Genomic DNA, 72,089 nt, shown 5'->3' with positions numbered 1-72,089 from the left:
GGGAATGATTAGGCTTGATGATTTAGAATATAATGACAAAGAAATAGTGTAAAAAAAAAGTTAAAAAGTGCTTAAAATCGAAACCCTAATTTGGATATCCTAATCTAGGACGTTTGAAGCACGAGCAAAAAAACTAAGTAACGGTCGATGTTTTTCAAAAATTTTGTGGGAAATGATCAGGCATAATGATTTAGAATAGAATTTTGAAGAAACGGAGTGCATAAAAAAAATAAAAGAGTGCTTATAATCGAAACCCTAATCTTGGACGTTTGAAGAACATGCGATAAAAACCGAGTAACGCTCGACTTTTTTCGAAATTTTTGTGGAGAATGATCTGGCTTGATGATTTAGAATAGAATGTCGAAGAAACAGAGTGTATAAAATAGTAAAAGAGTGCTCTAATTTTATCATATGGAAAGATCTCGAACCCTAATTTTACCATAGGCGAAAGCTCTTAAACCCTAATTTTACCATAAGGAAAGATCTCGAACCCTAATTTCTCCATAGGCGAAACATCTCGAACCCTAATTTTACCATAGGAAAAGATCTCAAACCCTAATTTCTCCATAGGCGAAAGATCTCGAACCCTAATTTTTTAAACGTCGAATGTTACTTGGTTTATTTAGCATGTGCTTCAAACGTCCTGTATTAGGGTTTCGAAATTAGGGTTTCGATTTTAAGCAATCTTTTACTGTTTTATACCCTATGTTTCTTCGACATTCTATTCTAAATCATCAAGCCTGATCATTCGCCATAAAAATTTCAAAAACGTCGAGCGTTACTCGGTTTTTTTCGACGTGCTTCAAATATCCCAGATTAGGGTTTCGATTATAAGCACTCTTTTACTGTTTTATGCAATCTCTTTCTTCGAAATTCTATTCTAAATCATTATACCTGATCATTCCCCAAAACATTTTTAAAAACGTCAACCGTTACTCAGTTTTTTTAGCACGTGCTTCAAACTTCCTGGATTAAGGTTTCCAAATTAAGGTTTCAACTTTAAGCACTCTTTTACTGTTTTTTAGACTCCGTTTCTTCAACATTTTATTCTAAATCATCAAGTCTAACCATTCCCCACAAAAATTTTGTAAAGAGTCGAGCTTGACTTGGTTTTTTTAGGAAGTACTTCAAACGTCCTAGATTAGGGTTTTCAAATTAGGGTTTCGATTTTAAGAACTCTATTCATGTTTTATACACTATGTTTCTACGACATTCTATTCTAAGTCATCAAGCCTGATCATTCCTCCCATAAATTTCGAAAAACGTCGAGTGTTACTCAGTTGTTCTCGACATTCTTCGAACGTCCTGTATTAGGGTTTCCAAATTAAGGTTTCAATTTGAAGCACTCTTTTACTCTTTTTTACACTTTGTTTCTTCGACATTTTATTCTAAATCAGCAAGCCTAAACATTCCCCACAAAAATTTCTTAAAATGTCGCCCATTACTCGGTTTTTTTAGCACGTACTTCAAACGTCTCGGATTAGGGTTTCCAAATTAGGTTTTTGATTTTACTCACTCTTTTACTATTTTATACCTTATGTTTCTTCGACATTCTATTCTAAATAATCAAGCATGATCATTCCTCCCAAAAATTTTGAAAAATGTCCTGGATTAGGGTTTCCAAATTAGGGGTTCGATTTTAAGCACTCTTTTATTGTTTTTTACACCCCGTTTCTTCGTTATTCTATTCTAAATCATCAAGCCTAATCATTCCCCACAAAAATTTCTTAAAATTTCGCCTATGATGGTGTTAATATAACACATGCGGAAGCAATTTGGATCTTAGGCACTCTAAGTACATCAATTATAGTAAATCAGCTAGCATATTTCAAAAGCATTAAAACTCAATGAGTTTGAATACTAACCTTTTCTCGCTCAAGTTTCTTCACGAACTGGTTTCGAACCACCACTAGTGTCTTCTCCACTATCCTCCGGCCTCAGAACTGGATTGTGAAATCCGGTGAGTGTAAACTTGGGAGGAATTTTGTATATATGAAGAGAGTGTTTGTGAGAGGTTTTTCTCAAGGTTTTTCACAAAGAAGACCTTTCATGTTGCATGATCACTCTATTTATAGAGTCATGTTTGCATGTTCATGCAAATTTGAGATCACCAAATTTTGACACTCAAAATTCCACTCAAATGTTTGCGATTGTGTGGCAAGCATGCATGTTTGAGTTAACCAAATTTTGACCCTCAAAATTCCACTCAAATTTGTGGAGTTTATTTGGCAAGCATGCAAGTTTGGTTAAACCAAATTTTGACACCTCAAAATTCAACTAACATTGATTTTTTCATTAAATGAAGTCAACATTTTGACTTTCTTTATTTTAATTCAACAATTAATTTGAATAATTAATTTCAAATTAAAGTAATATTAAATGATTAATTAAACTACTTAATTAATATTGAATATAAATTCAAATGTCAATCCCAATCAATTTCGACACATATTTGATTAAGATATTTAAATCTTATTTAAATATCTCAGATTTTTTCTTTTTGTTTAATTCGTAAATAAAACAAAAATGCGGTTAAATATATCGTATATATGTAGCGCATATTCCCTAATTTGAATTCGAACACTTCAAACTCACTCGTCACACTATTCTATGGTTTAGTCCGATATGAGCTAGCAGACGGATCTAATGGACCTATAGATCATGGGCTCCAACGATCCAAGATTAACCGGTTAAACTCATTATCCTTGTTAACCAACATTCGTTAACTACTAGGACACTCCATTATAGCCTAGTAGTTGCACTCCCCTCACTATAGATATATTTCTGTCCATTTGATATAACCATGATTAGTAAGTCGATCCTTCACAGGTTCTTCGTAACTAGAGCTGGTTCAATTTACCGTTTTACCCCTAAAGTTACTTCTTGTTCCTTATGTCTCACTGATCCTCTAATGAACAATTGGTTTGTGGTCCAACTAGTAAATCGAATCCGTCTCAGGCCAATGAGAGCCTCTTGTTCAACACCTGGAGTTAGTGCTTAAGGGAACTACCTCTCTTCTATCCCTAAATGTGGGTAGGAGTGAATTCCATCTTGCACCCCACGTCCCCAGCCATTCACCCAGTCTTACCCCTGAAATGGGAGGCCTATTGAGTTGGCGAACTCGAGCCACTCTCACCCATGCAAATCTAAGGATAATTCCTAATAAACAGGAGTTCATGGTTAACTCAGGATTAAAATCGAGTTACCTAGGTTATCGAATGAAAAGGAAATAAGTCTCAACAGTAAACGGCATTATAAAGTGAGAGTGATTTTCTTCATGGTCCAATCTTATGCAATGCTCATTCATAGGACGCCCCCACTCACATGTCTTCGCATGTACAATTTAGTGATCACATTGTTTATATCATATACAAAAGTGGGCCGCATCCATAGTGTCCCCAAAATAAGGTACTCAACCTTATCCTTATACTATAGATCATTTTGACTATATACTTGAACTTGATTCACCCTTATGTCTCTACATATAGTTGAAGTAATCATACTATAGCCAGAGTGTTCTTAGTTTATTGGATTTAGATTAATGATCGTAAAGTTCACTTTATTCAATAACAATCTTTACTGAATAAACAACAATAATAACTTCATTGAAAATAGATATGTTTTTGTTTACAAACTATCAGTTTTAGAACATATAACCCAACAAACTCCCACTTGGACTACAACTCTAGTGGGGTTTTATAACATTGAGTAGAGAGATATACAATGAACTAGGGCATCACATACTCATGCCTTTTCTCCCACTTGCCCTAGATTACATAACTCGTAGTCCTAGACTCACTAGGTGCCCTTTAAACACTTTAGCGTGAGGGTCTTTGTAAATGGATCAGCATTGTTGTGCTCTGAAGCTATCTGTGTGACGATCACATCTCCTCGTTGCACAATCTCCCTTATGAGATGATATTTGCGCTCAATATGTTTTCCTCGCTTATGGCTTCTTGGTTCTTTTGAATTTGCAACTGCTCCATTGTTATCACAATAAAGAGTGACGGGAAGATGCATATTTGGAACGACTTCCAAATCAGTTAAGAACTTCCTAAGCCATACAGATTCTTTCACTGCTTCACAAGCAGCAACATACGCAGCCTCCATGGTGGAATCAGCAATGAAACCTTGCTTTATGCTTCTCCATATTATTGCTCCTCCGTTAAGAGTGAAGACAAATCCTGATGTCGATTTTCTCGAATCTACATCGGTCTGAAAATCTGAGTCAGTGTGCCCTGTAAGGATCAGATCCTTAGCACCGTACATTAGCATATAGTCCCTCGTTCTCCTAAGATACTTGAGGATATTCTTAAAGGCAGTCCAATGAGCACGTCCCGGATTGGACTGATATCTGCTGACAATTCCCACAGCATAGCATATGTCGGGTCGGGTACATAGCATGGCATACATCAGACTACCGACCGATGATACATAGGGAATGTGTCTCATATCCTCAACTTCTTGAGGTGTCTTAGGACTTTGTTCCTTCGACAAATGAATTTCATGCCTGAAAGGTAATAATTCTTTCTTGGAGTCTTGCATCTTATATCGAATCAACATTTTGTCAATGTACGATGCCTGAGACAATGCTAGCGTTTTGTTCTTGCGATTCCGAACAATTTGGATTCCAAGAACAAACTGAGCCTCTCCCAAATCTTTCATTTGGAATTGTGTCGCTAGCCAATGCTTAATATCAGTCAGAAATCCCACATCATTTCCAATGAGTAGGATATTGTCAACGTACAACACCAGGAAAGCTACTGTAGAGTTGACTATCCTTTTATAAACACAAGGTTCATCAACATTCTGTTTAAAGCCATAAGATTTGATCGCAGTATCACTTTATATTCCAAAATCGAGATGCTTGCTTCAACCCATAAATGGATCTTTTAAGCTTGCAAACCCTTTGCTCGTGATCCTGTTGAACCCCTTTGGTTGAGTCATATAGATACTCTCTTCAAGATTGCCATTTAGAAAGGCTGTCTTAACATCCATTTGCCAAATTTCATAATCATAAAATGTGGCAATAGACAACAGTATTCTAATCGATTTAAGCATAGCAACAGGAGAGAAGGTTTCTTCATAGTCCACCCCCTCTCTTTGGGTATAACCCTTTGCCACTAGTCGAGCTTTAAAGGTCTGTACCTTACCGGTTTGGTCTCGTTTCCTCTTATAGATCCATTTGCAACCAATAGGTTTTACCCCATCTGGTTGATCTACAAGTTTCCAGACTGAATTGAAGTACATTAACTCCATTTCAAGATTCATGGCTTTAATCCACTAATCTCTATCTTCATCATTCATTGCCTGTTTATAGGTCAATGGATCCTCAACGCCATCATCAGGTATGATGACTTGAGTTTCTGTCAAACCCAAGTAACGATTGGGTTGAGTTATAACCCTCCCACTACGTCAAGGCATCCCCAACTCTTGAGAAGGATGTGATTAACCAGAAGTGTCAGCTCCATCAACAACTCTTGTTGAAGAACCAGCTTGATCAACAACTCTTTTTGTTTTATCAGTGGCTTCTTTAGAAATCTCACTTAATACTAGTTTGCTGCGAGGTTGATGATTTCTTACGTGGTCTTCCTCTAAGAATGTATCGTTTGTTGATACAAACACTCTATTTTCTTGAGGGTCATAAAACAAACTACCTTTCGTCTCTTTGGGGTATCCTACGAATAGACATAATTTTGAACGACGTTCTAATTTCTTGGGGTTTTGCAACAACACATGTGCTGGACATCCCCAAATTCTGAAGTGACGTAAACTACCTTTACGCCCTTTCCATAACTCATAAGGTGTTTCTGAAACACTCTTAGTAGGAACCATGTTCAAAATGTATGTAGCAGTCTCCACTGCATATCCCCAAAACGAATCGGGTAATTGAGCGAAACTCATCATAGACCGAACCATGTCTAACAGAGTTCTATTTCTCCTTTCTGATACACCATTTTGTTGAGGCATACCAGGGGCTGAGAGTTGAGATCTTATTCCATGTTCTATCATATAGTCCTGAAATCTTAAGTCCATGTACTCTCCTCCTCGATCTGATCAAAGTGTTTTAATAGTTTTACCTAATAGATTCTCAACCTCAGTCTTATACTCTCTGAATTTTTCAAGAGATTCGAACTTGTGACGCATTAGGTAAAGATAGCCATACCTTGAATAATCATCAATAAAACTGATGAAATATTCATACCCTCCTCGTGCTTTGACATTCATTGGACCACAGAGATATGTATGCACGAGTTCTAAGGTTTCTTTGGCTTTATAACCTTTTTCGGAAAGCGATCGCCTAGTCATCTTACCCTCAAGACAAGACTCACATGGAGGTAAAGAGTTGTCTTCTAACTCATTTACAAGTGCTCTTTTAACCAATCTCTCAATCCTATTGAGATTAATGTGGCCTAGTCTTAAGTGCCAAAGATAGGTATTAGGAGAAATCTTTTGTCGTTTATTTTGAGTTTCAGCTGTTTTAAACATCTCGATATTTAAAATAGCTTTTGTTTCGCTCAGTTTTAACATATATAAGTTGTTTTCTAGTTTTGCAGAACAAATATGAATACCTCTTTTGCAAATGAACACTTCATTGATTTCAAAAGATACTTTATACAATTGTTCTAATAAACAAGAGATAGATATTAGATTTCTTTTCATTTCAGGAACAAAAATTACATTATCTAATATAATGATCTATCTCCAAAAAACAAATTTAAATTTCCTACTGATCTTGCTGAGACAACCTCTCCTGTTCCAACCATGAGTGTTATCTCGCTGTCCGCAAGCATTCTCCAGGAGCTAGTTTCCTGGTAAAAAGAACAAATATGATTAGTCGCCCCTGAATCTAGTATCCAAGTTGAGTTGTCATACTCTACTAAACATATTTCTACAATGAGTAAATCATATTTACCTTGTTGTGTCTTTTCGGCTTTCTTCTCTGCAAGGTATTTTGAGTTGTTTCTCTTCCAGTGCCCGTTTTCGTTGCAATGGAAACATTTTCCTTTATCTGCTTTTTGAACTTTGTGTTTGCGGTTAGTAGGAATCTTATTTTTCCCTTTACCCTTCTTCATCAAAACACTTTTAGAAATTGAAGGTCCAGACTTATTTTTGGAGGACGATCCTCGTAGTAATTTCTTGGAGATAGCAACATTTGCTTCTCCGTTTGTCCCTTGTTCGTTAAGAGGGACTGATAAGTCTGTAGCTCATTGAGAAGAGCAGTCAAGTTATATTCTATTTTGTTCATTACCACATTGGTGCGGAACTGGAAAAAGCTCTTCGGAAGAGACATCATGATAAAACTGACTTGACTCTTCTCATCAATGACAGCTTCATTTTCTTCTGCCACATTGAAATGGACCATCATGTCCAGGACATGTTCTCTAACTGAGGTCCCTTCTTTTATACGGCAGTTGTAAATGTATTTTATGGCTTAATGTCTAAGGGAGAAGGACGGTTGTCCAAACATCCCTTTTAGAGATTCCATAATCTCTTTAGCAGTACCCATAACATCGTGTTTCTTAGCCAAAACATCATATATGCTGGCTAGAATGTACACTCGGGCTGTGTCATTTGCCTTTATCCATCTGTCATACGCATCCCGAACTGTTCGGGTTGCATTTGAACTGGGGTTTCGAGGACACTCCTCAGTTAAAACAAACGTTAAATCATCAATTACCAGTATTGTGTTTAGGTTTGATTTCCAAGTTGCGTAATTGTCGCCGTTTAATTTCTCAGAAGCGAGTAATTGTACTAATGAGTTTGTCATGCTGTGATATAAAGAAAATTCTATTAGTGATTTGACTTAATCCTGTTTAATCCAATAAGTTTTAGCAAATGTAATAATGTACCCAAAAAAAATTAATTTGCAACGATAGTTAAGTGAGTTAGAGCAACTACTACCGAGGGGCAGTCAATCACTTATTCACTAAACCAAGACATTCTTGACTTAAACACTAATCCCAGAATAACTCTTGTTCCTATAGTGTTTTTAGTTATCACTATTTTGGTCAAGAATATACTAACTCTTAGTAATTCTTCGAAAGTGTGACCCGCCATTTTCAGACCTCAGAGATCGGTCCCAACAATACTATCGAATAAAAAAGCCAAAGTTGGGAACGGACCTAAGAAATCCTATCCATTTCTGGAGTTTGCGTTGTTTCGACTCCCATATTACGACCCTCCGAATGGGTAGTTGCTCTAGGGCAACATGCAGGTGGAACATGGGAATCTCACGGTGCAACCTAGTGGTGGAGACCATAGGACGTATTTGATATACTTCCTTCTCCCACTTACTATAATACTTTCTCTGTTCACCTTTATTAACTCATGCAAATACCTTCCGAATGGAGGACGCTCCCAGGACGACACGAGGCCGAGCATGAATCTCACTGTGTGAATTTTATAGAGAGAGTGAAAAGAGAACGATGTATCTTATACACCTTTTTTCTCCCACTAAGTATTTTAGATGGTTGGGTATACTCATTACTTAAGTATATTCCGGCTAATTAAATATAACTTAAGTCTAGGTGATTTTTCTAAATCTTACATCACTTAAGCATGCTCATAAAATTGGGCTAACTAAGCTCAAGTACTGGTCCGATCTCCAGGTAGTAAGTGTTCCATAAACCGTCAACTTAAGTACCTCTAGCCTTAGACAAGATCGTGCCAGGTGAGCTTTCTCGTAACCGCAATTTTGTAAGACATCGACCTATTTTAACTATTAAAATTGATCGTGCTCGGTTCTTAACCCTAAGTGAGCATGCACTTATCTTTATTATAGATTTTAACGTCTATCTCGTTTTATGACGTTGAAAATAACCTATAACATGCATTTAACATGCTTTATATAACAATTATATAATTATCCATTCCATGCAATAATATAACAATTTATATCTATCACTCATGGAACCCTAAACATGCATATTATACATTATAACACTTATAACATACTTGGAATGCATGAAACATGCTTAGCCTATGGTGGGATTTTAAATCTATATGACATACTTTATGCATATACATTTTCTATTTAATTAAAACATACATTCATAATGCATAATTAATTAAACACGCTAAAGTGGATTGGTTTTGGCATTTTAAAACAAGCAATTAACTAAATTATTACATTAATAATTAAAATAACTTGAACCGCTCCCGAGGTCCACGAACTGGGCGAACCAACCCTTAAAAATGTTGATCCGGACCCAAAAGGCAGGAAAAACACCCAAACCGCCTCTTCCATCTTCTTCTTCGGTTCAGCTTGTTATCTCTTCCATTTTCGATCAATTACAACCTAAAATGGACTCTATGACTTTATAAAAATTACGGACCTTTCTTCATTCATTAAAGCCCATACACATTAGGCTTATTACAATAATTGTATCAAATAGAAGCATAAAAAAAATGCCAAAACCAAAATCATCCACTTTAGCAACCACAAAATTTCATTCATGAAATGGTACCCACCATGATCAAATTAATGTAAATAAAGGGCCTAAAACTTGCTCTGATACCAATTGATGGTGTTAATATAACACATGCGGAAGCAATTTGGATCTTAGGCACTCTAAGTACATCAATTATAGTAAATTAGCTAGCATGTTTCAAAAGCATTAAAACTCAATGAGTTTGAATACTAACCTTTTCTCGCTCAAGTTTCTTCACGAACTGGTTTCGAACCACCACTAGTGTCTTCTCCACTATCCTCCGGCCTCAGAACTGGATTGTGGAATCCGGTGAGTGACTAAACTTGGGAGGAATTTTGTATATATGAAGAGAGTGTTTGTGAGAGGTTTTTCTCAAGGTTTTTCACAAAGAAGACCTTTCATGTTGCATGATCACTCTATTTATAGAGTCATGTTTGCATGTTCATGCAAATTTGAGATCACCAAATTTTGACACTCAAAATTCCACTCAAATGTTTGCGATTGTGTGGCAAGCATGCATTTTTTAGTTAACCAAATTTTGACCCTCAAAATTCCACTCAAATTTGTGGAGTTTATTTGGCAAGCATGCAAGTTTGGTTAAACCAAATTTTGACACCTCAAAATTCAACAAACATTGATTTTTCCATTAAATGAAGTCAACATTTTGACTTTCTTTATTTTAATTCAACAATTAATTTGAATAATTAATTTCAAATTAAAGTAATATTAAATGATTAATTAAACTACTTAATTAATATTGAATATAAATTCAAATGCCAATCTCAATCAATTCCGACACATATTTGATTAAGATATTTAAATCTTATTTAAATATCTCAGATTCTCTCTTTTTGTTTAATTCGTAAATAAAATAAAAATGCGGTTAAATATATCGTATATATGTAGCGCATATTCCCTAATTTAAATTCGAACACTTCAAACTCACTCGTCACACTATTCTATGGTTTAGTCCGATATGAGCTAGCAGAGGGACCTAATGGACCTATAGATCATGGGCTCCAACGATCCAAGATTAACCGGTTAAACTCATTAACCTTGTTAACCAACATTCGTTAACTACTAGGACACTCCACTATAGCCTAGTAGTTGCACTCCCCTCACTATAGATATATTTCTGTCCATTTGATATAACCATGATTAGTAAGTCAATCCTTCACAGGTTGTTCCTAACTAGAGCTGGGTCAATTTACCGTTTTACCTCTGAAGTTACTTCTTGTTCCTTATGTCCCACTGATCCTCTAATGAACAATTGGTTTGTGGTCTAACTAGTAAACTGAATCCCTCTCAGACCAATGAGAGGGTGGGGCCCCTTGTTCAAGACCTGGAGTCAGTGCTTAAGTGAACTACCTCTCTTCTATCCCTAAATGTGGGTAGGAGTGAATTCCATCTTGCACCCCACATCCTCAGCCATTCACCCAGTCTTACCCCTGAAATGGGAGGCCTATTGTGTTGGCGAACTCGAGCCACTCTCACCCATGCAAATCTAAGGATAATTTCGAATAAACAGGAGTTCATGGTTAACTCAGGATTAAAATCGAGTTACCTAGGTTATTGAATGAAAAGAAAATCAGTCTCAACAATAAACGACATTATAAAGTGAGAGTGGTTTTCTTCATGGTCCAATCTTATGCAATGCTCATTGCATAGGACGCCCCCACTCACATGTCTTCGAAAGTACAATTTAGTGATCACATTGTTTATATCGTATACAAAAGTGGGCCGCATCCATAGTGTCCCCAGAATAAGGTACTCAGCCTTATCCTTATACTATAGGTCATTTTGACTATATACTTGAACTTGATCCACTCTTATGTCTCTACATATAGTATAAGTAATCATACCATAGCTAGAGTGTTCTTAGTTTATTGGATTTAGATTAATGATCATAAAGTTCACTTTATTCAATAACAATCTTTACTGAATAAACAACAATAATAACTTTATAGAATATGTTTTTGTTTACCAACTATGAGTTTTAGGACATAAAACCCGACCGGTTAAACCTAATTTTGACACTCAAAATTCTGTTAACTCAAACATGTATTTTTTCATTTAATAAAGGACGTCAACATTTTAACTTTCTCCATTTTAATTCAACAATTAATTTAAATAATTAATTTCAAATTTGAGTAATATTAAATTATTAGTTAAACAATTTAATTAATTCAAATGTGAATCTCAATCTAATTCCAACACATATTGATTAAAATATTTAAATCTTATTTAAATATCTCTGATTCTCTCTTTTTGTTTAATTCGTAAATAGAACAAAAATGCGGTTATATATTTAGCGCATATTTCCTAACTCGATTCCGAACACTTTGAACTCACTCGTCACACTATTTTATAGTTTAGTTCGATATGAGCTGGGGGACCTAATAGATCTATATATCATGGGCTCCAATGATCCGAGATTAACCAGCTAAACTCATTAAAATTGTTAACCAACATTCGTTAACTACTAGGACACTCCACTATAGCCTAGTAGTTGCACTCCCCTCACTATAGATATATTTTTGTCCATTTGATATAACCATGATTAGTAAGTCGATCCTTCACAGGTTCTTCGTAACTAGAGCTAGGTCAATTTACCGTTTTACCCCTAAAGTTACTTCTTGTTCCTTATGTCCCACTGATTCTCTAATGAACAATTGGTTTGTGGTCCAACTAGTAAACCGAATCCCTCTCAGGCCCAATGAGAGGGTGGGGCCCCTTGCTCAAGACCTGGAGTCAGTACTTAAGGGAACTACCTCTCTACTATCCCTAAAAGTGGGTAGGAGCGAATTCCATCTTGCACCCCACGTCCCCAGCCATTCACCCAGTCTTACCCCTGAAATGGGAGGTTTATTGAGTTGGCGAACTCGAGCCACTTTCACCTATGCAAATCTAAGGATAATTCCAAATAAACAGGAGTTCATAGTTAGCTCAGGATTACGATCGAGTTACCTAGGTCATCCAATGAAAAAAAATCAATCTCAACAGTAAACGACATTATAAAGTGAGAGTGATTTTCTTTATGGTCCGATCTTATGCAATACTCATTGCATAGGCGCCCCTACTCACATGTCTCCGCATGTAAAATTTAGTGATCACATTGTTTATAACATGTACAAAAGTGGGCCGCATCCATAGTGTCCTCAGGATAAGGTACTCAGCCTTATCCCTGTACTATAGATCATTTTGACTATATACTTGAACTTGATTAACTCTGATGTCTCTACATATACTTCAAGTAATCATACTATAGTCAGAGTGTTCTTAGTTTATTGGATTTAGATTAATAATCATAAAATTCACTTTATTCAATAACAATCTTTACTGAATAAACATCAATAATAACTTTATTGAAAAAGAATATGTTAGTTGTTTACACACTATGAGTTTTAGGATATAAAACTCAACATAAGTACCACTGATTCTCTAATAAACAATTTGTTTATGATCCAATCATAAACCAAGTTCCTCTCGAGCCAATGAGAGCGTAGGGCCCCATTGTTCAAGTCCCGAAATCAGTACTTAACAGAACAACCCATCTAATTTTCTTATATGGAAAGGAGTGAATTCCATCTCATGATATTATGTTCTCAACTCCCTATTTGGTTAAGTCCCCAAAATGGTAGGCATATTGAATTGGGTAAAAGAGTCCGTCTCACCCATGTAAATTAAAGAACAAGCCCTCACAGGCAGGAGTCCATAACTCATTCAGGATTAAGATCGAGTCGCATATGATTATCATGTGAAATATTAAGCTTCTCAATTAACGGATTTATAAAGAGTGATTAAATATTTCTTGGTCTAGTCTTATACAAACTCATTGTATATGATACCCCCACTTACATGTCTCCACGTGAACGATTTGGATCAAATCATTTGTAACGATTACAAAGTGGGTCGTATCAATAGTGTTACTAGGAAAAGACACTCAACCTTATCCATATACTATATATTCTTTACGTTATTACTTGAACACGATCCTCTTGTATGTCAACCACATACTGTTAAATATTACATTAATAACTTTGTATTTTCATATCATGGATAACAATTAAATTACAAATAAAGTAATAAAATTATTGTTAAAAACTAAATAATTAATTACCAGGCTTTACGACATAGATCCCAACACTTGTGTGGTGGCTAGCCTTCCTTAAGCTTTGGGGATTCTTCCTCTACAGGTAGGCATAATATCTTAAGAAAAGGTATCCCCTAAGGCATATTATGTCTTCTACTCGTCTTACCTAGTTGAAAGCCAAGATCACTGCTACCACTAAGGTAGTTTTCAGAATCACATTGTCTAGAAGCTCTACCTCTACCTAAGTATGCTTCATAAGTATGCCTACCACAATCGTGTGTGTTGAGGATATTTATCCCTGAATTATGGTTTACCATATGTTTCATATTTGACCCTTTATTACAGGCAAATATCTTGTATGATTGAGGATATTTAGCCTTCCATTCCGGTTTACCATAGGTATCATATTTGACCCTTTATTATAGGCTAATATCTTGTATAATATTTAGGCTTCCATTATGATTTACGGTATCATATTTGACCTTTTATTATAGGCAAATATGTTGTATCCATTTATTTCTCTTCCCATTTCCTTTGTAATTTATTTGAATTTATAAATAATTATGAATAGAGAATTTTTCCCATCATTTAGGTGGGGTGGTTTTAGCAAATATTCTCATGGTATCAGAGCCCCTTCGATTTAGCAACCTTAATTTTTTCTTCACCCTAACTTCCAAATACTCTTCTCATCTTCCTCCTTTCAACACTCTAATCTATATGGTCACAATTAAACTTTTCTTCTCTAATTATCTTATTTGAAAAGGTCAACTTTTCTGGAGAGTCAAGACATGTTGGAACTCTAGAATCACCACCTCCCCTTCAACTAGAAACCTCCTCATCCTCAACCTCAACCTCAGCAACGGAAACTTCCCTTCCCTCTTCCTTATTAGTCTTCTTCTTTCTTCTCTTTGCATTCTTCACTGTTATGACTTCTTCCTCCACCTTTGTCTTCGTCATCCTTGTCACTTTAATCGTCAGCTCTTTGGACCAGGCTCCATGCGTTGAACCGGTCTCTTTGCCAATCAAGTCGTCGCCTGCCTCATCGCCAAAATCAGCTCCTTCGCTCACTGCAACTCCTCCAACTTCAACACCATCTTCATCTCGTGCTCTGGGGGCACGACTCCCTTTCCGTCCACTAAAACTTCACCACCTGCTATGGCATCAGCTACTTCTCCACTGGCTCCGCTTACTGCTCCTTCAAATTCACCATAGCAAACTCCAGTTGCAAATCCCTCGATCTCGACTTCTTCTACTCTAACTCTGTCACCAGTCTCAACTCCTGGCAATGGTGGTGCTGTGAACAGAATCGTCGTCTCTAGATTTACCATCATGGCTCTTCACCCACTCATGATGGTCTCTTTATTAATCAGTTAAAATATGTTCGAGATATTCTTACTCATGCTCATTTGCTCGATAGCAAACCAATCCATACCCTCATGTTTGTTTCACAACACTTACTCATGCTCATTTGCTCGATAGCAAACCAATCCATACCCTCATGTTTGTTTCACAACACCTGACTATTGATGGTTCTTCTTTCTCTAATCCTACTCTCAATCGATCTTTTGTTGGTGTCTTTCAGTACTTGACCATTACACGCTTAGATACTGCCCATGTTGTCAATTCTATCAGTTAATTTCTGCATACCCCTATCGCATATCACTTTCTTGCTGCTCACAAGCGGACCAAACGTGTTGAATTAGATTATCATTTTCTTCGGAAACTTGTTGTTCGCTGGCATACTTCGCATACAGTATGTACCTTCCCATCTCCAGGTCGATGACATCTTCACAAAAAGTGTTTCTCAACCTCTCTTTCAATTTTTCAGATCCAAGCTTCACGTTCATTCAAACCCGACGCTCAGTTTGCGGTAGGTGTTGAGGATATTTAGCCCTGAATTAATGTTTAACATATGTATCATATTTGACCATTTATTGTAGGCAAATATCTTGTATGATTGATGATATTTAATCTTCCATTACGGTTTACCATAGGTATCATATTTAACCCGTTATTATAGGTAAATATCTTGTATGATATTTAGGCTTCCATTACGATTTACTAGAGGTATCATATTTGATTTTTTATTATAGCCAAATATCTTGGATCCATTTATTGATCTTTCTATTTTCTTTTGTAATTTATTTGATTATGTAAATGATTATAAATAGAGAACTTTCACCACCATTTAGCTGTGGTGGTTTTAGCAAATATTCTCAGTGTGTGGAGCCAGAGTCCTACTTTTCGTAATCCAAATAACCTATTTGAGGGATTAGGCTATCATGGCGCTTGGACCATCATCGCTCTAGATGATGCAAGTGTGGCCACAACTTGACAACTTTTTTTTCCTGTTTCCCTCAATTCCAAAGTTCACTCGTCTACGTTAACGGTTCCACATCCTTGTCTTGGTGAGCATGCATGTCCAATCCTAAGAACGACTTAGAATGCGTTCACATAACCCTGATAACCACGTGGTGCTACTGGACTTGGACCTCTCCACTGAAGTCCAAAAAAACTTATCATCTCTTAGGTGATCCTTCACCCTATAGCTGATAAGTGACAGATCGCGCACATCGCGCTCTTGGAAGTATAAGCTTGAACTTAGCTCCCAAAAATTCCAACCAAAACCTTGCATCAAAGACCTCTTTAGCTCTTCTCTCAAGGTTGGTGAATCTTATCTCTCCAAAACTCAATTGAGGTAATGGTCTGCTTAAGGGATGCTTCATTCCTGTGGTGGTCGCCTTTGCCTAAATGATCTATATTGTCTGGGTATACTATGTGGTTTGCACCGAGGCATGCTCTATTTTGTCTAGGATTACTACGTGGTCTCCACGGAGGCATGCTTGGCATTGAAAAGGACGGTCACAGGAGGCTGGGTCATAGATACCTCATCTCGTACTAGACCTTAAGATATCTCATGCACATCTCTATGGGTTAGATGTCGCGCACTCTGTGGCGTCACCTCTCTATCTTTCTAAGGCTAGTGTGCTATCACGTGACCCCTCTCGGCCTCATCATCCTATCAAAACACTATAACTCAGATCCATCATCGACATATAGAGTAAACGTTCACTATTTAATGCCCTAAGATGTAATGATAACTATCACGTAACCCGATACAAATATCAAATTCTTACAGATCTTACAACATATCATAAACTACTAAACACGGTTAGACTGCATACCTGGTTACAGCAAGGCCTATCATTGAGTCGAGTCACAGAGGTGTAGGACTCTCTATCCTAAGGATAAAAGTCTATAAAACCTATAACCCGACTATTCTGATACCAATCTGTCATGACCCGATTTTCGAGACTTCGAATCTCGGACCGTAACTAAAAAAGATGAAAGCATAATCAAATAAAAGTAAAATAAAATCAGAGATAAAAATCTGATAAAATTTAAATCAAAATAAAGATAACCATGCCAAAATTAAATAAAAAAATAAATTACATTATAAGGCGGTGTTGTTTGAATGTATTACAAAAGGGAAAAGTGGGTTTGAGATATAGTTTCAAAACAAAATACAAAAAACTCAAACACAAAGACGGGTTGACGCTCTGGAACGACCCCCTCTGTGACCACATAGCTCTCAAACGCTCCTCCCCCTCGACCGGCAGCCTGCAAAGACCTGAGAAAGAAAGAGGAAAGGGGAGAGTATACAAATATACTCGGTAAGCAACCTACAATATTACTTCCTAGTGATTCCTACAAGTATAACTTCCTATAATCTATGTGGTTACTTACTTAGATGACATATGCCTTTCCGAGCTAGCTTTACCACGTGTTAGAAGCTCCAAAATTCTTGAAATTTCTCTCTACACACACCATCATATGCGCTATAAAGGTAGCTACGCGCAGCTAATGCACAACTATGCCACATGCATCCAGTTGGTGTAGTTGTCTTTAGTTTTATGACAATGTTGAACTATGTTAATATGTTACAATTTTTGCTTGTTTTTTATTGAATTTATTTTTTTTCTTCGGTGAATAATTATAGATTGATTTGTATTTGTTTGTGAACTTTTTAATATATGTTCTCTAATATTGTATCCCAACAATTATAAATTGTAGATAAATAAAACTTTAAAAAAAGAATTTGACAACCAGACAACCCAACCCGAAAACAGAGGGTTGGGTTGGGTTGGGTTGTGAAAATTTTTGGGTTGAGTCAAAAAAATCCCTCAACCCAAGCCAGACCATGTACACCCCTACACGCAAGCATAAGTTTCTTCTGAATTATAGTGTAACGCCTCTAATTTTCTTTAACCTAATTAGTGACGTCACCCATGCATACTTATCTCATTAAGCAGAAGCTCATCATAAATAACCTTGAAAGAGTCTTTCATAAATGTTCATGAATCCAAAACAAAACCTAAACTCCGAAAATAAACCTTCAATACTGAATTCAAAATAAATCCAACTAAAACAATACTGCTATAACTTAAAATAGTCTGATAAAAGTAAACTCCTAAAAATATCACGTCTCCAACTTCCATGGTGGCCTCAGCTCCGCCGTCAACCGTACATTGGCGTCTTGCCTTTACCTGAAAAATGTAGGTAGCACGTGGCTTGAGTATTTTATGAAATACTCAGCAAGTCACCCCACTGTTGGGGTTAGGAATGCAAACACATGCAACATATGAGCGGGACCTAACTTTTCATAAACTTTTCATAGCCTTGGGCGCTTTTTCTATTCCGGGTAGGGTTTGATGTGTGGTACTCCTTCACACATGGCCCATGTACGTGTACATGGACCCACCAGGCGACCTCGTAAACATACCCCCTGGGCCTGACTTGGTCGGGCACAACGTGTTACACGTAACCGAACATCACAGAACAGAAAAGGGCCTGCATGATATCATGGCGAACATAAATATCGTATTTCATTCTTTCGTATCATAAAGGGGAAGAATCTCGATGCACGTGACATACATATATGCATGAGGTCCCTTAACATATCTAACATGGCATTACATAAGCAGTGCTAACATCGCATTTACGTTTCTTACATCACATGGCATCTCACATGACTTACATTACATGGCATATTACATAAACATTCCAGTGGCATAAACATCTCATGACATGACTCAATTATTCTACGTGTATCTATGGCATCGATCAACATATTCATGGCATATAATACTAACATCTCATTCATGACTTCACATAACATAAACAGTCAACCGTCAACATAATTCATACATAACATAACATAGACAATTGACAGTCAACACAATCTATACATCACATAATCATATCACATAAATATGGTGCATGCAGGGGCCACAGGGCACGCACCATCATACAACACGTAGTAAGCTAACTCTAACAGTAAGGTCAATTATCTCGATGGTCTTGGTTGAATTCATTCTCAACGAGCTAGTCCCAGCGGTTAAATACGCCCTATGATAACCACATAAGAATTAAGAACCTTTCATAAGGTACCCTAGCTAAACCTCATGCTATTTATCAAAATAAACCCCCGACCTAAGCTATCTTTAACGTTTAGGAGCTATACTGACCTCGGATGGTAAAACTAAGGGCAGAAACAGCTTCGGAAGGGTCAAAAACCTTGGAATTGATATATTATAGTGATACCTTGCCGCTAATCCTAATTGCCGAACTGGCCAACTAAGCCGCCAAGTCAGCTGCGGGAATTGACGGAACCGAGCCGATTTCGTACACATGCGAGCCGACCCGCACTGTGTACGTGTGCGAAGCTGCCGGAGCTGTTGGGTGTGCGTCTGCGGCTCGACCCTATTTCAAAAACCTTGCCTTCCTTACCCGACAAGCGATGAAACTCTAGTTTCCGCCTCCCCGATTCCAGCGACGCGCCGACAATCCCACAACGTCCTCAACACCGATTTCCAACGGTCAACCTTCTTTGGCACAATGATCCCAACATCAATGCCTTACTTCTACTCGATTCTTCCTCCGAAGAACAACCCCAACGTTCCAGAGGAAAGTTTGGAGAGGATCCTTTTCAAGGGATGTAAAAGGTTGGGCATAGGAATATAAAACTAATCTCAATTTACGAATAAGGCATACTCGGGTTTCTAGGATAAGGAAATTTAGATAAATGGGAATGTTTCTATTAGGTAATAAAAGTCTCCGAGAAATCCCTCGATTTCTGTGAAGATTACATTTAATTATTTATTCTATTTTTATTCGATTTGATTTTATTCCAGAAACCCAAACCGTTACAATTTCTAATAACTTCCTCGTTTAAAATTGCACATTTTTCGATCGGAATAAATGCATAACATAATATCTTGTCCTTTATAGAAATAAAAATAAATCTTAACCAAACAAGGCAAAAATGGAAAATCTGAATCGTTACATATAGTATCGTGACGCATGGCACACTCAGCAGGTTGGAAGATGGGTTGCGAGCGGGTCCTTAGGTCAGACTGCGTGTTCACGATGGGTCAACATGAAGCGTGTTCACTGCTGATTGCAGACACGTTTCGCCTCCCATTCATCGACGCGTGTTGCTGTTGCTTCGAGCCGCGTTCACCTCCCCTTTGTGTAACACATATCTTTTCCAAAAAAATTCATCTTCTTGTCGTTCGTCGAAATGCCAGTTTTTGGTTCGAATCAACTTCACCTTCCTTTATAAAACTTGTGCAAAATCCCTTCCATTTTTCTCGATTCTTGAAGAAATTGAGTGATACAAAATCCAAGAATAGTTATCGTGAGGCCACTGAACAATTCTTATGCAGAAACTCTAGCAAAATTCGAATTCCAAAGGGTCATTTGAAGTGGATTTTGACTTTTTCTCTCTCAACAATCCTAAACACCTAATCATGTCTAACCTAGACTCTTAATTAGGCAAGGGTCAAAAGGACTATTTTCTAAAATTTTAAGTATTTTTATTATATATATATTTTTTTTTTTTTTTTTTTGAGTTATTGAGATTTTTGTAAGGATTATTTTCTCAATCAAATCTTGGAAATTGGACTTTAAAAGAAAAAATCCAATATTTAATTTCTGATTAAGCTCGAATGTTACAATTTCAAATCTTCCCTGTCTATAACTAAATACAATTACTTCAATTACCATATACACAAATAACATGATTAAGTCTATTTAAATTCATTAAAACAACATGCAATAACACTTGACTTAATTTCCAAATGAGTAAACAATACTTCATCTTCGTAAACTCTAATCTCTCCATAAGATTATTGTCGAGTCTCCCACCAATTAATGTCTCTAACACTCATGAATCATCACTCCTTTAAGTTTAATACAGAAAAAAAGAAAACAATAATAAACAAACAAAAGTTGTTGAAGTTAAGGTTTGTGAAAGGCCACATCAAAAGGAGAAGAATTCAAATGAAAATGTGATCTCAAGTTGTCCGATAAGATATGTGCAAGTGGTGCTAAACCCTATGCAACGCCAACTCCCCAACTCTTTTATTTGATTTTTCTGTGCTCATGTTGCCAACTTGTTGCCCTTTTTATTTATTTATTTATTTATTTTTATTTATTTGGAGAGAGACAAATCAAATGTAGCCGTTCACATGCTAATCATTTGTAGACATTGTAGAATTACGTCATCTTTGTCGTGAGATGCAGTGGAAGGCGGGCCCCGCTTCACAGCTATTGGTAGTCAACAATCTTAGTCAACGAATGCAGCTACGAGTTATGGAATTGATTCCTTAAAACCCTTTTTATTTTTCACTTTTTGCTCACTAACCCAAATTTCCCTTCACGTTGCTTTTACGCTTCATTTATTTTGGTTTTTAGATTTCAATTTTGTTTTCGCCCCTCCATTTTGTAATATTTATTCTTTTTTGTTTTCGTAATTTAAAATATTATGTTTTGTTTTTTTACTTTCAAATTTGATATTGCACTTAAAAACAAATTTATTCGAATTTTCCTGAATTTATACTCTATAATATTAACATTTTAAAAAGTGGCGTACTATTTCTGCTAAATATAATATAAAAATTACAATAAACACTTGCAAATTTTTTTATTTCAAATATAATATTAAAAAAAAAAGTTGAATGATGAAAAAATAATATTGAATATTATTATTATTAACATTAATTAGTGTACTATGATATTTACGTAAAGAATTTGGATAGAATAATAAAATTCGGGTCTATCATGATTAAAATCAAATAGGCTTTATCTATTTTTTAAAAATATATATATACACGAAACTCTTTTTATTTTTATTTTTATTTTTTGGCTTTTTTCTTTTTTGGTCTGCTTAGCATTGACTTTGACCAAAAATGAATCCGTTCAAAGCATCAGATTTTTCTTTGTGGAAAATAGGTCACAAGTTGGGATATTTATTTTGTTTTATTTAAATCCTTGAAAAAATAGAAAAATATGTGGGTCCATTGAAGGGAGGGTTTAAATTTTAATTAAGTAAAAAATTAGTGGAATAATTCGAACCAAATTAAGATTGAAAAATATATTAATTGGTGGGAGGTGCTAAATGCAATTTGATCACGTGCGACTTTGACCCGAAAAATGTGTTCAATGTCCACGTATGCACAAGACCAAGCAGCAGTCAAAGATTCCTAACCTCATAATTTCAATCCTTTCTTAGTTTCTTAATTTTAATTGCTAACCGAGTTTTTTCTTTTTTTTTCTTTTTTTTCTTTTTTTAATATTTGATCAATTATTTATTTATTATTGTTGCAATTATTTAAACTCCGTGCCAGCGTGTGAACGGGTTGAAGAAACCATGAGAAGTGGAAGACAGTGAGGAAAACAATGAGCTGCTGACGTGGCACATGTTCTTTCTTTCTCTCGTAATCAATATTTCTGGATTTGGGTTTATATAGTAAATTATAGTTTTTTTTTTAAAAGAAAAATTATGTGGAAGAAGAGGGGAAAAATAAAGTACATATTTCTTTTATTATTATTATTATTATTATTATTATTATTAGATAGGAATATAGAATGGTATTTGGCCCCCAAAATATAAGAATATATTATTTTTTATTACTAATTTTAGATTTTTTATATAAAAATGAAAGAAATAAATAAGAAATATTTATTAAAAAGTTAATATACTACCATTTTTTTTATAAAAAAATTAATAAATATATGAGTAATCTCTTTAAAAGATAAAATTTAACTTGAATTTTTTTCATTCTTATCCTACAATAATAGCGTTTGACGGATCATATCTATAAAAGAGAGCAAATCGCCCCATCCTATCAATTTTGATCCTTACTTTTAAAACATCTTCAAATAAAGTTTTGATAGTACAAAATTTTATTGGAATATTTAGATACTTTTTTTTTTTTGATAACATTTCACTTTCAATATACATACTTAAGAATATGGATTATGAGATAGATCTCGTTAGTTTAATCTTTCTCGTCAAAACAATAATTCTTTTCTTCTTCTTTTTATTCTCGATTATCTCAAGAGAATAATAATAATAAATCAAATTTCCCCTTTTTGATTTATTTGTAGAATATGATTCCATAATTCTTTTCTATTTCTATGTTTCAAATAGTGGAAAATGAATTTCATAATTTTGTAATTTTTTTTTGCACATTGCGTCTCTCTTGTATGTTCCTTGTTTCTATTTTTTTTTCTTTTAAATTCTTTTTATGAAATTGAATAAATTAAATAATATATTTTGTGTTTTTTTAAAAATATGTTTAAATACTACCATTATTTTTCAAGGAAAATTGATGTATAGAGTAGGTTCTCACTAGCAGTCAAAAAATTATTCTATGCTCATTCCATTTCAAGTATAATTGGCAACCTATAAGAATGTAATTTACAGCTATTACTTAAATTTTAAATACACATAAAAGATGGGAAAATAAAGAAAAAAAAAATTAAGAGGAAAATAAATGTGGGGATGAGGTGGCAATGGTTGGTGAAGGAGAGCAGGAGGGGAACGACAAAAGATGATGTGTCGGATTAATATGATTCATATAGAATGTCAAATCCAACTGCACTTGCCCAAAAGTGCCAACATGTCGTTCACGTTCTCATCTTTTCTATCTTCTCTATTCTTGTGATTATCTCAATTTTCATAATATCAATAAGATAAATTAAAATTTTAGGCTTAATTTTAGTTTGTTTCTCACATCATTCATTCAATACTCAAAATCGAAGTAATTTGGTCATTGGCGTGTTATTTCTTTTCTAAATTTTGAAATCATTTGATCACAAGTGAGTACGTAAAATAAAATAATTATTCTTATCATAAAATGAAAAAAAAAAAAAAATTAATAATTAATGCCGTGCTTTTTACAACAAATAAGAATTGCATCATTTTTATGTTCATCTTCTTTGAAACATATCTTAAAAACTGAAAACCTATTATTGAAAATTTATGTTTGGACCACTAGCTAAAAATAGACATAGTGAAAGGGATTTGATTAATACATATGTGGGGCATCCAAGGAGATGAGGCATAATAAATGGATATATGGAATATTGCGTTAACAAGAAAAAAATGATATTAGAGAGCCAATGCGACAAAATTGGATGACTCCTCAAAATACTAAACAAAATGATTTTGGATTATGGGTTTCATGAACATGCCTTTTTTATTGCCTATTAATCATAATATTCCTTCATTTTTCAAATTTTAATCATAATTTCTATTTCAAAAAATTTGATGAATTTTTCAGTTCGTTTGAGTTATGAACTTGAGTTAACTTCAAATGAAACCAGATTTCATAACTTTTTCATTAAATTAAAGAAAACAATCCAAATTTATTGTTAATCTTAAAAATATATTAATTTATGATAAATTTGGTTAAAGGTAATTTTTTAAAATATAATTTATTGTTAATCTTAAAAATATATTTATTTATGTTAAATTTGGTTAAAGGTAATTTTTTAAAATATATATTTAAATGGAATGGTAAATCTTAATGAAATGATTGAAAATAAATAAATATATGGTTTACCGATTAATATTTTACATTTATTAAAAATAACAATGTGAATAAAACAATCCAAAAAATTTATAGTTCAAAAAGGTTACCATCCAAACAATTGGAGGTAAAAAATGTCCAAACCTAATCTAATCCAACTCACAAATATTTTTAATTTTTAATTAATTTAAATTAATAATTATCCACTCACAACTAAGGTTTAATTATTTCAACGTTACTCCGACGTGTAATATTTGTCTTTTATTTGCAAATGTTAATATATTTGGATGAGATTTGAAAGTTTTGATTTAAGATTGGGAAAAAAAAAGTAAGATGGGAGTGGATAATATTCATTAATTTTGCTGAAATAGATTAAAAAGTTACCCAATAAAAGGCATACTTATTTGAAAGAAATTCATAGTTAAATAGGAGGAATAGGTTGGTAAATATTTATATTACAATAATATTAAATGCATTTTCTGGATTCCACTGGGCCCGACCGAAATGACTATTTTATCCCCATTTATTCCGTACAATTTTTATGTATGCGATGTTGGAGTGGGGTGGCTCACACACTCCCTAGTCCCTACCCTACCATACTCTACTCCCCCAATCTCCACCCTCCATTATTCCGACTTTTTCCAATCCAAGGGTGTGATGAGAGTTATGGGTTTGTATTAATTTGTAAATGAAATTAGGATATTACGAAAATAATGTGAATGGGAGATGGATTGAATGTGTTGTGAAGAAGCAGGCCCACAACACCGCCCATATCTCATTATCTTTACACGTGGTGGGAGTGGAGCGGGGCTTGTGGGGCTGTCTTCTCTTCCCTGTAATGGGGGAGAGAGAGAGCGCGCGCGCGGGGGGCATGGGATGAGCGGTACAACAACAGGAGTGGCAGCAGATTTGATAGGCGATAGCCGGGGGGATGAACCTGTATCTAATATCTATTCCTCTCTAATCTTACAACTTTCAACTTCATTTTTGATTTAACCTAACCAAAAAAAAAAAAAAAAAAAAAAAAAAAAAAATCTTGAATTAATATATTATATATGCCTATCTCTAACTTCACCCACATACCCATATCTCCCACACCCATAATAATTGGATTCCATCCCTTCCCCCCTCCTTCCTCCATTTCATTACTAAATTTAAATTAAATTTAAAAAAAAAAAAAAAAAAAAAAAAAAGGTCTTGGTTGCAATATGTATGTATATATTCCTCCCCCCATCAGTCCCTCACTTCCCATTGATTACTTTTTTTTTTCCTCTCTCTCTCTCTCTCTCTCTCTCCAAACAAAATGGATGCGAGTTCTATAGACGAAAGCAGCGGCAGCGACTCCACCTCCATTTCTCCCGTCACTCCATTACTCTTCCACTCATCCCCGGCGCCTGGGATGCCCCATGAGGCGGAGTCTCGGAAGCTTCCATCTTCCCGTTTCAAAGGAGTGGTCCCTCAGCCCAATGGCCGATGGGGGGCCCAGATTTACGAGAAGCATCAAAGAGTCTGGCTGGGGACATTCAACCAAGAACACCACGCTGCCAACGCCTACGACATCGCTGCCCTCCGCTTCCGTGGGCGCGACGCCGTCACCAACTTCAAATCCCTGGAGGACGACGATGATAATGATGGTATGGAGGGCGAGTTTCTGAAGTCCCACTCCAAGATGGAGATCGTGGACATGCTCCGGAAACACACGTACAATGAGGAGCTGGAGCAGAGGAAGCGGCAGCGTGGGGCCATAGCGGCGGCTAATACGACTGTCCACCATTCGGGGGTTGATTCGAAGAGGGAAGTGTTGTTTGAGAAAACGGTGACGCCGAGTGACGTGGGGAAGTTGAACCGGCTGGTGATACCGAAGCAGCACGCGGAGAAGAATTTCCCGATGGGGGAGGGGGTGGGTTCAGGGAAAGGAATGCTTCTGAACTTGGAGGATATGGGAGGGAAAGTTTGGCGGTTCCGGTACTCGTATTGGAATAGTAGCCAGAGCTATGTGTTGACTAGAGGGTGGAGCCGGTTCGTGAAAGAGAAGAGTCTCCGAGCCGGGGATGTGGTTCGGTTCCTCCGCTCCACCGGGGCGGATAAGCAGCTTTACATTGATGGAAAGGCGATAAGTGAAGGGGGGGTGAAGGCGATAAGTGAAGGGGGGGTGAAGGCGATAAGTAAAGGGGGGGTGAAGGCGATAAGTGAAGGGGGGGTGAAGGCGGTTCATGTGGTCAAGCTTTTTGGAGTCAATATTCTGGAAGTGCCGCTGCCGGTGGGTCGTTGCGGCGGGGAGCCAAAGAACCAAGGGGTATTATTGGAATTGCAACCTTCCAAGAAGCAGAGAATAATCAAAGCTTTGTAACATTTTTATTTTTATTTTTATTTTTATTTTTATTTTTGGTGTGCCAAGTTGGGCAATGTGACGTATTAACCCCAAAAAACGGATAAAAGCAAAAAAGAAAAAAGAAGATGAAAAGAGATTTACGTAAATGAAACCCATCCTTTTTTGACCTTTTTATTTCCTTTTTTTCTCTTGTCAATTAATTACTTCTAATTTTAACCAATCTTTGTGAATTAATGGTACCCCTACATTCTAAACTTTATCCTAATGCTTACATATTTACGTCAATTCAAATTTCTTCCCATCCTAATGTACATTATGTGTTCCGTGCGTATGATTTAATTGGTTCACGTTCAAACACATTATACCTTTATTTTAAACATCAAATACTCATGGTTGTAATAAAAATAATATAACAACTATCAATTTTCTAAAATGAAAACTGATTCTTTATCATCCCATTATACTCCTGTTTCAAAAAATCAAAAGCATGTATAGTAATCTACCATAACAAATTCTTAAAATATAAGAAACAACCAATAAAAAAACATTCAATTAATTTATTTTAAATACTTTGTTTAGAAAGGCACATTTTTGTTAGACGAACACGACTCTCCATAATGATACGATATTGTCCACTTTGAGCATAAGCTATTATGACTTTGCTTTGGGCTTCTCTAAAAGACCTTGTGCCAATGGAGAGTGTATTCTTTGTTTATAAACCCATGGTCATTCCCTAAACTAGCTTATGTGGGACTTTCATCATCCAACACCTCCCCTCAAACAAAGCACGCCTCCCTTAATCGAGGCTCGACTCCTTTGGAGTCTTAGTCATTTTTTATTGCCTTCGAGGAGGCTTGGCTCATTTTTCTTTTGGAGTCCTTTGTTCGACATTTGAGGATTTACCAATCTATTGGCACGACTAAGTTTAGGGCATGGCTCTAATATCATGTTAGACGAACATGACTCTCCACAATAGTATGGTATTGTCCACTTTGAGCATAAGCTCTCATGGCTTTGCTTTGGGTTTCTCCAAAAGGCCTCGTGGCGACCACAGTGGGAGGGAATGATCATGGGTTTAAACAAAGAATACACTCTCCATTTGGCATGAGACTTTTTGGGGGAGCCCAAAGCAAAGCCATGAAAGTTTATGCTCAAAGTGGACAATATCATATTATTGTACAGAGTCGTGTTCGTCTAACAATTGTAAACATAATTCCTAGTGTAGTAATTGATTTTAAGAAAATTGTATGATCAAGATACTCACCATGGTAATAAAAAAATGAAGAGCTGGATACGTTTGGGCCTAAACTAGCGAGTCACCATGGAATGAAAATAATAATAAATAAATTTGGATCCTAAATGGGCCTCATGGGCCGTACCCTATAAAGCAGACGCCTTCTTGAACAGGGCCCATGTAAATTTGCCCGCCCATGTAAGTACCTCCAAAACGTTATCCTCCGTTCCTCCTGCTATTGTTCGTTAGTTGAAATTTCTAGTGGAGAATGGCAATTAGCGCTTCACTCGTTCGAGTTTCATCATTGAAGCTCTCTTCAGTCTTTCATGGTGATGATTTCTCACCTTCGTCGAAGTCGTCGTCCTTCATGGGCGTGCCACTTAATTTTCTTCCCTCTTTTCGCTCTCGTATGTTTGTCCTTCTACCTTGTTTGCTTCCATGGAATATACGGAAGCTTTATGACTTCTCATTCATTTCACTCACGAATTGAGCGCATAGGAACTATTTAAGTTCATTTTACATGTTAATGCCTCGGTCTGCTCTTCTTTCACCTCACTCATGTTCATCTTGTTTTCTCGTTCCTTGCAGGGAAACAAAAGCAGTTTCATGACAATCTTGTCGTTGTATCGAAGAGGACGTCGGGTCTGGAGGAAGCCTTGAAAAATTTGAGGTACACCAGACTGACGGGCTTTATGGCTCTTTAAGCACGTATGAGACTGTTTAATTATTTTTTGATCTTGTACGCTCTTTTCTTATTGATTCCGGTCGAATGCCCTGCTTCAATACGCAAGTTGTTGATGGTGTTTCTTTATACTAATACTCTTTTCTAAGTTATACATTTTATTATATCGATGAATCTACGAATTGCGAATCTTTGATAAAGGAAAATAGAATACCAACTCTCGATTAGAATTCTTGGGAAGTTGTTATGTGAAACCCCAAAAGTTCTGAAACTTAAACGGAATAGGTTCCCAGTACGTCTCGCGAGGAGATTCGTAGAATCATATGAGATGCTCCTCTCATTGTTAGAAGCAGTACAGGAGTATTAAGTTGACCTATCATTTGCCCCAAGGAATTGAGCAATAGAATAGAGAACTGCTTGCCCCCCTTGTATTCGGCCATGAGAAACAAGAAAGGCAAACATCATATAGAGAAAAGTCACTTATGAGTTAATTGAGATAACCCATACTGCCAGTACAAGTATTGTTTCCTACAAAAGATTCTTGAGGTGTCGACCTATTGTCGAGTCACTTCTGATGCACCAACAACCACTAATAGACCATAAGATATTTTTTAAGAATTAATTTTAGTTTAAATGGTTAGAGATCATGTTGTTTTGCTAGAGGGAGGAGAAACAAGAACCTGATTGACTTTCTAGACAATGGGGATATCTTGAAGGGGAAGATAGGGAGATTGAGGAGGAGGTCATCTCTTTCTTTTCAAATCTCTATGCCCCTTTTGGCCCCTAGGTCTTTTTTGGGATGGGTTGGATTAGAGTCCCATCTTTGATAGAGAGAGGGAAGAGTTGGAAGCCTTGTTTACGCCATGGTGGAAATCTGGTAGGTGGTCTTTGGGTTTTTTTAGAGTAACAAATCCCCGGGGCCTAAGGTTTCATGATGACCATCTTTTAGAAAAGTTGGAGTGCATAGAGGAGAATTTATGGAAAGTCTTTAGCGAGTTTTACAGGGGGGGAGGGGGGGTCATAGTTGCTACTATGAATGAGAGATATGTGTGCTTGATCCCCAAGAAAGACGACGAAAACCAGGTGAAGGATTTTAGGCCAGTCAACCTAATTACGAGTCTGACAGATCATTGGTAAAACTGCTTAGGAAAGTTCTTCCTATTACGATTTTCGATTCTCAACGACCTTTCATTAGAGGTAGGCTATTCTTCCTAGTACCATTTTCAATTCTCAATGAGCTTTATTGTTGGTAGGAAAATCATAGATCAAATGTTGATTGCTAATGAAAGTTTTGAGAACTATTAGAGGGAAACGAAGGATGGAAGTCTTCAAGATTGATTTGAGAAAGTTCGGATACGACATACTCATGACACGACATAGACATGAAGATAGATTTCTTAAAAAAAAAAAAAAATCTAGGTCACAAACACGAGAAATGCATATTGATTAAAATATGTATGTTTTAAAATATTTATCATTTTATACCTTGAAAAAAAAATTCATAGTTAATAAATTTATTTATGCATTTATATGCTTTAAAGTGAGTTTGATCTGTTTTGCGTTCAAAATTTATTATTTTTGTCTATTATGTGTTTGTTTAGTATATTTAACAAATGTTCAATACATGTTTGACAAATGTTGAACTTATAGTGATTTTGTACAACTAGTGTCTTATACATTGATTGTGCTAACAAGTGTTCGATACATGTGCAAAAAGTGTGGGAGTGTTAAAGTGTCTAACACTTGTCAGACACGATCACACTAGATACTAGTCAAACTAAAGTTTTTATGCTTCTTAGCCTATGATGATGTTAAAGTTTTTATGCAAGACATTTAAACTCCGCATGCTCGCACGGTTGAACAGTTGTTTATGATCCGTCTGTAAACAAAGAAGAGTAGGAATGAGTATAAAAATACTCAATAAGTTTCACGATCGCACTTTCTATGGACCCTAAAGTGATTGTGCGACACTCACTCCCATCAATGAGTAAGTCAACCAACTCAAATTTGGTTCACCGTTCGCACAGGCGAAGTATACTCAAGCGTTTAGCCCTGCTATGAAAAAACATGGGTAAAGAGATTTCGGAAAACGTTTTGAAAGAAATTTTAGAAAGCTGTGTTTAGGTTAGCAAGCAAATAAGGGAAAACAACGACATTGATAACATATAACTCGGGTAAGAAGAATTGACGACTACTCGCATCTCCCTATAGTACATTTTGAGACATATTAGCTTTCACAAGAGTAGACATGACTTTTGCAAGAAGTGGACATGTGGCCATGGGAAACACGCCTTGGACAAGCATGACCATGACATTTTCCCCCACTTAATTGGTTGACGTCCCTGTCAACCGTCTTCTATTGAACTCAACAATGTGACTTGTGGCAGATTTCAGGTCTTCAACACATTCCCTATTGATCTTAGCATCATGGAGTTCCTTCTACTTTACCAAGAATTCTTATACATTTTGTTGCGGGTTGTTGACTCGACGCATTCGCTCGGCCAACATCCCGTCTACTTCCTTCTCAATAGGATTCTTCATTGTGATTGAAGGTCATGTCGTTTTATTGTGCTTGTGGTCTTCCTCATCAGAATGATATGGTTTCGAATTACTCACACGGATAGTACGATGAATTTTCATCCATGAAGGTAATTGAAGCTGCTAACCTTCTCAATGACTTTGACTAGACCCTCATATTTTTCGTTCAAGTCGTTGATCCCTGTTGTACCGGAGTCAAAATTGTATTGGTCGCAGCTTGATCTGAACTTGATCACTAGCTTAGAATTCTAGCGGCAGGCGTTTCGATTATGCCCGTTTCTTCATCGGTTAAGATTCTCTTTCTAAGTAAGCGCATGTTACTTCAGAAGTTTGTTTCCACTGTTTGGTGATGTTATAGGCTGGCATGCTCTTTCCAACATATGGGTGGTCAATGACATGAGACATGACTGTCTCATGCACACTACCTCAAAGGGCGTCTTTCCGGTCGAGAAACTTTGTTGGCAATTGAAGTTGAACTGCACAATATCAAACATTTGGGCCCAATTTTTCTCGATGAAGTGACACAAAAATTCTTCAAGAATATTGTTGAACTTTTCGGTATGTCCATCTATATGGGGTGATAGCTTAAAGAAATATTTAAATTTGATCCAACAACTTAAACAATTTTGTCTAGAAGGTTCTAGTGAATCGTCCATCTTGATCGTTGATGATTCTCGTCGGCACACCTCATAGGTTGACAACATTTTTGAAAAATAGTTGAGCTATCATCTCAGCGGGACAGGACCTGGGGGTCGCAGTGAGTGTAACGTACTTCAAAAATTTGTCAACAATCATGAGGATTGACTCAAGTTCCCCAACTTTGGGTAAGCGAGTGATCAAGTCAAGAGCACTTTCCCACAGTTGTGATGGGACTGGAAGAGGCTCCAACAGTCCTGCAATCTTGGTTTTTCGACTTTATCTCGTTGGCAAATAAGATATGTTTTCGTGAATGGCATAATATCATCTCGAAGATTAAGCCAGTAATACCCTTGTTTAATTCTCGAAGATTAACGTCATCTTGATCAGAACTTGGTCACTAGCTTAAAATTCTAGTGGCATGCGTTTTGATTATGCCCGTTTCTTCCTCTATCAAGATGCTCTTTCTTAATCAAAAGTTTGTTTCCACTCTTTGGTGAAATTATAGGCTTGCATGCTCTTTCCAGCATATGGGTGGTCAATGACATGAGGCATGAATGACTTGTCTCCCCACACTACCTCAAAGGGGGTCTTTTGAGTCGAGAAACTTTGTTGGCAGTTGAAGCCAAACTGCACAATATCAAACATTTGGGCCCTTTTTTTTATTGTGCATCGTTCAGAGGGCGATCGCAGAGTCACTAAATGAAGTCCTCTGTTTCTTGATTAAGTGACGCAAAAATTCTTCAAGAATACAGTTGAACTTTTCGGTATGTCCATCTATTTGGGGTGATAGCTTGAAGAAATATTTAAATTTGATCCAACAACTTAAATAATTTTGTCTAGAAGGTTCTAGTGAATCGTCCATCTCGATCGCTGATGATGCTCGTCGGCGCACCTCATAGCTTGACAACATTTTTGAAAAACAGTTGGGCTATCATCTCAGGGGGACATGACCGGGGGTCACAGTGAGTGTGATGTACTTCGAAAATTTGTCAACAATCACGAGGATTGACTCAAATTCCCCAACTTTGGGGAAGTGAGTGATGAAGTCGAGAGCACTTTCCCACGGTCGTGATGCGACTGGAAGGGGCTCCAACAGTTCTGCAATCTTGGTTCTTTCGACTTTATCTTGTTGGCAAATAAGATATGTTTTTGTGAATTGCATAACTTCATCTCGAAGATTAAGCCAGTAATACTCCTGTTTAAGTAGGGTGTAGGTTCGCTGCGACCCACTGCCCATGGGGTGTCATGACATTTTTTCTGTAGAAGTCTTCTTAAGTTTCCTTAACTTGGGACATATAGTCCGTTGCCTTTGGTTTAGAGTATGTCATTCTCAACCTAAAACTGACGGGGTTTTCCCTCTCTAGATAATGGCATCATGGCTGGAGTGGCTGTGTCCTTGAGTAAATGTTCCTTGATGTCATCTTGCATTGTCCCGCATAACTTACTGGCTTGTAAGTGAGTCAACATGCAGAGGGCTGCATGTTCATACTTTCGGCTTAGGGCAGGCCTAGTTTGCTCACCTAGATTTATGCTCGAACTAGAAGTCAAATTCTGCCACACGATCTTGCCAAGAGCTTATTAAGAAGACAACTTAGGTTGGTTGAACAAATGACATATGGGACTATTGTCTGTCTTGACAAGGAACTTGCCCCCAAGGAGGTACTGTTTCTAGACTTGTAAACAGTGAACCACTGCTAACATCTCTTTCTCAGAGATGGCATATTTCCTCTCTGCCTCATTTAGTTTTCTGCTCTCGTATGCGATGGGGTGTCTGTCTTGCAGTAAGACACCCCTAGAGCAAGATTTGAGGCATCTGTCTCGACCTCGAAGGGTCACAGTACATTGGTGATTCCTAGCACTAGCCCTTCCATCATGGCTTTCTTCAAGTTATCAAAGGACGCTTAAAACTTTCAATTTCACTTGTTGTCTTCCTTCGGTAGTTCAGTTAAGGGACCTATGTGTTTTGAGAATCCTGCAATGAATTGCCGATAGTTCAGTTAAGTTGTTTCTTGCATGTTCACATACGCCTTTGTGTTGACTGTTGAATGTGTCTGATACCACTTCTTACTAAAAATAGTGTATTCATACTTTCTTGTCCTATTTTTCTTAAATTTGTTGATTTTATTTAAAGAAGCAGTCTTAGTATGCCTAATCACAGTTCAATTATAGGTGCATTATGTGGCTACCCAGGTCCTTTTATTATGAATAAAAATTGCGATGACGATGTCATTTCTTGAAGCTCATTGCTTTTATTGTAATTTTCATATTATTTCATTGTAGCTACCTATATAGTTTATTTATTTTATGATGTAGAGAGCAAAAGCTTGAAACTGTGAGAAAAGTTAGAAGGATACCACCATTGAGGCGTGGGAAAGTATCTCCACGTCTCCCTGTGCCTGAACACATTCAAAAACCTCCTTATGTTGGTTCTTCTATACTGCCAGAAATTTCAAGTGAGTATCAAATGCATGATTCTGAAGGAATTGCTCAAATGAGGGCTGCATGTCAGCTTGCCGCTCGTGTGTTAGACTATGCTGGAACTCTAGTTAGGGTATGTTTTTGGCTTCTACATTCAATATCAGTTGCTTTATCATCTAGTACATTGGTATGGGAACCCTGGTTGTTCATAGTGTTCAATTGTTTCTGATTTAATTTTTTTTTTTGACATCATATTAGGATGATGTGGATGTTAAATGTTAAATGACATTTTGAGTTCTCTTGGCACAATATTTTTGTTTCAGCCGTCAGTAACAACAAATGAAATTGACAAAGCAGTGCATCAGATGATTATTGATGCTGGCGCTTATCCATCACCTCTTGGCTACGGGGGATTTCCAAAGAGTGTTTGCACATCAGTTAATGAGTGCATGTGTCACGGAATACCAGACTCTCGTCAATTACAGGTTCCATTTTTTTGTTTATCAAATAGTTACAAAAACTTCATGTTTTTACTAACAATTACTCTTTTGTGCAGAATGGTGATATAATAAACATTGATGTGACAGTCTACCTAAATGTATGTTCTTAATTGTTTCTCATTCTAGATTTCCGTCCATCTCCATATATCTTTCCTGCTTATTGTCGTACATATAACATTGTCGCAATAGCGGCAGTGCTCTTTTTAAGTTTTAGCACCTCTTTGTTCTGGAATCTACTTAAATGTTTGATTTAGTTTACTCCGTACATTCTGCAAACCTATATTCTGGAAGCTATGGTTACTCCCAATTCATAAATGAGGAAAAATAAAGGAGAGTAAAAATTGTAATGATGAAAATGTCACTTCGGTTGTTTTTTTTTCTTTTAGCAAGAAACAATTTCTCATTCATAAAATTAAAATGAATAAATGTTCAAGGGATACGAGCTCTTAGGGAGTGAAAAAGAAAAAGGATGAAAAAGAAAAAGGAAAAAAAAAAACAATGTTATAGAGATTAGCCATAAATATTTAAGAACCAAGAACTTCTCCAATATCTTCATTTGAAAGGCATAGAGAACTTGTGTGATATTTTTAACAGTGTCAAGTTTTAGTACAGTGATTTAGAGTCCAAACTCCACATGATTGATGACATATAGAATTGGTGAGAATGAAGGAACTAAATAACTAATAAATAATGGAAAACTTCAAGAGGAGAAAACATAGGGAGTTAATTTCATTAATTGAACTATCGTTTTAGTTAATTAAACACCGATGGCCTGAACAAAATAAAAACACCATAAGCCAATAAGCCAAGAAGTTGTAAGTTCATAACTATCGTAAAAAATCAAGCTTAATTGATTCAGCTGTGGATTAGGAATTGCTAAGATTGTTCCTTTGTATATTCTATGAATTAGGAATTGCTAAGAAAGTTTCCTTGTATATTTGGTGTATATTTTATTCCAAATAAGTTTAGATTGACTACTTAATTCTAGTCTTTGATTGAAAATCTCTTTTATAAATGTAAAGATTTCCTCATCACTCAATGCATAAGAAATACCTTTACGTCATACATCTTCATGGTATCAGAGCCTTGAGTTTCTTCGAACCCTAGGTTTGTTCCCAAACCCTAGCTGCCATCGTCGTTGGACTTACCTTCCTTCCAAAGACAAGCCTTCGCCAGAATAACGTGTCTCACTATCCCTCTTTCTCTACACGGTTGAATTGTCATCTCAATCACTCTTCCTCTCAAGTACATGCACATCCCATTGCCTTTGCTATCAAAGTGAAGAACTTTAATCCTTAGTAATTCATCGTAGACGAGGTTGAATCCGCTCGTCTCGCATGTCATTGCTTGTAACAACCCGAAAATAAATAAAAAACTTTTTTCCAAAAAAAAAAAAGAGAGAGAAAGAAGGAAAGCGGGATGGCAAGCGCGCAAGTTGGAAAAGATGACCGTACAGTCAATGGTTAGGGCATATTGAGGAAATTTGAAGAAATTTGAAATATCCTCAAAAACTCGAAACAAGCCCAGGAAGTCTACAATCAAGTAAGTAACCATATGGAGCAAGTTTCTAAGAAATACTTGTAGGAGTCAATTAGGATCGAGGGCAATGATTGAATATTATGCTTAGGAGTCTAGTTTGACATAGTCTCGTGATAATTGTGCTTAGATAAAGTGAAGAGTTTACCACTTAGTTCTATTTACAGTTATATAGCTTCCACACGCATGATTGTGAATTTTGGTAGATCATTAGCCTTCTATGCTTTCTATTATCCTGAGGTTGGATTATTATCACTTAATGATGAGCATGTTGTATGCCTTTATACATCTATATTGCATGATTTAGAGTTTGTAGGTCACTGTAACTAACCCTCTGCATACCTCCTTTAAGGAGTACTCAATCCCTCTCAGTTTACAACCTAGGGATTTTTTGTTTTCTCTCTTGGCTCTAGGTTTCACGTATATCTTGGTGCTTCGTTTGTCTTGTGTAAAGTGCACATCGAGTCGCTGTGGCCTATAGAAAGACCAGGGGTAATACTCATAAGGCTGGTGGTGTCGGACAACATCTTAGTGGTGGATTCTCCTTAGTGGTGTCGAACAATATCTACCTGTTCCTAAGATCGGTAAACTACATATCACTATGCCTTTCTAAGTTGGAACAGTAAACTACCTACTCATGTACCCTTCTTGGGTTAGAATAGTAAAACTACTTGTCTTAGGTATAGTACCTACTTATTACTTCGTCTTTTCAGGTAAGAACAGTGAAACTAACTGTCACTACGCCACTCAGGCTGGAACAGTAAAAAGACCATGGCTCTCCCCACTAGGCACCACCGATAGTACTTCAGTAGTATACCCTTTATGACTCTTGAAATCCTCTATGGGTAACAACTAAGCCATGTGTAACAAGTAGACTCTAACCTCTGTTGGTTAGTTCACGAATAGGGATGCAACCCCCTATCCATCCCTACAAGTAACTGGTCAACTCAAGGAGGCTATGGAACTCATGACTAGGTACTAGGACTAAAATACGCAAGACATTAACTCATAGTCTATGGAAACTATAACTAGTACTCTATGGCACATAGCGATAGTCCAACTCATAGTCTATAGAAACCGTAACTAGTACTCTATGACACATAGCGATAGTCCAACTCATAGTCTATGGAAACTATGACTAGTACTCTATGGCAGATAGCGATAGTCCAACTCATAGCCGGGCAATAACAGGATATCCAAACTCTAAATCATGCATAATAAATGTATAAAGGCATACAACATGCTCGTCATGCTCATTAAGTGATAATAATCCAACCTCAGAATACTAGAAAGCATAAAAGCCTAATGATCTATCAAAATTCACAATCATGCGTGTGGAAGCTAAGTGGTAAACTCTTTACATTATCTAAGCACAATTATCATGAGACTGGGTCAAACTAGACTCCTAAGCATAATACTCGATCATTGCCCTCGATCCTAATTGACTCCTACAAGTATTTCTTAGAAACTTGCTCCATATGGTTACTTACTTGATTGTAGACTTCCTGAGCTTGTTTCGAGTCTTTGAGGATATTCCAAATTTCTTCAAAATTCCTCAATATGACCTAACCGTTGACTCTACGGTCATCTTTTCCAACTTACACGCGTGCCATTCTGCTTTCCTTCCTTCTCTTTTTTTTTTTTTTTTTCTTTCTGGAAAAAAGTCTTATTTATTTTCTTAAAATTCCAGGTGTTGCATTGCCAGCCTCAGACGAAGTCGTCATCATCCCTTTTGGATCAACAAAATAAAGGGTAAAGAAAGAAAACTCTCACTCGTGTCAATTGTCGTTTTCGATGTGATGTGCCACAATCTTCTCTTCAAAATGTCTTCTAGCCCTCAACATTGAGTAGAAATTGATTTAGGGATTTTTCTCTCCAAAAAGGATCTCCCAAAATCGGCTGAAAAATGTTGAAAATATATAGGCAACTTACCGCATTGTCTAGACGCTAGGAGCAACCTCTTGATGCTGTCCCAATTTTTCTTAATTTCCATGAGCCCAAATCGTAGTGTTGAGATACTCACCCAAAGGAGTATCTCAATGCTACAGAAGAAAATTCCAAACCATGCGCATGCACGTTTTTAATTGACGGAAGCTCAATGTTCGTAGTGTCTCAACACCACATGTGCGGGTAGATTAGCTTGACTGTAACATTCTCGAGAGGGCGTCTCAATGCTATCCTCTCCGGAGTTCGGCCTGCAGGACTTCTCTCAATTTTAAAGCTCCAAATCATTTCCAATTAGTTCATTTTTCTCCACAAACACTTCAGTTTGTTCCTATATAAATAGACAAATATACTCGTTAAACTCATCATTTCAACCTGAAAATTAACATAAAGCCAGTCCTAAGGATAACACTCATAATGTGTGCAATCAACTTGCGAATGAATGATGAAACTATGAATAAGGCCTCCACCAAACACTGAAAATCGCTAGCTACTTCAACCCTTTCAAAGAAAACAAAAAACAGATCACCAGCCAACAAACAGACCTTTCAAAACCAACCACAAGGTAACCAAATAGATTGATTCCTTCAAACTCCTAAACTTCAGCTATTTTTGCACATGACTCCTTGAAAAGCTCTTCAGCTTTGCAAGAACTATTAACCCACTGAAAGAAGCTTTGGTGGAAGCATTACCAGAAAAGAAATAAAAATTCTCCTCATTCTAGCCACTTCTCTACTGTTTAGTCGCCATAATACCAAAACAAAATAAAAACATGAACCTGAGTGGGTTTTCCTTCAAACCAAACCAAGCAAAGAGATTCAAATCTTGGATTAAGAAATTTCTCACATTGATAAATAAGATTTTCAGAATAATGTTTAATTAACATTGAAGGAATGATGGTAAAAGTTTTGATTCTTGTAACTACTTCTAGCTTTAGTAATAAGGTTGTGTGTAGGGGAAAGCCTTTTCAGTTTTAGTTTATCGTTGATGTCACGAAGAAGTGTATGAAATTATGATCCTGAGCCTGAGATCAAAAACAACACATGTCAGCACAGAATTTAGAAAATTGCCCCTCTAGGAATTAATAGATTTTTATTTTTTGGATCTGATTTTGATTTTATCTTGCAAGTTTCGCTGATATAAGTTTTTACCTTTGGACATGTCTTAAAACAAAATTGTTCATCCTTGAAGTTAAATTGGTTCATCAAATGTTTGGGTCCCAGTTACATAGAATATTTTCAAGGAACGGCCTATATGCAAGAAGGGGTTTTAAATGTTGAAGGGAAAATGTGGAATCATGGATTTAATTTAATTTTTTATGAGTATCCTTTTTAATGACAAAAGGTTGTATTCAACTTGAAAAATAGTTTCTTTTAGATTGATGTAATTGTTCCAGTCTAAAAGAATATAAAAGAGTATCATATATATACTCAGAGCAAAACTTGCTTTCACCTCCTAGGGATAGCAACCTGATATGTTGGACTTCAAAAATGAAGTACGGTACAAGTTAGGGTTAAATCTCCCAATCATATAGTATCATGTTCCCAGAGAATTTCCTTACGTTAAAAAATTTGTATGCACAATTCCATGCGAGACCTGCCCTAATTCATTGACTTTTTGTTAGTTGACATGCAGTACGTATGTGTTAGTTCTCTCCTGAGATGGCTAACTTTCCCCCCTCAAATGTTAGGGATATCATGGAGACACATCGAAGACATATTTTTGTGGAGATGTAAGTGACGGAATGAGGCGTCTAGTGAAGGTACTTTTTTTTGAAAAAAAAAAATAATTTCAGAATAAGTTATTTTATAATGAATGACTTTATAGTGAAGGTTGTTCATAGTTTGTCAATTACTGACCTTTACGACTTCTTTGCTAGGCTTATCGTTTGCCTTTTTTTTTTTTTTTATAGCTTTTGGGCCCCCTGACCCCGCCTCCTAGGATGTTCCTTATTGATTATATCTCTGTTTCATGTAAAATAGAAAAAGAAAAAAAGAAAAAAGAAAAGATTTTCTTTGACTAACTTGTTCATATCTTGTGTACTAGTTTCTTTCTTTCTTTCTTCCTTTCTTCCTTTCTTTCTTTAACTTGTTTATATTCTTTTGATGTTTCAGGTTACAGAGGAATGTCTCGAGAGAGGTATTGCTGTATGCAAGGATGGTGCTAGTTTTAAGAAAATTGGGAAGAGAATCAGGTATTTCATATATTCTCATTTTGTTTTATGGGTACTAACAGAGATAGGAATCCTAAACACACAGGCTCTTTTATAGGGTACTTTTAGTAAAATGATGAAGTATAGAACAGGAAATTTCCAAGACAAAGAAATAACAAACACCTTTTAATTTTCACATCACAGGGAGAGTATTTATAGAAAAAGAACTGAGTAGGAATTTCAAAAAATGACCACAAAAATACTAATGTTCCAAAATTCTATACTATGATGTATATATGCCATTAGTTAATTTTATCCGAGCTACGTTGAAAGATTGATATTTTTCTACAATTTACACTGTTCCTAATGATCTACTATGCACAATTACCAGTGAACATGCTGAAAAATATGGCTTTGGGGTGGTGGAGCGTTTTGTTGGGCATGGTGTGGGATCTGTATTTCACTCTGAACCACTTATATATCACCACCGTAAGTGGTCCTCTCTTCTTTTTGGGGGATCCTTTTGCTTGCATCTTACCTAAATGATAGTCTGTTTTTTTTGTAACTCATTGTTATTCGGTATGACCAGGCAATGAGGAACCTGGACATATGGTCGAAGGTCAAACTTTTACAATTGGTGAGTAGTCGACCCTTGTTGCTCTAAAATCCAATATTGCCTTTTAGTGTAAATGCAACTTTAGAATCTGTTGCTAACGCTTACCTTTAGCATCTAATTGAAAATTTATTTTGTTCGTTAGATAGAAGGGTAAATTTGTTGTTCCTAGGCACTGCATTGAATTATTTAGGATAAAAGGAGAAAAATCAATTTTTCGTTGGGCTGGAAATTAACAAATTGAATACATTGTACATCTGATGTTTGTAATAAATTTAGTAAAAATTTGTCCAAGTAATATGGCATATATTATTGGTCCAAGGTAGAGGAAAAATATTGAATAAAACTGATATAGATTTTACGACATCATTTGCACGAAGGAAATTTCCTTTTCCTTTATTTTTCGTTTTAAAAGAAATGAAGTCGTCATTACGGGGTCAAATATGGAAGAAAGGGAAGACTGGTCAGTCTTCCTTAGAAAATCCAAGGGAAGAAATTCCTCTCTTTGGTTTGAATATTGAAAGAGTTATTACTAAAAAAAGATTAGCAAAGAAACCATCTTTCTGATAAAAATCGTCTTAACTTTTGTCATCGACACATTCATCCTCCTGAAAAGCAGAATGATTTATTTCGAGATAAATTCCCAAAATGTAGCACCCGTTGAATCTGTAAAACTTGGTTTTCCATACAAATCATCTTCCAAAACTATTGGAATGATAAAATCATCGAAGATGAATGGGCGTACCTTTGAAGATTGACACTGAGCATAAATTTTGGATGGATGATAATTTAGAGTTATGGTGTTTTATTAATGTATTTTAAGATTTTTTTTACTTTAAGGTTATACTTACCTAGTGACTAATTATAGTTATAGAGTGTGAGACCACTCTTTAAATGCCTCATGGAAGGTCAAAGTTCTTCATTTTGAGGCTATATAATCCCAGGTATGTTATCTTTGGAAAGTAGACTTGAAAAATATAGTAAAAAGAGTATTTGTGATATGAATCCAACAACTGATCACTTCCATGTACCCGAACTTGCAATTACAAGAAGCAATACAAAGAAGATTCAAGAATCAAATCAAGAAAATAATAGAGTGGCTGATATTGGAAAGTGATTAGAAGACTTGCCATTGGTAGTTGAACTACCAATTAAGACAATTTATGAATGCCTTAGTTGGTTCAATTTGCATTTAATAGCATTTATTAATAGTTTGTATGAATGCCTTCTTTTCTTCCATTTGTATTTAATAGCATTTATTAGTGATTTGTGGTTGGTGGCTGAACTTTATTATGTTAGGGTTATCTTTTGGGCCTATTTAAAGGCATGTAATATTCATGTTTGAAGGATTTTGTTGAATACAGAAAAAACCTTTGTGTTTTCTTGATACCCTTTTGGTGTTATTCTTTTTCAAACCTTGCTTTAGGTTTGATGTTTAAACCAATTCATTGAATTAGTTTTGATCAAGCTAATTCTAGAGTGAATTGTCTTGGTATCTAAGAGTGACCATCATAGATTTCAAGTTCGATCTAAGAGTCATTCATCTTCTAACCAGCTCTTGGTTGGAATCAATCCGTTAAGTTAGCTTTCTCTGTGAGCGTTTTGCAAGGATTCTAGAAGGACCTCTAGCTTTGTAAATTCCAGCATTCATTGAATTAGTTTTGATCAAGCTAATTCTGGAGTGAATTGTCTTGGTATCTAAGAGTGACCATCATAGATTCCAAGTTCGATCTAAGAGTCATTCATCTTCTAACCAGCTCTTGGTTGGAATCAATCTGTTAAGTTAGCTTTCTCTGTGAGCGTTTTGTAAGGATTCTAGAAGGACCTCTAGCTTTGCAAATTCCAACATTGTAGGCGCTTATCAATTTGTGCTTTCTTTTAGCCAAGGCTAAGTTTATTTGCAATTCTATATAGTTTAGGTTGCATGTTTAGAGTGATTCGAATCTCAAAGAAGCGTTTTTGTCTTGAGATATTCGATTAATAACATAATTCTGGTTTTACTTTCCCTTAGGGTGATTGATGTTCTTGGATATATTTAGATTTGAAGGTCTTATTCTTCAATAAGGTTAGTTAGATCAAATTCTTGCCATCATTTGAAATGAAATCAAATTGATTTGGGGATTTTTGCATTAGTGAACTAAGCGTTTGGATATCTTGGACTTATGAGAATTCTTAGATTCAACTTGCTAGGATTTTCATATCAAGCATGAGGTTAGATTCATCCAAAATATTTTGATTATTTAGAAACGAAATAGAAGAAATTGTATGTTTGGAGGTCTGTATGTCCAAATAAAACATGAGAAACATATAGCCCATTCTAGAGCATCCGCTTGATAAACAAGGATAAGAGTATGTGGAAGACTAGTCCAGCTCTCTGAGTATCCTTTCTACAATCTAAACAAGTTCCTGCACTTGGTAATGTGAAATCGTGGGATATCTCGAGCTGCTAAATCTGGAATAACAAGTAAACCCCCTGTGGACACGAGTTCCATGCTCTCAGTAATGCAGCGTGGCAAACTAGTGTGCTCTTTGGAGAATCTCCGCAGCCATTTAGAAATTGAAGCTAGATGTTCTTTGCCACACGACTTATGATATTTTATTAATGTATTTTAAAACTTTTGATACTTTTACGTAGTAGTTAATCATAGTCATAAAAGTATGAAAGTTACTATTCTTGAAATGTCTCAGGGAAGGTTAAAGGTTTTATTTTGAGGCTATATAAAACCATATATGTTATCTTTGTAAAGTAGACTTGGAAAATGGAGTAAAAGGAGTTTTTTTTTTTTTTTTTTTTTTTTAAGGCAAGGGCTAAGTTTCTCCCCAATTTTATATAGTTTAGGTTGCATGTTTAGAATCATTTAAGCTTGACATGGTTGATCTTACTTACGGAATGATTTGAATCTCAAAAAATTTTTTTGGAGTGATTTCATCAACAAGGTAATCTAGACTTTACTTTTCCTTAGGATGATTTGTTATTGTTTTGAAGTTCTTGGATATTTTAGATCTAATAGTATTATTCTTCGATAAGATTGTTAGATCAAATTTTCAAGAGTTGCAATCATTTGGAACGAAAACAAATTGTGATTTTGGGGTTTGCATATCCAGAACATTTATTGAGGGTTCTTAGATGCAATTGGCTAGGATTATCATATCACACCCACCCTCCAAAATACTCTCCAAATGATATTAAAATTAGTTACTCCTTATGTTTATTTCTGTAACGCACATAAGAATAGGGACTCCGTACTCAAAATTAATTCCTTTAGCTGGACATATTGTTATTCCCTCTGAGACAGTTCCTGCTTGTCTTGATATTTCACCTTTGACGTAGATCTATCTTTTAAAGCTTGTGACATGGTCAGTTATTGGCTGTGGTGAACCAAAAACTGGTCCGTCTAAACCCAAGCTCTTTCATTTTCAATCTTCCTAAGACACTGAAACCCTTTTGTCTCGAAACTTATGCTCTATTTTCTTCTCTAAGATGTATGCACTTTCTTGTGTGTGAAGAAACTAATTGGAAGGAGAAACCACTGTGCACAGAAGGGTAGAGTAAGTGAGGGTAAGAAAGCGAATTCATGTGGGGAAATTGATTAGTAGTTGTGATTATGAAGCTAGGAAGATGGTACATGTAAAAGTTCAAACTTGCAAATAGAGGAATTTTTGTTGTTCTCTCTCTTTTATGGCACTTAATTGAGCATACATACCCTCCGAACCGACCATTTTATTTCACTTTCATATTGGTAGTTTTAATTTGTTCACTGCAGAGCCAATTCTTACGATGGGAGGCATTGACTGCATAACATGGCCAGACAACTGGACCACTTTAACAGCTGATGGTAGTCCAGCTGCTCAGTTTGAGCACACTATTTTGATAACTAGAAGGGGAGCTGAAATTTTGACCATCCCTTGACATTTCATGTATATACGCAAGGAATGTATGCAGCTTCGTTTACCATTTTTATTGGCCAGTGATGTATCTCAATTTGTTGCATCCAGATGTAGAAATGTTGAGTAGATAGAAGTGGTTGAATATTGTTTGAAGTCATCGCGCCCCTTGGTGACACTTGTATGGTACTTACTATATACTATATACACTGCTATATGGAAATTTTTTAATTACAACGGTATTATATATCCTATTCAACATTTGATACCTCTTATTTTATTTCATAGATTTTATACTTTTATGCTAAACAATAAATAGAGATAATATAGTTTTTTATATACTATTGCACTAGAAAATTCACTGTTATATCTAGTGTTATATCTAGGGATGACTATTTTATATATGGGGATCCATCCCATATGGGGTTAGGATTTTCCGATTAAATAGAGAATGAGGGAGTGAGTATGGAACATTTTTCTACATTAAATAAATGAGGTCGGAGACAAGATTATATTCTTCGTCTTTGTTTCGCAAATGCCCTGTCCTAATTAGTATAGATATATTTTCAATGTATATTAAAAAATATTATTTATAAAGGAAGATTTATAGTTTAATTATACTTTTTTGTCCCTCTAAAAAAAAGTTTTTGGTTTATGCTTTTTGGAATTTTAATCTCCCACGTCATGTAGTTTAGTGTCAAATTTTTAGAATTTATGATATAAAATATATAAATTTAAGAAATATATTGATTTATCAAGATTTTTTGAAAATTGAAAACTTTAAAACAACTCTATTCTTTTTAAAAGAGTAATAAATGAAAAAAAAAATTCGGGTAGTTTTTTTTTTTTTTTTTTTCAATTTCTTTATTTACAGACTAGATATTTTTGCAAAAATAAATAGGAAGTTTCACCTGTGTTTTTTTTTTTTTTTTTTTTTTTTTCTTTTTTTCAATTTCTTTTATTTACTGGATATTACAAATATGAACTGTGTTGTCATACTATCCATTCCACTTTGATACAAATTCTATCTAGATAGGCATATGTCGAATAGGGTAGTGTGTGCCCCAACCATGTGATCAACGGTTTCCTAGATAGGGCTACTAAGCAGTAAACACTCTCTTAAGAGGGGAGCATGACACTTTTCTAACACTTTTCCAGTAGTTGGTTGACACATAGGGTCGTCGTCTATGGATGATGTTTAGATTCAGTAGACACCATACTGTCCCACTTGAAGTGGAAAAAATTTTCATTTTTATAGTAGAAGCATTGGAAACCGTTTTGTTTTTATTAAGAATTAAAATAAAGTACTTAATCTAAAAGCAAGAACTTTACCTTTGTTGAAATTGCTGGATACAAGCGCTTAAGTGTATCCCCACAACATAGAAGTTTCTCATGTAAGTCTCCTAGGTGTGTTCTAAGGCATATAAATTTCTATAGACTTTCCAAGGCATATAAATTTCTTGACAAAGTCTATAGTTATTGATAAGAATCACGGTGCTCCAAAAGATTCAAAAAACTATGTTAACAACAGAACTCGAACCTGCGCACAGAGAACTGAGCTGCAATTGAGCTCAATTGATTACAAGTCTGCCGCATTAGCCACTCAAGCACATCAACGTTCGTTAAAAAAAAACTATGTTTAATTTGATCAATTATGTAAAAGTCAAATGGTCAATTTGACTTATTCTTTGTGGAGATTAAAGGGGATCGGGAATAAATCCCGTCCACAAACATCTCGAATAAATCCCGTCCACAAACGTCTTTTGTCGGGAGACTATAAATACCCACAATATGTTATGTAAAAAAACAGATTTGTGGATGAATGTAATTCAGATCTCAAATTGAGACGTTTCTCTTAGAAATCCGAGCATCATATTTGCCATTCCTAAGTTTGAAGCAATTCTTGTGGTAGAATTGCACCCGAGCCATTCAATCAAGCCTTGATCAAGTTAGATTGTGGAGTGACTCAATTTAGAACAAGGTTTCCAAATCTTGCTTCTAGATCTTCGATCGTAAGAGGTAATCTAATTCTAGCCTTATCTCTTGGTTGATCCAAATTTCGTATAAGGAGGTGTTAATTACTTTGATTCAAAGGTTCTTGCTTCAACAAAAGCTTAGATCGTTGGGCTGAGGATTAGGGTTGCCTTAATAGTTTGGTATCAGAGCCTAGGTTTACATCTTTGTGGCCGACTCTAGAATTGATTTTATCTTTTCATTTCTACTATTGTTTATCTTTTCTTTAAATCTGTCCATTTATTTTCTTGCTGTCGTTTCCGCCATTATTCATCAACTTTTCACTTTGTTCTCATTTTCTTCCTAAAGATCACGTTTAGATCTTGAAAAAAAAAAATCTTATCATATTTGTTCTTACGATTGTGATTATAAACGATCTTTATCATTTTTTTAGATCATTTGCATGTTTATTTGAAGATCAAATAAACTTCGATGCACATCTTTTTCTTAATCCATCTAAATCTAGAACCGTTGTGTTTGATATTTTTTTTTCTCTCATAATCTACGCTTGAAGATAACTTCTAAATTTCTCGACTCTGTAAAAAGAGAGTTAGATCGTTCTTAAAATCTTCACGTCCTTTCTTTTTTGAATTTTTTATTTTATTTTTCGGTGTGCAATTCTATCCCAAAATATCTGTGTCTCTTATTTGTTTGTTCACTTCTTGTTTTATTTTGTTGTTATTTCATAATTAACTTATCTTGATTGCCTTGAATAGCTTGCTACTTGCTTTACCCATATATTAGCACCTTGATCATAATTTAGTCACTTTCCCAAACAGCCTACCTTTGTGTGTATAAACACGAGTGTCCTTGAGTGTAAAATCAGTGAGTTGAGTGTCTGAGGTCCTAAACATATTTCACTACTGTTTGTACAATCATGAACCAAGACGAGGAAAATGGAGGGGAGATCAATGATCTAGTTGAAGAAGTCCAGAAGAATGAGGAGGAACTGGAAGATGGGATTCATTTGGCACTTACTACAAGAAGACTTCTTAAAACTCAAGTTACGGAGAATGATGTTGATGATCAAAGAGACAACCTATTTCACACGCGGTGTTTAGTCAAGGGGACTGCTTGTAGTCTTATCATTGATAGTGGAAGTTGCACCAATGTAGTAAGTACTATGTTGATAAGCTTTAATATCTTTTACTTTGGGAAAATATAAAGATGAAGTTCTTTGTGATGTATTACCAATGCAAGCTGGAGATATATTGCTTGGCCGACCATGGCAATTTGACAGGAGGGTTATGTATGATGGCTATTTGAATAGATATTCTTTTGTAAAAGATGGTAGAAAAACCACTCTTGTACCTTTGAGTTCTACAAATGTATTTGCTGATCAATTAAAGTTGGAGGAAAGAAAGAAAGAGTTTGAGGAAAGAGAGTTAAAAGAAAAACAAGAGTTGCGTGAAAAAATAGAGAAAAATCAAAGAGAAAAAAAGAAGAATGAAAAAAGAGATGAAATTGAAGAAAAAAAGAAGAGAGAGAGTTATTTGGCTACAGTTGGAGAGGTGAGAAGGTTTTCACAAAAATCGATATTTGTACTTATGTACAATGGATTTTTGGTCTCTAACTATAACAACTTGGCTTTGCCTAGTGTTTTTCAATCTCTTTTTCAGTAATTTGAAGACATGTTTCAAGATAAAGAAATACCTCCCATTAGAGGTACTAAACATAAAATGGACTTCATTCCAAGGACTGTCATTTCTTATAAGCCAGCTTATCGGGTCAATCCAACCGGGACAAAAGAAATTCAAAGGAAAGTGGAGGAGCTCATGGAGAAGGGCTATGTACGAGAAAGTTTGAGTCCATATTCTATACGAGACTTATTGATGCCAAAGAAAGATGAAACTTGGCGCATATGCATGGATAATAGAGTCATCAACAAAATCACGGTAAAGTATAACATCTTATTCCTAGGTTAGACGATATGCTTGATTTATTGCATGATTCGTGTCTATTTATAAAAATTATTTTGAAATCTGGATTTCATCAAATTATAATGCACGTAGTAGATGAATGGAAAACAACTTTCAGTATTAAGTTTGGATTGTATGAATGGCTTGTTATGCCTTTTAGGTTAACTAATGCTCCTAGTATACCTATGCGCTTAATATATAATGTTTTGAGAAAATATATGAGAAAGCATGTTGTTGTTTATATTGATGATATTATAATTTATTTGAAGATTTTGCTCGAGCATATGGAGCATGTTAAATTAGTTTTGATTACACATAGAAAAGAGAAATTTAATTTTAATAAGGGTAGTTTTTGCATGGAAAAAGTTCACTCTATTGGCTTCATAGTTGATAAAAGTAGAATAGCATTAGAGAGAGACAAAGTTAAATTCATTATGGATTTGCCAACACTAAAGAGTGCACGTAAAGTTCGGAGTTTTCATGAGTTAGGTAACCTCTATGAGAGATTTATAAATGATTTTAGAACCATAACTGAACTATTGAATGACTTAGTGAAAAAGAATGTTGTTTTTAAATGGGGAGGAATGCAAGAGAATGCATTCAATTTGCTTAGGAACAAATTAAACAATGCATCATTATTTGTTTTGCCGAGCTTTTATAAAACTTTTGAAATTGGATGTGATGCATGTGGTTTGGTCATCAGTGTTGTTTTAATTCAAGATGAAAAGTCGTTAGTGTATTTTAGTGAAAAACTAAATGGGGCAACATTGAAATACCCTACCTATGATAAAGAATTGGTTGTAGTTCATATATGGCATGTGCCGCAACGCTACTTATGGCCTAGAGAATTTGTGATCCACTTTGATCATGAAAACTTGAAGTATGTGAAGGGTCAAAGCAAACTGAACCGTAGACATGCAAAATGGGTGGAATTTATTGAAACATTTTCGTATGTCATCAAGTATAAGCAAGGTAAGGATAATACAGTAGCTCATGTGTTATCTAAAAGGTATGATCTCTTTACTTCTCTTACTGCAAAAATTCTTGGAGTTGAGCATATTATTGAATTATATAGAGATGACCAAGACTTTAGAACTATTTATGCATCTTGTCTTGCAAAAAAAAAAAAAAAGTGGTGGATGATTATTATGTGTTTCATAAATTTTTAATTACTAAGAGTATGCTTTGTATTCCTAAATGCTCTATAAAAGACTTGTTTTTTAGAGAAGCATATGGTGGTGCCTTAATGGGACAACTTAGGATTAATAAAGTTTATAAGATGTTGTATAAACACTTTTGTTGGCAGAAGATGAAGCATGTGGCAGATAGATTTATGGATGATGCAAAGCTGTTGACTTATTCTTTAAGGAAGTAGTTTATGGATTTAATACACTTTATTTGCTTCCTATTCCTACTAATTTCCTTCTAATATTTTTGTGAGTGAAGCATGCAGATTTCATCAAAACATTTCAAAAGAGGTGACGGAAAGAAGGGGGAAGATGATAAGAATCACGGTGTTCCAAAAGATTCAAAAAACTATGTCAACAACAGAACTCGAAACATTTCAAAAGAGGTGACAGAAAGAAGGGGGGAAGATGATAAGAATCACGGTGTTCCAAAAGATTCAAAAAACTATGTCAACAACAGAACTCGAACCTGCGCACAAAGAGCTCAATTGAATACAAGTCTGGCGCATTAGCCACTCAAGCACATCAACGTTCATTAAAAAAAAACTATGTTTAATTTGATCAATTATGTAAAAGTCAAATGGTCAATTTGACTTATTCTTTGTGGAGATTAAAGGGGATCGGGAATAAATCCCGTCCACAAACATCTCGAATAAATCCCGTCCACAAACGTCTTTTGTCGGGAGACTATAAATACCCACAATATGTTATGTAAAAAAACAGATTCGTGGATGAATGTAATTCAGATCTCAAATTGAGACGTTTCCCTTAGAAATTCGAGCATCATATTTGCCATTTCTAAGTTTGAAGCAATTCTTGTGGTAGAATTGCACCAGAGCCATTCAATCAAGCCTTGATCAAGTTAGATTGTGGAGTGACTCAATTTAGAATAAGGTTTCCAAATCTTGCTTCTAGATCTTCGATCGTAAGAGGTAATCTAATTCTAGCCTTATCTCTTGGTTGATTCAAATTTCGTATAAGGAGGTGTTAATTACTTTAATTCAAAGGTTCTTGCTTCAACAAAAGCTTAGATCGTTGGGCTGAGGATTAGGGTTGCCTTATCAGTTTGGTATCAGAGCCTAGGTTTACATCATATTTGCCATTTCTAAGTTTGAAGCAATTCTTGTGGTAGAATTGCACCCGAGCCATTCAATCAAGCCTTGATTAAGTTAGATTGTGGAGTGACTCAATTTAGAACAAGGTTTCCAAATCTTGCTTCTAGATCTTCGATCGTAAGAGGTAGTCTAATTCTAGCCTTATCTCTTGGTTGATCCAAATTTCTTATAAGGAGGTGTTAATTACTTTGATTCAAAGGTTCTTGCTTCGACAAAAGCTTAGATCGTTGGGTTGAGAATTAGGGTTGCCTTATCAGTTATGACTAGAACACAAGATCAAGGCTAATAGTGACTAGAACACAAGATCAAGGCTAATAGGAACTTCTTTGAAAGAAAATCCTAAAGAAATCAGAGAAGGGGAGTTTCAAAAGAATTCTCCACAAAGAAATAAAATGTGGATGAGATTATTTTGGTTCAACCTAAGGGTTTATGGACGTTAGGAGAATAGGTTCTAGGCACTTTTAGCACTCAATTTTTTCATAGAGCTTGTGAGTAATCTTGTTTAGAAACGGTAGGAACAAGTTTGAAGGAAAATGCTGGAGAATTGCTCTCGAATTTGGAAGAAATTCGAAAGTAGGAGACTCAAAATACAAACGCTTATAACTTCAGACTTTAGAAGGGAAGTTTCCACCGACGTTGAAACTTCTAGAATTGTCGTGATTTCAAGATTGAATTTTTTAGATAATCTAATGGAAATATCCTCTCCGATCAGTGATTTACCAATCTCTAATTTCAATTATGACCGTTAGATGTAATAATTTGTGAATGTTCAAGATTGTGTCTAATTTTGAAGGAGATCAAACGGCTAGTTTTTGAGATTTGATAGATTGGTCACCATACAAATTCTGATTCTTGATAGAACTGGATTTTTGTAATTATCCATATGTAAAGGGTATTTTGGTAATTTTCTATTTTTAGAATATTATATATATATATATATTTTTTTTTTAAATCCAAAATTTTTCTAAAAGTTCTTCCTAAGTTTTTTTTTTTTTTTTTTTTTTTTTTTTTTCTTTTTTTTTTTCTTCCTTCTCCAGGAACTTCTTGAAATTTCTTCTCGAAAAGGAATTAAAAATCTAGAAAGTTCTTTAGAAATTGGAAAATGATCCTTTTTAGTCTTTTAGCTTCCTTTTCTTTTACAATCCTTTTCCAAAGATCTTAAATCCGTAAAATTACTTTTTAGAGTATAGAAATGTCTTGCCTAAGACCCTTGTCCTTGTTTAAATGCCTTAATTCATTTCCTTGATTTCTTTGGGTTACTTTTAACATTACTTGGGGGTGTTACAAGTATTTACTCTACAAGACATAAACCTAAAAACCTACGTACAAGGTTTCATACGTCCCAGACTCAGTTTGAACCTGTATTCAGCGCTTCATGCGTTCTCTGTAGTATATAATAAGACAATCCTAATCTTTAGCCCAACAATCCAAGCTTTTGTTGAAGCTAGAACCCTTGAATAAAAGAAATTAACACTTCCTTATACAAATTTCGGATCAACTAAGATATAAGGTTAGAATTTGATTACCTCTTAAAATCAAAGGTTTAGAAGTAAGATTTGAAACTTTGTTCTAAATTGAATTAGTTCACAATCGAACTTGATCAAAACTTCATTGAATAGTTCGAATCCAATCTTCCATAAAAATTGCTTGAAACTTAAGAATGATTAAGACAATACTCGAATTTCTAAAGGAAACGTTTCAACTTGAGAGAGAAAACAAACCAAGAGAGGAAAAGCTTGGGGTCCTTTTAAGGATACAGATTTCAAAGCTGTCAGTAAAATGGATTCCCCATTTGTCTTGATTTAGATGTGTTCGTCATTATGTTTGGAGATGAAATGATAGTTTAAGACGGTGACTTTTTCAAAACATTGGTTTTAGATACTTTAAATATTCTTTTTCAAGGTGGTAAAAAAGCCTACATTTTAAGAATTTCAAAGGGAAGACTTTTCAATTTGTTACCTTCAACCTAATGCTCTTTATTAGCCATTTTATTTTATTTTATTTTATTTTAATTTTTAAATCTCATTGGTTTGTTGTTTGATTTTTCAAATTTTAGTTTTTAAAAAATTTAATTTATATATACTGCTTCTAAAATAGATGCAAATTAGTTGCAAATGTATATGTGAGAATTGAATTGCTTGATTTAGCGTATTTATACAGTCAGCTTACAAAGAAAAATAATGTACTCAAACAAATTACTTGGTTGATATTCAGCAACTAGGGGGTTAAGTCCAATTAGGATTGTTGAGAATAATTGGAGTTCCACATTCACTAGTAACGAACACTATTTTTGTAACGACCCTATTTTACTATTGAAATAGAGGCGCTGCCATATGTATGACTTATTCTTTTTATGTAGAAACATTCAAGTTTATAAATGATGTCATGGATTTACACGTTAAAATAAAACCCTTAAATGAATCCAAAAACATATAAGAAATGAGAATGAACAATATCTCCAAAAACTAGAAAACAACTACCCTAATACCGATTCTCTGGTTTTCACACGTCATCTTCATCATTCGTATAGGCGTGTCTTTCTTTTACCTGAAATTTATGAGTAGCACATGAATCGAGTATTTTGAGAAATACTCAGTAAGTGACCCACTATTGGGGTTGTGAAATGCAAACACAGGTAACATGGTAGGTGATAAGGCAACCCTAATCCTCAGCCCAACGATCCAAGTTTTTGTTGAAACAAGACCCCTTGAATCAAAGTAATTAACACATTCTTATACAAAATTCGGATCAACCAAGAGATAAGGCTAGAACTCGATTACCTCTTACGATCGAAGATCTAGAAGCAAGATTTGGAAACCTTGCTCTAAATTGAGTCACTCCACAATCAAACTTGATCAAGGCTTGATTGAATGGCTCGGGTGCAATTCTACCCCAAGAATTGCTTGAAACTTAGAAATGATAAATATGATGCTCGGATTTCTAAGGGAAACGTCTCAATTTGATATCTGAATTACATTCATCTACCAATCTGATTTTTACCTAACATATTGTGGGTACTTATAGTCTCCCGACAAAATACGTTTGCCGAGATTTATTCCTGATTCCCTTTAATCTCCACAAAAGACAAAGTCAAATTGAACATTTGACCCTTACATATTTTATGAAATTAAAACTAATATTCTTCAACAAATATTGATGTGCTTGAGTGGGTCACAAGTTTGAAATCAATTTTCTCACTTCTTCGCTCACAAAAATATTAGTCTCCTTCACTCACAAAAATACTAGAAAAAATTTTGTTTCTCAATTCTTCTCTCTTTCACCTCCTTTTGGTCACTTCCTTTTACAATGTTTTGATCAAATTTGCCTCCTTTTCGTCACTTCCTTTTACAATGTTTTGATCAAATTTGCCTGCCTGCTTGGCACAAAAAAATTAGAGAAATTTTGTTTCTCAATTCTCTCATTCACCTCCTTCTCGTCACTTCCTTTCCTTCTGTAATGTTTTGATCAAATCTGTCAAATCTGCCATTAGAGAAATTTTGTTTCTCAATTCTCTCCTTTACCTCCTTTTCGTCACTCCCTTTTGCAATGTTTTGATCAAATTTGCTTCTCAGATTCACTCACAAAAATATTAGAGAAATTTTGTTTCTCAATTCTCTCTTTCACCTCCTTTTTGTCTCCTTTTGCAATGTTGAGAGACCTGAACTTCGGAAGATTAAGGCACAACTCCTAACTCACTAATTCTCACATTAGTCGACCGTTGATCAAATTTTCGTGCCTGCTTCTGGCACAAAAAAATTAGAGAAATTTTGTTTCTCAATTCTCTCATTCACCTCCTTTTCATCACTTCCTTCCGCAATGTTTTGATCAAATCTGTCAAATCTGCCATTAGAGAAATTTTGTTTCTCAATTCTCGATTCACTCACAAACATATTAGAGAAATTTTGTTTCTCAATTCTCTCCTTCACCTCCTTTTCATCACTCACTTTTGTGATGTTTTGATCAAATTTTCCTGTCAGATTCACTCACAAAAATATTAGAGAAATTTTGTTTCTCAATTCTCTCTCTCACCTCCTTTTCTTCCTTCCTTTTGCAATGTTTTGATCAAATTTGCCTGCACAAAAAAAATTAGAGAAATTTTGTTTCTCAATTCTCTCATTCACCTCCTTTTCGTCACTTCCTTCTGCAATGTTTTGATCAAATTTGCCTGCTTCACTCAGAAAAATATTAGAAGGAATAGGAAGCAAATAAAATGTATTAAATCCATAAACTACTTTCTTATCGAATAAGTCCTTCACCTCCTTTTCATCACTTCCTTTTGCAATGTTTTGATCAAATTTGCTTGCTTCACTCACAAAAATATTAGAAGGAATAGGAAAGTAAATCAAGTGTATTAAATCCATAAACTACTTCTTAAAGAATAAGTCGCAGCATGCTTTCCATCATTCATTTTGTTGCAGGCAATAAAATGAGTCATTTTAATAAATCTATCTACCCAACAAAAATACAATCTTTACCCTTTTAGTGCGCAGTAAACCAAGAACAAATTCCATAGATATATTAGTTCAAGGTTTGTTAGGTACATTCAAAGGAGTATACAATCCGTTTGGTTGTGATCTAGATTTAGTTTATTTGCATTTAAAACATTGGCTACAAGACTTATGAACATCATGCTTCATCTTCGGCCAAAAGAAGTGTTTATGCAACATCTTATAAACTTTATTAATCCTAAGATGTCCCAGTAAGGCACCACCGTGTACCTCTCTCAAAAGCAAATCTTTTATAGAGCATTTAGGAATACAAAGCATACTTTTCTTAATTAAAGATTTATGAAACACATAATAATCATCCACAGCTTTTTTGCAAGACAAGATGCATAAATAGTTCTGGATTCTTGGTCATCTCTATAATTCTATAATATGTTCAAATCCAAGAATTAATGCATAAAGAGAAGCAAAGAGATTGTACCTTTTAGATAACACATCAACTATCATATTATCTTTACCTTGCTTATATTTGATGACATACATAAATGTTTCAATAAATTCCACCCACTTTGCATGTCTACGGTTCGGTTTGCTTTGACCCTTCAGATAGTTTAAGCTTTCATGATCAAAGTGAATCACAAATTCTCTAGGCCATTAGTAGTATTGTCATACCTGCAATATATGAACTAAAGCAAACGATTCTTTATCATAGGTTGCCTCATTTAGTTTTTCACAAATTACATTAAGGGCTTTCCATCTTGAATTATAAGAGCACGTATGCTCAAACCACATGCATCACATTCAATTTCAAAAGTTTTATCAAAGCTAGGGAAAACAAATTATGGTGCATTGCTTAATTTCTTCCGAAGAAAATTGAATGCATTCTCTCCCATTTCCCCATTTAAAAACAACATTATTTTTCACCAAGTCATTCAATGGTGCATAACAGTTATGGTACTAAAGTCTCTTATAGAAGCTAGCTAACCCATAAAAACTCCAAACTTTACTTGCACTTTTTGGTGTTGGCAAATCCTTAATGACTTTAACTTTCTCTTAATCTACTTCTACTCCTCCTATATTTTTACCAAGCTAAGGAAGTGAACTTTTTTCATGCAAAAACTACCCTTATTAAAATTAAGTTTCTCTTTTGTGTGTAATCAAAACTAAACATGCTCCACATTCTCAAGCAAAATTTTCAAATAAATTATAATATCATCAATATAAACAACAACATGCTTTCTCAAAACATTATATATTAAGTGCATAGGTGTACTAGGTTCATTAGTTAACCCAAAAGGCATAACAAGCCATTCATACAATCCAAACTTATTTTGAAAGTTGTTTTCCATTCATCTCCTACCTGCATTCTAATTTGATGATATCCAGATTTCAAAATAATCTTTATAAATAGACATGAATCATGCAATGAATCAAGCATATCGTCTAGCCTAGAAATAGGATGTCGATACTTTACAGTAATTTTGTTGATGACTCTATTATTCATGCTCATGCGCCAAGTTTCATCTTTCTTTGGCACCAATAAGTCTCGTATAGAACATGGACTCAAACTTTCTCGTATATAGCCCTTCTCCATGAGCTCCTCCACTTGCCTTTGAATTTTTTTAGTCTTAGTTGGATTGACTCTATAAGCTGGCTTATTAGGAATGACAGAACCCAGAATGAAGTCTATTTGATGTTCAGTACCTCTAATGGGGGTAGTTATTTAGGTACTTCATCTTGAAACATGTCTTCAAATTCCTGTAAAAGAGATTGAAACACACTAGACAAAGACAAATTGTTATTGTTAGAGACCAAATATCCTTCCTTGTACATAAATACAAAGATTGATTTTCATGAAAATCACTTTGATAAGAATCATGATGTTCCAAATGGACCTATTACCAAGAAGATTAAAAAAAATGTCATGGACATATTGCCAAGAAGATTAAAAAAAATGTCATGAAAATATCCTTCCTTGTACATAAGTACAAAGATTGATTTTTGTGAAAACCTCTTTGATAAGAATCACGAGGTTCCAAATGGACCTATTGCCAAGAAAATTCAAAAAAATGTCTAACAACAGAATTCGAATCTACGCGATCTATTGCCTTAACCACTCAAGTAGATCAACATTTGTTAGAAAATATTATTTTTAATTTCATAAAATATGTAAGGGTCAAATGGTCCATTTGACTTAGTCTTTTGTGGAGATTAAAGAGTATCGGGAATAAATCCCGGCCACAGACGTCTTTTGTCGAGAGACTATAAATACCCACAATATTTTATGTAAAAATCAGATTGGTGAATGAATGAAATTGAGATCTCGAATTAAGGCGTTTTCCTTAGAAATTCGAGCATCAATTTTGCCATTTCTAAGTTTCAAGCAATTCTTGTGGTAGTTTCAAGCAAATCAATAACGACGACCTAACTGGAAAAGTCAATCAACAACTAACTAGGAGAAACAATCGCAAATAGCTATTATTCGAAAGAAACTCAACACGACGTCCATGGCACTATAAACCCTCCCTAAGACTTCCATGGCCCTCACAGCGTTCACCGTCAGTCGTACATAGGAGCCTTGCCCTTACCTGAAAATATAGGTAGCACGTGGCTTGAGTATTATATAAAATACCCAGTAAGTCGCCCCACTGTTGGGGTCAAGCATACAAAACGCATTCAGGACACAAACAATTCACACACACAGTATACATGCACAATCATAAGTAAAGAAAATCGAACATGATAGGGCTGTCTTCCATTTTCCTTTTTACATGGCCTTACACCCTGGCTTTAACCGGGAAGAGTGGATGCGTGGTACTCCTTCATGCACGGTTCACGTACGTCGATGTGGGCCCACCAGGCGGGTTTGTACACAAACCCCGTGGCCTGGCTTGGTCGGGTACGCATGACATACGTTACCGGATGCCAAAGAAAAAGGAGGGGGCCTGCATGATATCATAGCGAGCATAATATCGAGTGTACGCGTCCGTACTATCATTACATACATAGCGATAATCCCATACATAAGACACAACATGCATGGGGTCTCTATCGCTACCCCCATGGCATTACAAGTGCATCATTTCATTTCCCTCGTTGCATTACATAGCATGACTCACCGAAACATCACATAAGTGTATTGTAGTACACCAGTCAACACATCCATGGCATGTAAACTCCCAACAATTCATGACGTACCAATTAATTTCATGCATACAAGGCAAAACAAGTCATAGCAACAACATCGCATACATGAGCATGACATAGATGATATTTCACCACAAGAAAATACTTAGTATATCATACATGGTATACATTGGCATTTCACAGCAAGATAAACATACGACACAACATACGTGGACAGCACACATGGTACGTGTGAAGGCCACAGTGCACGCACCATTACACATAGATAATTAACGCCAACAGTAAGGTTACTTACCTCCTTGGCCTTGGCCGAAGTCACTCGCAACGCTAACTCCAACGCCTAACTACCCCTATAAGATCACATGATACACTTAGAGCCCTTTCACAACTAGCCCTTATGCCTAACTACCAAGGTACTTTCTTATCACAACCTGTTTTTATTCGAAGTGGAGTTATACTGACCTCAGCTGGTTGAAACAAGGGTGGGAATGGTTTCAGAAGGGTCGAAAACCTGGAATCGGTATATTATTCGTATACCGAGCCACTAAGTCGAGCTATCAAGCCGTCAATCCATGCTGCCGAGCCGAGCCACGGAATGCAACGGAGCCGCCGACGAAGCCGAGTGCCGAGCCGACGGAGTCAAAGGGCTGAGCTGACAAGTTGTGAAGGTTACTGACAGCACACAATTTCTGGACGCGTCTGGTGTTGCTGGTCTTGAGCCGAACTGGAGACGCGGCCCAGCGATGGTGTCCGAGCGCGGCCCGTGAGGTACGTGCTGTACACTGGCTGAGGCGAAGTTGCGGGATACCTGAAGAACCGACTCGCACCAACTGCTTTGTCTTCCTCGCCCGAGAGTCCGACGAACCCTAATTGCGGAATCTAACTGCCGCCGCCGGTGAGATCGTCGTTGTCCGTTCGTCCATGATGGTGCGTCTGCCCTCCTTGTCCCGACGTTGGTTCGCTCCCACCTAAGGCTCGCAATGTCCTAAGTCTCGCGGCGTTATTGATCCTCCACCTCAATCTTACTGCTTCTCTCTCGCGGTACACAACGACTCAACGGAGGGCGGCTACTTAGATACCCTAGGGTTTAATGTGGGCCTCGGGGAAGTGTTGCGTTCTTTTAGCAACCCTCACCAAGTGTTGCGTTCTTTTTTTTTGGAATGCGTATCGTTACATCACCCCCCCGGAGAAGGACCTTCGTCCTCAAAAGTGTCTGCATCCAAAACAACTTTGGGTACTTCTCCCTCATCTTGTCCTCTCGTTCCCACGTGGCCTCCTCTACTGAGTGGTTTCCCTACCACACCTTGACAAATGCAATTTCCTTGGTGCGCAAAGTCTTTATCTTGCGAGCCAGGATCCCCACCGATTTCTCCTCATAGCTTAAGTCTTTGGTCACGTCTAGAGCCGAATAATATATCACGTGCGTGGGGTTCGCTAGGTACTTGCGTGCGAAGTGCCGATACATGGAACACGTTGTGTATGGCTAAGAGGAATAGGGGTAGGGCTAACCTATACGCAACGGGCCCGATTCGCTCCAAAATTTCAAAGGGTCCTATGAAGTGTGGACTCAGTTTGCCCTTGCGTCCGAATCTTAGAACGCCCTTCATGGGGGCCACCTTCAGGAATACCATGTTGCCCACTTTAAACTCCAAATCTCTCCGTCTCGAGTCCGCGTAACTATTCTACCTACTCTGAGCGGTGTGCATCCTCCTCCTGATCTGTTGCATCACCTCGTTCGTGACTCGGACCAACTCCGGACCTACCAGTTCCTGTTCTCCTACTTCGCCCCAGCATAATGGTGTCATACACCGCTTTCCATACAATGCCTCATATGGTATCATGCCAATTGTCGCTTGATAACTGTTATTATAAGCGAATTCCATAATGTGCAACTTCGAGTCCCAACTCCCGGTGAAGTCAAGAACACAAGCCCGCAACATGTCCTCTAAAATTTGGTTCAACCATTCCGTTTGTCCATCGGTCTGCGGGTGAAATGCTGTACTAAAGCCCAATCGAGTGCCCAACACTTTTTGGAGTCTGCGCCAAAATGCTGAAGTAAAACGTGGGTCTCGGTCTGATACAATCGACACGGGAACCCCATGTAGTCTGACAATTTTCTTCATGTACAGCTCTGCCCAATTGTCCACTGTGTAGGTGGCCTTGCTGAGGAGGAAATGTGCTGACTTTGTCAATCTGTCCACGATCACCCATATTATAGTGTAACCCTTCAATGTCTTAGGTAGGCCCACTATGTTCTCCCACTTCCATTCAAGTATATTGAGAGGCTGTAGTAACCCCACTAGTCTCTGTCTAGGTGCCTTTGTTAGGCTATGGAGCCTGATACTTATTTATAGCTTGGTCAACGGTTATATCTGGTAAAACTATATTTGGTAAAACTATATATAGTAAAGCTATATATGGTAAAGCTATATCCGGTAAAGCTATATATGGTAAATAGCTATATATAGTAGATGGCTAAATTTGGTAAAGCTATATATATAAACTAAACCATATATATATCTCGTCCGGTAGAGCTTTGAAAATGTACTTTTCTATTCTCTGTACTCTCTCTTGTTGTACATACCTGAAGTCATCAATAAAAAAAAAAAAAAAATCCTTTTAGCTAGAGTTCTCCTTGCAATTTTCTCTATCCCATTCTTTGTGTTCATCTAGATCGAGCGTGTGCATTGTTGTGTGATCCTAACAACTGGTATCAGAGCCAGGCGGAAGTCAGAGCCAGACGGAAGTCAGAGCCAGGCGGAAGTCAGAGCCAGGCGGAAGTCAGAGTCAGGCGGAAGTCAGAGCCAGGCGGAAGTCCGAGCCAGGCGGAAGTCAGAGCCAGGCGGAAGTGAGAGTCAGGCGGAAGTGAGTGAGAGCCAGGCGAAAGTGAGTGAGAGCCAGGCGGAAGTCAGAGTCAGGCGGAAGTCGGAGCCAGGCGGAAGTCAGAGTGAGGCGGAAGTCGGAGCCAGGCGGAAGTCGGAGCTAGGCGGAAGTCACCACGATCTGTGAAGATGGAAAGTTCAAAGATTGGAACTGAGAAGTTCGATGGATCCAATTTCGGTTTCTGGAAGATGCAGATTGAAGATTATCTGTACCAGAAAGATCTTCACGAATCTCTATTGGGGGTGAAGTCGGGGATACCATGACCACGGAACAGTGGAAGCTCAAGGATCGACAAGCCTTGGGGTTGATCCGATTGACGCTATCCAGAAACGTGGCGTTCAATATTATCAAGGAGAAGACAACGTCAGATCTGTTGAAGATGCTGTCGAATATGTACGAAAAACCGTCGGCTATGAACAAGGTGTATATGATGCGGAGATTGTTATGAGTCCTTGTGAGAACTGCGTTATGAGCAAACATAAACAAGTTAGCTTCACAAAGACTGTTAGAGAATTGAAGAAAAGTACCGAAAGCGTCGCTGAAACTCCAGAGGGGGTTGTGTCGGCCGGAAGCATCGCTGAAACTTCAGAGGGGGTTGCGTCGGCTGGAAGCGTCGTTGAAACTCTAGAGGAAGTTGCGTCGGCCGAAAGCAGCGTCGCTGAAACTCTAGAGGGGGTTGTGTCGGCCGGAAGCGTCGCTGAAACTCCAGAGGAAGTTGCGTCGGCCGGAAGCGTCGCTGAAACTCTAGAGGGGGTTGTGCGGCCGGAAGCGTCGCTGAAACTCCAGAGGGGGGTTGCGTCGGCCGGAAGCAGCGTCGCTGAAACTCCAGAGGAGGTTGTGTCGGCCGAAAGCGTCACTGAAACTCTAGAGGGGGTTGTGTCGGGCGGAAGCAACGTCGCTGAAACTCCAGAGGGGGTTGCGTAGGTCGGAAGCAGCGTCGCTGAAACTCCAGAGGGGGTTGTGTCGGTCGGAAGCAGCGTCGCTGAAACTCCAGAGGGGGTTGTGTCGGTCGGAAGCAGCGTCGCTGAAACTCCAGAGGGGGGTTGCGTCGGCCGGAGGCAGCGTCGCTGAAACTCTAGAGGGGGTTGCGTCGGCCGGAAGCGTCGCTGAAACTCCAGAGGGGGGTTGCGTCGGTCGGAAGCATCGTCGCTGAAACTCCAGAGGGGGTTGCGTCGGCTGGAAGCGTCGCTGAAACTCCAGAGGTGAAGCAAGTGGGAGTTGATGTTGAGTTGCTCAAAGATTCACAGAGTGATGTTGTAGCGGATACTCAAGAAACTCCTGAGACTCTTGCTGAAACACCAGAGGTGAAGCAAGTGGGAGTTGATGTTGAGTTACTCAAAGATTCACAGAGTGATGTTGTAGCGGATACTCAAGAAACTCCTGAGACTCTTGCTGAAACACCAGAGGTGAAGCAAGTGGGAGTTGAGGTTGAGTTGCTCAAAGATTCACAGAGTGATGTTGTAGCGGATACTCAAGAAACTCCTGAGACTCTTGTTGAGAAACCAGAGGTGAAGCAAGTGGGAGTTGAGGTTGAGTTGCTGAAAGATTCACATAGTGATATTGTAGCGGATACTCAAGAAACTCCTGAGACTCTTGCTGAGAAACCAGAGGTGAAGCAAGTGGGAGTTGAGCTTGAGTTGCTGAAAGATTCACATAGTGATATTGTAGCAGATACTCAAGAAACTCCTGAGACTCATGATGTTGGCGAGGAACCCAGTCTATCATTCAAAACACAGAAGGCGATACCATTTCACTCAGAGGTTAGTTGAAGATGGTGACGTGTTTGGAGAAGATAGAGGGTGCAAAGAATCCAGCAAACATGTTGACAAAATGTGTTGATGTTGAAATATTGAGGTTGTGCAAAACCTCAATTGGTATGCTGTAGTGAAGATGCTCATGGTCGTTTGAGAGTGAAATTCTTGGTTGACTAGATCAGTCTCCAAGTGGGAGAATTGTTAGGTTATGGAGCATGATACTTATTTATAGCTTGGTCAACGGTTATATCCGGTAAAGCTATATTTGGTAAAGCTATATATAGTAAAGCTATATATGGTAAAGCTATATATGGTAAAGCTATATCCGGTAAAGCTATATATGGTAAATAGCTATATATAGTAGATGACTAAATCTGATAAAGCTATATATAGTAAACTAAACCATATATATATCTCGTCCGGTAGAGCTTTGAAAATGTACTTTTCTATTCTCTGTACTCTCTCTTGTTGTACATACCTGAAGTCATCAATAAAAAAAAAAAATCTTTTAGCCAGAGTTCTCCTTGCAATTTTCTCTATCCCATTCTTTGTGTTCATCTAGATCGAGCGTGTGCGTTGTTGTGTGATCCTAACAACTGGTATCAGAGCTAACGACTGATATCGATCCTAAAAGCCTTGACTTGTTGACAAACCAAGCATGTATTGACGAACTCCGCAATATCCTTCTTCATACCACACCACCAAAAGTGGGGTCTGATGTCCTGATACATTTTTGTACCGCCGGGGTGCATGGCGAATGGGGAGTTATGTGCCTCCTTCAATATTTCACCTCTCAATTCCTCTATCATCGATACACACAAGCGACCTTGATACAACAACCCACCATCCGCTGACTTGGAGTACCCACTCGGTGGTTCAGTCTCCATTTCATTAAGTACCCTCGCTAAGCCCGAGTCTCTTGCCTGCGCCTCAACGATTCTCTGCCGAAGAGTGGGTTGTACACTTAGCCGAGGTAGTTGGGCCTTAATGCCTTCCAGTGCTACTGCTATTTCAGCTCGCTCGAAATTTGCCTGCACCCTGGGCTCTTTCGTGATTAATGCCAATGAATGTGCTGTCTTCCTACTTAGGACATCTGAAACCACATTGGCCTTCTCGGGGTGGTACTAAATATCGATGTCATAATTCTTGACTAGTAATAGCTACTGTCGTTGTCTCATATTCAACTCCTTCTAGGTGAAGAAATACTCCAGTCTCTTATGGTCAGTGTAGATTTGAGTCCTCTCCTCATACAGCTAGTGTCGCCATATTTTAATGCAAACACTACTGTGCTAGTTCCAAGTCGTGCACGGGATAATTCTTTTCATAGTTCTTCAGTTGTCTTGATGCGTAGGCAATAACTTTCCCCGTTGCATTAACACGCATCCTAGGCCCTTCTTGGAAGCATCGTTGAAAATGACGTAGTTCCCTGTACCATCAGGCATTGTGAGCACAGGTGCACTCGCCAATTTCTCCTTCAGGTCTCGGAAGCTTGCCTCGTAGTCCTCGATCCATACGAACGTCGTAGCTTTCCAAGTCAGTAGCGAAAGGGGTGCCACTATCTTGGAAAAGTCCTACACGAAGCGTCGGTAGTAGCCTGCCAGACCCAGAAAACTCCGTACCTCAGTCATAGTGGTTGGACGAGCCCAATTGGTGACTGCTTCTACCTTGGCAGGGTCAACTAATACTCCTTCCGCCGATATCACATGTCCTAGGAACGAGACTTCGCGTAACCAAAATGTATACTTCGAGAACTTGGCATGTAGTCTATTTTCCCTCAGGATTGTCAAGGCCTTTCTCAGGTGCATTTGGTGTTCTTGGTCCGTCTTTGAGTACACAAGATATCGTCTATGAATACAATGACAAAGGTAGGGGTGTACATGGTCCGGGTTGGGTTGGGTTGGAGGATTTTTTTGACCCAACCCAAAAGTTTGGGTTGGTTGGATTAGTAACCCAACCCAACCCAAGAAATTTTCCAACCCAACCCAACCCAACCCTCTATTTTCAGGTTGGTTCAAAAATTTTTTAAAAAATTTAATTTGTATGACTTAAAATGATAAAACAATTACTATCTCTAAGTTGTAGATCAAAAATATCAAACTCTATTGCATCCATATTATCACCTATCAATATATAAAGAATATGCAATGAATCAATTCTAAAGTTACCACATCTAATTAAATTATTACATTCCCAATATATAATCATTCAACAAAAGGCCTAAAAATTCACCTATAAATATGTGAAGAATATTCAATGAAGTAAATCAAAAGTTACAACATTCATGGCCCTCTCTTGCATTTTTAATTCCTACAAAAGAAAAAATAGCATCTTGAAAGTTAGTACCGTTTTAAGATTGTTTGGATAAAGCATAGTATAACTTCAAATATTTTACTTACATTGAAAAATAATTATTGCATGACGTTTGTGGAACTTGAAGGTCTTAAATCATCTGAAAAATAAAATATAAATTGTGATATAACAATACATAATACATCTTAACAAATAGACAATAAATAGATTTGGAGTTACCTGTTTCAATCTTAGAACAAATCTCCAAATCTTCAAGTTTATGAGGAATATCTAAACTGATTTTCTACCGATCCAATTTTGTGTACATATCAGAGCTTCCACTGTTTTAGGTGTCAAAGAGCTCCTAAAAGAATCAAGAATCCTCCCACCCGTACTAAATGCTGATTCAGAAGATACCGTCGACACTGGAACGGCCAAAACATCTTGGACAATTTTCGATAAAACTATACTTAAACTCATTTGTTTTCCACCATGCCAAAACATCAAAATTATCATCAAGTTCTTCACTAGGGTTAGATAAATATCGATCCACATCATTCTTTAACTCGAGTGAATGTTGCTCTTCTCTTCTTCGTTTGTATCTTGATAATACTAATATTGAACCACTCAAATTCTCTTCATCAATTGTGTCCATCTCCATACTCATGGACTTAGAAATGAGTCTTGATTCAGATTGATGATGATCTTGAGCATTATCATAAAACTTATAGTAATCATACAAACGAATTAAATAATTCTTTATGTCATCCACCATCACTTTAGCCATAGCATCTTCGTAAATATTCGAAAAGCAAAATGATATGTAATCCAATTTGTAACGAGGATCGAGTACCACAGCTATGAATATCAACTTATTAATTCTTTTCACTGAGCCCCAATATTTGTCATACTTAACTTTCATATTTGAACTCATGTTACCTAAAACAGAGTTCACATTTGTACTCCACTGAATTAAAAGTTCTCCAATACTCCAAAGTTCATGAAAATAAGAATTAGAAGTCACATATAAAGAACCACTTATCTTCGCAGTGACATCATAGAAAACCTTCAAAAACTTTACAAACACTGCAACATTTTTCCAATCATCAATGGTTGGTGGCCCTATTCTTTTGTTTCCTTGATCCCCCTCTTTGAAATAATCAACATAATCTAATTCTTCCTCCTCTAATACTTTGAAAGCTTTTTCAAATTTCAAGGCATGATCAAGCATCAAATAAGTGGAATTCCATCGAGTCGTCACATCCAAACAAACAAGTGCTTTACATTTAATTTTTTCTTGTTCAACACGATCTTTAAATTTTGTCAATCTCTTGGGGGATGATCTAACATACCTCACGGCATTGCGAACACTAGAAATGGAGTCATGCATTTCTTTAAGCCCTTCATTCACAATCAAATTAATTATGTGAGCACAACACCTCATGTGTAATATTTCTCCATCTAAGACAAGTGAATTCCAACTTCTAAGTCTTCTCATAATATATGAAATAACTATATCATTGGAACTTTCATTATAACTGTGATAGAGAAAACCTTATCGATTCTCCATTTCAATAAACAACTCTCAATAATCTTGCCAATAGTCTCTCCCTTGTGGTTAGCAACTTGACAAAAGTTGAGAATTCTTTTATGCAAATTCCATTCTGAATCAATAAAATGAGCGGTGATTACCATGTAATTAATATTTTGCAACGAAATCCATGTGTCAGTGGTAAGACAAACCCTCTTGGAATGATTGACTAAAAAATCTTTCAACTTCTTTTTTTCTTCTAGATAGAGCTGAAATATATCTCTAGCAATGGTTACTCTTGAAGGAGGGTCAAACTTAGGACATGCAATACTACAAAACAATTTGAAACCCTCATTCTCTACAAATTTAAATGATAATTCATCCATAATTATCATCTTGGCACATGCTGCTCTACATCTTGTTTGACTAAATAATGAATTAACAATATTACTACCACCCTTTCCATCCATTGAACGTTGAAAACTTAGAGTGGTTTGTCCTTTGTCCTCCACCTTATATGTGTACTTCCTACACTTATTTTTTAAGTGCTTCCATAACGTGCTAGTTCCACAAGAATTAGTATCACAAGCATACTCCTTAGAACAATAGTTGCACTTGCACCTCTTATTATTGTTCTCTAATCTTGTAAAGTGATCCCACATGGTTGATTTACTGGGTTTCTTCTTCTTAAATTCAGATTGGGTAGCCAATGGTGGTTTCGATGCATTATAATTACTAGAGCTACTTGCACATATTGTTGCACTATTGTTTTCCATCTATAAAAAGTAAAATAGAACTATTATGATTCAAACATTTAACTCAATAGGAACAATTATCATAGAATGCATCAAGGTTAAAATATACAATTAGTTTTTGCAAGGGGATATAACAAAAAGAGAAAAAACGAAAAAACTTACCCGTTATAGCGTTCCAGGAGACTAAAGAGAAAAAGACGGCGCGCGCGAAAGAAACAAGGCAAAGAACGCTAGAGAATGCTATTGAATTGGAGAGGAGAAATGAATTGCAGAGGAGAGGAGTTGAAATGAATTGGAGAGGAGAAATGAAGTGCAAAGAAGAGGAGTTGAAATGAATTTTAGAGGAGAGGAGATGACGGCAGAAGAAGGGATAGCAAAATAAAAGAATGGCAAAGGAAGGATTGTAGAGTAAAATGACAGAAAGGAAGGAATGAAATTTGTGTAAAAATTAATGAGAGAGAGAAAGGAATGAAATTTGTGTAAAAATTGCGGAGGGAGAGTGCTGCCAAGAACTCAACAATAGCAAGGGGAAGTAAGAGAAATTTCTTTCACCACTAAGATAATTATTGGGGTGTGAAATGTCAGTTTGGGCTTGGGCTTGGGCTTGAACTTGGGCTTGGGCTTGGGCACTAGAAATGGAGTCATGCATTTCTTGGTAAGAAACTAGACAAAAGTCTCTGTATATTGGGCTTTGACTTTGGGCATTTGGACTTTAATTTCATTTTTTTTTCGGGTTGGGCCGGGTTGACCCAATCATTTTCTTTTGGTACCCGAACCCAACTCAAATCAGATCGGGTTAAAAAAAATGGACCCAACCCAAACCCAAAATCCAACACAACCCAACCCAACCCTTATATTTCGGGTTGGGTTGGTTTGGGTTCCCAGGTTTTCGGGTTGAGTGTACACCCCTAGACAAAGGTATCTAGATATTCCTTAAACACCCGATTCATCAGCTCCATGAACACTGCAGGGGCATTGGTGAGTCCAAATGACATCACCACAAACTCATAATGGCCGTACCTTGTTCTAAAAGCTATTTTCGGCATGTCCTCGCTTTTTATCTTAATCTGATGGTAACCTGGTCGAAGGTCGATCTTTGAAAACACTATGGCCTCTCTGAGCTGGTCGAACAAGTCCTCGATGCGTGGGAGGGGGTACCTATTCTTCACCGTCCTCTTATTCATTTCCCTGTAATCGATACATAAGCGCATGGAACCATCCTTTTTCTCAACGAATAATACTGGTGCACCCCAAGGCGACACACTAGGTCTGATTAACCCCTTGTCTAGCAGCTCTTGTAGTTGTGTCTTGAGTTCTTTTTGTTAGGATCGCACAACAACGCACACGCTCGATCTAGATGAACACAAAGAATGGGATAGAGAAAAGTGCAAGGAGAACTCTGGCTAAAAGGATTTGTTTTTATTGATGACTTCACGTATGTACAGTAAGAGAGAATTATAGAGAATAGAAAGTACTTATCAAAGCTCTACCGGACGGGATATATATATAGTTCAATTTACTATATATAGCTTTACCAGATTTAACCATCTACTATATATAGCTATTTACCATATATAGTTTTACCGGATATAACCGTTGACCAAGCTATAAATAAGCATCAGGCTCCATAACATAACAATTCTCCCATTTAGAGACTGATCTAGTCAACCAAGAATTTCATTCTCAAATGACCATGAGCATCTTCATGGTCTTCATGGCACCATATCAATTGAGGCTTTGCACAACCTCAATATTCCAACATCAACACATTTTGTCAACATGTTTGCTGGATTCTTTGCACCCTCTATCTTCTCCAAACACATCACCATCTTTCAGTAACCTGCAAGTGAAATGGTATCATCTTCTATGTTTTCTCTTAATGATAGACCAGGTTCCTTCGCCAACTGTTTGACACTCTGACTATCTCTGTAAAGAATATCTTCGTGCTACTTCTTGCCCATTCTTCCAGATAGTCAGTCATTCATATCGTCTTCTTTCCAACTTCAACTATTGCCACGTACTCAGCCTCAGTACAACGCATTTTTGAAGCCTAGACGTCTCATCATCCATGGCTTGCTCCTACTTGGTTGTATCCTCCAACTGTAGGGCCTCATCAAAGGGCTCTGGTTCCCTTTCATCAGCAACAGATAGTGTAATGAAGGTACATACATATCTGGTACTCTGATAGTACAGGATGATCTCAACACCAGTTCAGGTGTCACTTGCTCCACTACTGATTCCTCCGCAACAACCTCAGGAGTTTGTCGAGTATCTGCTACAACATCACTACGTGAGTTTCCCTGCAACTCAAGCTCAACTCCCACTTGTTTCATGGTCTTGGAACCTTGCTCCACATCTGGTTCCTCAGCAGTAGTCTCAGAAGTTTCATGAGTATCTGCTACAACATCACTAGGTGAGTTTCCCTGCAACTCAAGCTCAACTCCCACTTGCTTCGTGGTCTTGGAACCTTGCTCCACATCTGGTTCCATTTCCAACCGCACTTTCTTAAATTCTCTGGCGGTCCTTGTGAAGCTAACTCGTTTCTGCTTGCTCATAACGTAGTTCTCACAACGACCCACATCAACAGATTTTAGATCTTCTAAAACTTCTTTCGCAGCCAGCCTCTTCATTCCTTTCGCGCTCATAGGTTCAAGTCTATTGTGTCGTAGACTTAAATTTGAAGCACTCTCAGCAACAGTAGCTATGATCTTACACCCTGCAGTGGTGTATAGGGTTCCAGATTTTAAGCCACGTGCTACCACTGTAGCACCCTTCATAATCTTCCACGAACCCTTCTCTAACTTTGTTGCATAACCTGTGCTATTCAACTGACCAATAGAGATCAGGTTCCTTTTGAGAGCAGGAATATATCTGACATCCTTTAATGTCCACTGATTTCCTGCCAGAGTTTTTATGCAGACATCTCCTTTTCCTTTAATCTCCAAATCTTTGTTGTCGGCAAGATACACCGTCTCGAAATTTCCAGACTTGAAATTCCGGAACAACTCTTTATTTGGAGACGAATGAAAAGATGCACCTGAATCCAAAATTCAGGATTCAATCGAACTGTCCGCGCTGAGGATTAGAGCATCCCCAATGTCTTCTGCGGAATTTATAGAATCGTCATCATCTCCAGATTTGTGATTCTGCTTCCTCTTTGGTCTTGTACAACCTGTCCGAAAGTGACCTTTTTCTCCACAATTCCAACACGTTACGTTTGGTCTATTTGGAGATTTTTCTTTGTTCTTTGATTTTGATCGCCCTTTGTTTCGGCCCTTCGATTTACTTCTTCCCCTTCGATCAACACTGAGAGCATTGCCTGATGAATCTCCAGTTTCTCGTTTGCGAATACTTTCGCTCAGAACTACATCTTGAATTTCACCAAACTTCAGTTTATCAGATCCTCGGGAACTACTGATTGCGGCAACAACAGTATCCCATGACTCGGGTATGGATGACATCAAAATCAACGCTTTAATTTCATCTTCGAAATTAATTTCCACCGAACTCAGTTGACTTATGATCATATTGAATTCATTTATATGATCAGCAACAGGTCTACGTTCAGATATCTGTAGATTGAACAATCTCCGCATCAAATACACCTTGTTCATAGCCGATGGTTTTTCATACATATTTCACAGCGCCTTCAATAGATTTGACGTTGTCTTCTCCTTGATAATGTTGAACGCCACGTTTCTGGATAGCATCAACCGGATCAGCCCCAAGGCTTGTCGATCCTTGAGCTTCCACTGTTCCGTGGTCATGGTATCCGGCTTCACCCCCAACAGAGGTTCGTGAAGATCTTTCTGGTACAGATAATCTTCAATCTGCATCTTCCAGAAACTGAAATTGGATCCATCGAACTTCTCCATTCCAATCTTTGAACTTTCCATCTTCACAGATCGTGGTGAATTTCGCCTAGCTCTGATACCAGTTGTTAGGATCGCACAACAACGCACACGCTCGATCTAGATAAACACAAAGAATGGGATAGAAAAAAGTGCAAGGAGAACTCTGGCTAAAAGGATTTGTTTTTATTGATGACTTCACGTATGTACAGTAAGAGAGAATTATAGATAATAGAAAGTACTTATCAAAGCTCTACCAGACGGGATATATATATAGTTCAATTTACTATATATAGCTTTACCAGATTTAACCATCTACT

At 36.7% G+C, this 72,089-nt stretch overlaps 3 protein-coding genes across 6 annotated transcripts; 2 read left to right on the top strand and 1 right to left on the bottom strand.

Annotated features, from left to right (window-relative positions):
* Window positions 1-25,624: 25,624 nt before the first annotated feature.
* LOC111808208 (AP2/ERF and B3 domain-containing transcription factor RAV1-like) lies at window positions 25,625-26,913 on the top strand. 3 transcript variants are annotated; one of them, XM_087129597.1, is made up of 2 exons: window positions 25,625-26,517; window positions 26,590-26,913. In XM_087129597.1, the coding sequence occupies exons 1-2, from the start codon at window positions 25,711-25,713 to the stop codon at window positions 26,755-26,757; spliced, it is 975 nt and encodes a 324-aa protein (XP_086985723.1). In that variant the 5' UTR covers window positions 25,625-25,710; the 3' UTR covers window positions 26,758-26,913. The 3 variants fall into 3 exon arrangements, with proteins under 3 accessions (XP_086985723.1, XP_086985722.1, XP_086985721.1); XM_087129596.1 differs by having other exon boundaries at window positions 25,625-26,541; window positions 26,614-26,913; XM_087129595.1 differs by having other exon boundaries at window positions 25,625-26,565; window positions 26,614-26,913.
* Window positions 26,914-28,194: 1,281 nt separating this feature from the next.
* MAP1C (methionine aminopeptidase 1B) lies at window positions 28,195-45,148 on the top strand. Of its 2 annotated transcripts, XM_087116913.1 has the most exons (11): window positions 28,195-28,380; window positions 28,562-28,643; window positions 34,146-34,383; window positions 34,574-34,735; window positions 34,807-34,848; window positions 39,921-39,992; window positions 40,345-40,424; window positions 40,774-40,871; window positions 40,972-41,019; window positions 44,503-44,554; window positions 44,760-44,895. In XM_087116913.1, the coding sequence occupies exons 1-10, from the start codon at window positions 28,242-28,244 to the stop codon at window positions 44,541-44,543; spliced, it is 1,002 nt and encodes a 333-aa protein (XP_086973039.1). In that variant the 5' UTR covers window positions 28,195-28,241; the 3' UTR covers window positions 44,544-44,554; window positions 44,760-44,895. The 2 variants fall into 2 exon arrangements, with proteins under 2 accessions (XP_086973039.1, XP_023551053.2); XM_023695285.2 differs by lacking the exon at window positions 44,503-44,554 and having other exon boundaries at window positions 28,196-28,380; window positions 44,760-45,148.
* Window positions 45,149-60,388: 15,240 nt separating this feature from the next.
* LOC147789705 (uncharacterized) lies at window positions 60,389-65,148 on the bottom strand. Its single transcript, XM_087116947.1, has 4 exons — window positions 64,963-65,148; window positions 64,723-64,914; window positions 64,073-64,467; window positions 60,389-60,899 (listed from the first exon to the last, which is right to left on the bottom strand). The coding sequence occupies exons 1-4, from the start codon at window positions 65,146-65,148 to the stop codon at window positions 60,389-60,391; spliced, it is 1,284 nt and encodes a 427-aa protein (XP_086973073.1).
* Window positions 65,149-72,089: the final 6,941 nt, after the last annotated feature.

The sequence above is a fragment of the Cucurbita pepo genome, chromosome 13 (genome assembly GCF_057944985.1).
Source record: "Cucurbita pepo subsp. pepo isolate OVF chromosome 13, ASM5794498v1, whole genome shotgun sequence".
Classification (NCBI taxonomy): domain Eukaryota; kingdom Viridiplantae; phylum Streptophyta; class Magnoliopsida; order Cucurbitales; family Cucurbitaceae; genus Cucurbita; species Cucurbita pepo.
This window is presented reverse-complemented; position numbering and strand designations above follow the sequence as displayed.

Bases quoted from the DNA above. Each gene is read 5' to 3' on its own strand.
- LOC111808208 (XM_087129595.1), top strand. From the start codon at position 25,711: ATGGATGCGAGTTCTATAGACGAAAGCAGCGGCAGCGACTCCACCTCC. The intron at 26,566-26,613 runs GCGATAAGTAAA...GGGGGGGTGAAG, and splicing joins TAAGTGAAGGGGGGGTGAAG to GCGGTTCATGTGGTCAAGCT.
- MAP1C (XM_023695285.2), top strand. From the start codon at position 28,242: ATGGCAATTAGCGCTTCACTCGTTCGAGTTTCATCATTGAAGCTCTCT. The intron at 34,849-39,920 runs GTATGTTCTTAA...CTCAAATGTTAG, and splicing joins ATGTGACAGTCTACCTAAAT to GGATATCATGGAGACACATC. The intron at 41,020-44,759 runs GTGAGTAGTCGA...TGTTCACTGCAG, and splicing joins AGGTCAAACTTTTACAATTG to AGCCAATTCTTACGATGGGA.
- LOC147789705 (XM_087116947.1), bottom strand. From the start codon at position 65,148: ATGCACCTGAGAAAGGCCTTGACAATCCTGAGGGAAAATAGACTACAT. The intron at 64,915-64,962 runs GTACGGAGTTTT...CGCTTCGTGTAG, and splicing joins GTCCAACCACTATGACTGAG to GACTTTTCCAAGATAGTGGC. The intron at 60,900-64,072 runs GTATCAGGACAT...GATCGTGGACAG, and splicing joins CACCCCGGCGGTACAAAAAT to ATTGACAAAGTCAGCACATT.